Here is a 70,936-nt window from a genome sequence, read left to right as displayed (position 1 = left end):
CACTATCCTACTCAGGAATTTTTATGTTGGTATCTCTAGCTGGAATAGGTATGTTCTTGATTGTCTTACGGGAGGTAACTTCCTAGGTACTCCTTCCTTAGAAGCTAGTTGCATTATTGAGAGTCTATTTGGAATACCACCTGTTAATGAAGTTAAAATTGAAACCTCTCTTGAAGACGTCATGAAAAAGTTGGAAACCATAGAGCAAAACCTTCCAAGTATTGAGACTAATTTGGGAGCATTACTTGATAGCACTGATAAACTTGATAAATCTCTAGGTGGAATTAATGAGAGAATTGCCATCTTAGAAGCTTGTGCTATTCATGATAATCAAACCCAAAGGATTAGTGAACTTGAAGAGGCTATGGGAACATTGGGTTCAACCTTTTCATCTATAAAGTTTAGAGAGAAAGCTTATGTGGGTAAAGAGCAAAAGTTCATGTATGTCTCTAAGGTGCCTAAACCAAAAAACTATTATAGGCCTAAAATTGATAAAGCTCTTAAAACCACTGTAGATAAGGGAGCATCTAAGATACCTAATGGGACAAATTGTGAAAATTATGATGTTGATGCTTCGTCTCTTGATAATACTTGATACACACTTTGCGCCTAGGCTGAAGGCGTTAAGAAAGCGCTTATGGGAGACAACCCATGATTTTACTCTTTGGACTTTTATTTTATATTTGAGTGTTGGAAGTTGTTACTACTGTAGCAACCTCTCCTTATCTTATTTTTGTTGCATTGTTGTGCCAAGTAAAGTCTTTGATAGTAAGGTTCATACTAGATTTGGATTCTTGCGCGAGAAACAGATTTCTTTGCTGTCACGAATCTGGTCCTAATTCTCTGTAGGTAACTCAGAAAATTATGCCAATTTACGTGAGTGATCCTCAGATATGTACGCAACTTTCATTCAATTTGAGCATTTTCATTTGAGTAAGTCTGGTGCCTCTTAGAAATTCGTCTTTACGGACTCTTCTGTTTTGACAGATTCTACCTTTTATTTCGCATTGCCTGCTTTGCTATGCTTGATGGATTTTTCGATTCCATTAACTTTCAGTAGCTTTGTACAATGTCCAGAAGTGTTAAGAATTATTATGTCACCTCTGAACATGTGAATTTTGATGGTGCACTAACCCTCTAATGAGTTATTTTGAGTTTGGTGTGGAGGAAGTTTTCAAGGATCAAGAGAGGGACATGATACAATATGATCAAGGAGAGTGAAAGCTCTAAGCTTGGGGATGCCCCGGTGGTTCACCCCTGCATATTTCAAGAAGACTCAAGCGTCTAAGCTTGGGGATGCCCAAGGCATACCCTTCTTCATCGACAACATTATCAGGTTCCTCTAGTGAAACTATATTTTTATTCCATCACATCTTATGTACTTTGCTTGGAGCGTCGGTTTGTTTTTGTTTTTGTTTTGTTTGAATAAAATGGATCTTAGCATTCATTGTGTGGGAGAGAGACACGCTCCGCTGTTGCATATGGACAAATATGTCCTTAGGCTTTACTCATAGTATTCATGGCGAAGGTTGAATCTTCTTCGTTAAATTGTTGTATGGTTGGAAACGGGAAATGTTGCATGTGGTAGTGTATAATAAAATACTTGTAGAACATTGAGCTTTGATAACTTGATTCTTTGCAAATGTTTTGAGGTATTTAGATGGTAAGGCTTGCTGGATAAATAAGTTAAAATTAGTAGTGGATTGTTGTCTTTAAGCTTGTGCCGTACTACAAACTCTATTTAAATAGTTGAAGGCGTAGTTGGACTTGATAGGTTTCCATGTCTGAGAGTTCATCGTAATAACTAAGTTGTGCTTGAAGGTCGAGGGAGCTAGCGGGGTACTTGTGCCACCGTGAACGGCCCTCCTTGGAGTAAATTTTAATCATGCTCTTAATGATGAACACTGCTAGTTGTTTGCAATAAGCTTGTGAGTTCTTTTTGACTAATGTTAAGCTACGGTTTTTGGCACTTCCACCATCCAAATTTGCTAGCCTCTTCGGTGCTTGTGCATTGCCTTTTGCTTACATTGAGAATTGTGCATACTTCGCGAGTACATCCAAACTCGTGGGAGGACTTTCTCTTGTTCTCCTACACATAAGCCCATACATCTCCTCAAAACAGCCACCATACCTACCTACCACGGCATTTCCATAGGCTGTTCCGAGATATATTGCCATGCAACATCCATTTTACATTACATGCCATGTTGTCATTTATTATTTATATATTTCTTTGCATGATCATATACAGCTGATGTGTGGTTTACCCATGTTACGCTAGATCATTGCACATCCTGCTACATTGGTAGAGGCATACATTTTCATACATCATGTTTCATTCATTATGAGTTATTTGTACCAAAAAAGTGTGTTGTCATATTAGGATGTTGCCCCTAAAAATGAAAAGAGCCATGGAGGCCATCAAAAAGAAAAAAAAAAGAGAAAAGAAAAGAAAGAAAAAAATGAAATGAAAAGAAAGAAAAAGAAAAAAAAGAAAAAAAGAGAATAAAGAAAAAGGGGGCAGAATTACTATATTTTATCCACACTTGTGCTCATGTTTTAGCACCCGCATTATTCATAGTCATCATTTGTGCTCATGTTTAGCACCTACATTTCATATGAGAGAGTTTTCATGTTTTACTAGTATAACTATGTGGGGAATTTACACTATAGAACTTGGGTTGTATATTCTAATGATGAGCCTCCTCAAAAGTGCTCTAGGTCTTCGTGAGCAACCAAGTTGGATGCACCCCCACTAGTTCCATTGGAGAGCTTTCATACACATATAGCTCTATGTGCATCCGTTGCATGGCAATCACTACTCCTTGCATAGCTTCGATCATAAGGCTTCCTCTTGTCTAATGGTCATTTACGGCTTTGCAAGCCTTTCTTCCATTTGGCCTTCCAAACCCCCATTAACGTTCTTTATGCCATAACATCTTGGTGCTAATACCAAATGCTTGCGCTCACCGGTTGAGTAGACTTCGAAACGAGTTGATTCATGACGTTCATGTTTATGTTTACTTAGTTGAATCCTTCTTATGTTGTGAAAATTTACTTGATGCTTGGAATGAAGGATAGAACTTCTATGCTGAATACTTAACACATCCTTAATGAACTTTGTACGGTTGCATGTCTTTAAAGCAATAGTTCATGAAAACTTCTAGCTTGTCTAACTCTTGCATTATCATCTCTTATATCAATATAGATACTTGCTTTGAATGATTTGATCTCAGCTCATGTGCTTACAATAGTATGATCAAGGTTATGATGGCATGTCACTCCGAGAAATTATCTTTGTTATCGTTTACTGCTCGGGACGAGCGAGAACTAAGCTTAGGGATGCTGATACGTCTCCGACGTATCGATAATTTCTTATGTTCCATGCCACATTATTGATGATATCTACATGTTTTATGCATACTTTATGTCATATTTATGCATTTTCCGGCACTAACCTATTAATAAGATGCCGAAGAGCCGATTCTTTGTTTTTACGCTGTTTTTGGTTTCAGAAATCCTAGCAAGGAAATATTCTCGGAATTGGACGAAATCAACGCCCAGGGGCCTATTTTCACACGAAGCTTCCAGAAGTCCGAGGGAGAGACAAAGTGGGGCCACGGGGCGCCGCCACACTAGGGCGGCGCGGCCCAGCGGGGCCCGCGCGGCCCTAGCGTGTGGGGCCCCCGTAACGCCTCCTGACCTGCCCTTCCGCCTACTTAAGGTCTTCATCGCGAAACCCCCAGTATCGAGAGCCACGATACGAAAACCTTCCAGAGACACCGCCGCCGCCAATCCCATCTCGGGGGATTCAGGAGATTGCCTCCGGCACCCTGCCGGAGAAGGGAATCATCTCCCGGAGGACTCTTCACCGCCATGGTCGCCTCCAGAGTGATGAGTGAGTAGTTCACCCCTGGACTACGGGTCCATAGCAGTAGCTAGATGGTCGTCTTCTCCTAATTGTGCTTCATTGTCGGGTCTTGTGAGCTGCCTAACATGATCAAGATCATCTATCTGTAATGCTACATGTTGTGTTTGTTGGGATCCGATGGATAGAGAATACTATGCTATGTTGATTATCAATCTATCATCTATGTGTTGTTTATGATCTTGCATGCTCTCCGTTATTAGTAGAGGCTCTGGCCAAGTTTTTGCTAGTAACTCCAAGAGGGAGTATTTATGCTCGATAGTGGGTTCATGCCTCCATTAAATGCAGGACGAGTGACGGAAAGTTCTAAGGTTGTGGATGTGTTGTTGCCACTAGGGATAAAACATCGATGCTATGTCTAAGGATGTAGTTGTTGATTACATTACGCACCATACTTAATGCAATTGTACGATTGTTTGCAACTTAATGCTGGAAGGGGTTCGGATGATAACTCTGAAGGTGGACTTTTTAGGCATAGATGCATGCTTGGATAGCGGTCTATGTACTTTGTCGTAATGCCCAATTAAATCTCACAATACTCATCATATCATGTATGTGCATGGTCATGCCCTCTTTATTTGTCAATTGCTCAAGCGTAATTTGTTCACCCAACATGCTTATTTTTATCGGAGAGACGCCTCTAGTGAGCTGTGGACCCCGGTCCATTCTTTTAATCGAATACAATCTCTTGAAATACTTGTTCTACTTGTTTTACGCAAACAATTATCATCCACACTATACATCTAATCCTTTGTTACGGCAAGCGAGGTGAGATTGACAACCTCACTGTTACGTTGGGACAAAGTACTTTGGTTGTGTTGTGCGGGTTCCACGTTGGCGCCGGAATCCCTGGTGTTGCGCCGCACTACACTTCGCCGCCATCAACCTTCAACGTGCTTCTTGGCTCCTACTGGTTCGATAAACCTTGGTTTCTTACTGAGGGAAAACTTGCCGCTGTACGCATCACACCTTCCTCTTGGGGTTCCCAACAGTCGCGTGTTGTACGCGTATCAAGCACGCAAGATCACAAATAACATATGACATGAATATATAATCGATCTCAACATAGTATACAATATTCATCTAATCCTAGCAAACATAACATGTAGTATTACATAAGGATGATCTTGATCATGTAGGGCAGCTCACAAGATCTAAACATAAGTCACAAATTGGAGAAGACAACCATCTAGCTACTGCTATGGACCCATAGTCTAGGGATGAACTAATCACGCATCACTTCGGAGGCGGGCATGGCGATGTAGATGCCTCCGGCGATGATTTCCCCCTCCGGCAGGGTGTCCGAAAGAGCTCAGAACCCCCCGAGATGGGTTCTGCGAAGGCGGCCGCGATGGAACTTTTCGTGGATGGAGGGTCGGGTCTTCAGGGTTTTTCCGAGATTGTGAATAAATAGGCGGAGGGGCGATGTCGGTGGAGGCCAGGGGGGCCACCCCACCCCTAAGCGCGGGCTAGGGCCAGGCCACGCCTAGGGCAGGTGTGGCCGCCCTGCTGCCCCCCTTCTACTCCCCAATGGACTTTGTCTTCGTTACGGTAAAATATTGACTTCGGCTTTTATTTCGTTCAATTTTGAGAATATTTTATGTGCAACTTTTCTGAAATACAAAAACAACAGAAAACATGAAGCTGGCATTGTGGCATCTTGTTAATAGGTTAGTGCCGAAAAATGTATAAAAGTGTAACGAAGTATGAGCAAAACATATATAAATTGATCTAAAACAAGCATGGATCATAAAAAAATTATAGGTATGTTTGAGATGTATCAGCGGCACATCACCATTGATGTTACATCACTGATGGTGGCGTCCACGACCTCCATAGTGGGTACTATCATATGTGTAGTAACATAGAATGCTATATTTATTACTTTGTAGAGTCATTTTTTCTTGAAATGTGTGATGTGATGGTAACATAACTAGTTATCAGTATCCTCTCTTTCCTCAATTAATGATATGTCATGTCATCAAAATACTTAGTTAGCATTGCATGTTATTGATGTTACTACCTATGTTACTCCTCACTATGAGTAGTCTGAACTCAAGACCATCATGCTAGGACATCAAGACAACAGTGTGAGTTTTGCTATGAGAACCTTTCATCATATACGCCTTACAAATGAACACACGTTTTTACTCATGTTACATGGCGCACTCCGTGAGGTCAATTTCCGTGACACTGCTACACATGGATGAACACTACTACTCTATATTGCATATGAGGGTTCACCCTAATAAACACTAATGTGCAATCATGGTACTAAGAAAAAGGATTGACATTATAGGCAGTTCATAAAAGTGTGATGTGGTATAGTCCTTGATCTTCATTTGTTCGTCACCATGAAAAACTTCCTCCTCTATCATCATGGCACCATGAACACCTTCATGGCGGCATGGATCACCTCCTCTTCCACATGCGGCAGCACCTCCATGTTCCGGGTGCCCCGGCGTGTGGTTGACATTCCGTCGACCGAGTAGAAGAAGATTAGCAGTTCTAACTCGCATGACATATTTAAAATATAATTATATGGCTCCAGCCATCATGTTGTACCATGATACACAGATTTTGCATTACATCATATAGCATGACATCTCATACAATCACATTAAAATCTTGAAACTATACCACATCTAATGTACTAGATACAAAAGGAGGGTTAGACGGCTCTAGACGCACTATTGCAAATTTTAACCAAATTGATCAATTTTATCAGACAAATTCTACATCACTATCATCAAGTATTGGTTGCTAGTTTCTATGCATCCTATTTACCTGACAACTAGCATACTCATGAGCAGCATAGAAGAACCACGGAGCGTTAGAAGTTTGTAATAAATTGCATTTATACGGAGTTCGACAAGATGCATACTGATGAGAAGCAACAAAAGATGGTACTACCATCACACATGTGCTTGCTTGCTAGATCAAAATAAAGCAACTAAACATCGATCAGCTCTGATATCCCTGAAGGGGATTGTGCATGTATTTCAGAAAATTATAACTACATGAACACCGAAGATCTATTCTATGTAGTTCCAATAACGGAATTCAATCGATATCAACTCACCGAGTAAAATAGAAGAGCTAGATGGACATAATGATTCGGACGATCCCTGCAGCTAGGTAAATCATCCTAGCCGCAAGGATATCTCCTCATTGCTTCAAGAATCAAACGGACGATTTTCTCTTGCGTAGTCCACGCGTCCAGAGGTATAATCCGCGAGAGCTTCGCCATCCAAGGCTAGGCGATCACGGCGAGAGTGAAATTTCAGAACACAAAATTTTCTTCAGAACAAAAATGATGCCGCTGTGTATTTAAAACACAATAGTCGGTGGCAAATGGCCTACTGCCGGCAGAACATGACAAGCAAAAACTCAAGACGAGCCTTGTGGGTATACTTGGACAGTGCACAGATCTGCGCCGGTGGCACATACTACCAAGATCGACTGCAGTAGACAATAAGATAATTAAGTTTTTCAACAGAAGATTTTATTGAGCTGTTGGAACCACAGCGGCATCATCGCCGGCCGGGCCGGATACGAAGCCGATCGGCCGCCGGCCAAAGCGGGGCAGACACATCAGCAGCACAGCGGACTTCTTGCGTTGTGAAATAATGCGTCTATAGACTGTACCGTAGTGATGTACTGTAGTGCAGTGTTAGTATATCACCTACAGACAGCTCCGTCCCGGGCATGTGGTCTTGGTTGGGTCTTTAGAGTAACCTGATGTCTGAAGATCCCGACTCCTCGACCCCAAATCTCAGTACAGTGCCGTTCTTGCAACCAACGAGACAAATAATTGCAGCTGGAGAGAACAGCGGCAATTAGTTACATGAGTGTTGAGCTATGATTGAGACATTTAGCTCAAAACCGCTGGACAGATATTAATGTATGGCCTAAGCGAAGAGGAGTAATGCAGATTAAGGTAGTGAGTAGATGGAAGCTGCTCAGTGCAGCCGGGCGTCGTGAACGACCAGTTTGAAGTACCAACAAGTGCTCACAACAAACCTGAAATTGGAATCGACCTGGCAAATTTCTAGTCAATTAAATCAGTCTCATCCTTCCATGCATTGCCGTAGAAAAAATCGTTCCGAAAAGGTTCACTGAATAATAAGCTTGCAGTTAATAATGCATTGATCACACCTCCATTGGCAGGCGAGAAGGCATGATGACATCCAGACTACATGAACAATGCAATCAAACAACACAGAATAGATGGACAAGTACACCTTGGTAACTTCTCCAGGATAAATGGGGCATATGTACAATGCAGGGGTATTACAGGCAGTCAGCACCAGCACTACAGCTAAACAACATTGACACAGTCAGCCGCGCACTTTGCGTAACAGCGGGTATCTTACTGGTAGGAACATCAAGATAGCTGCATTCTCCAGAATGCCCTCAGTGTACAGACTACCTGGAAGAAACAAAAGTACACCTATATATACAAAAAGAGTGAGCCTGACAGGGTCACAGAAAGGTCAGCATATGGAGTTGGTGATTACTTAAACCAGAGCTATGGAAAGTAGGGGTCCTCCTTGTTCTGACATATTGCAGATAACTGAGGAACGGAAATCAATATTGCGACAGAACTCGAGAGCACATTTATCATACTTTCCTAATCATGTACGGCCTTCTTAAGCGGTCCAAAAGCATCAACGTCCAGAAGAAACTCCGTCATGCCAGAACCCCTTAAACAAAGAAAAAAAGTTTCAGAATGAGACAAAGAGAAAATCCAAGTTCAATGCTAGTTCTTGATCTCTTGCCTAGGATTGGATTAATGTATTTGAAAACATAAATGACAATAAAATATCGCATATGCTTGTATTGCGTGTTATTATTTATCAATAGACAAAGAGAAAAATACATTATGAGGACGTCTCATAACGAGCATACCATCTGCAGAACAAATTGCTCCATATACTTCTTTCAGAAAATATAAATGCCGTGATTATCAGGATCCATGGAGTCAGCAAGATAGCTGGATTTTGATACCAAAAAATAGTGTGTCATGTTGATTGTTCACCGTACGAAAGTGTAGTCTGAGAAATCCTACAGTTTACATGGAAAAGGAAGATACTTAATATGACTTGAGAATCAAATTCAGCATAGGCATGGTCAACAGAAGATCTCTGTTAATCCACACACAGAAAATCCTTTCTTAAAACAAATGAGTGTCTAGATGAGATTGCTTTCTACAAATAAGGACATGTTTCCCTAAGCGTGCAGATGGGCCTATGATCATATATCTGCGTCAAATTTGGCAAGGATACTTGGTGCGGATCGAACCAGGTGGAGACACGCAATTATGCCAAGTTGCCTCAATCACAATTTTTTGCAGATAATGAGCAGCACAAAAGAAATTATGGTTATAAGAAAATGAAGTTAAAGACAGAACCAAAAAAGCAAATGTGGCATTCAGATGGAGATCACAATATGCAACAACTAAAGTGCAGTGTCCGCACTCTCCAGTCCTCTTCCTCGCGATCTCCATGCGCCCATTTTTCTCTTGCATATGTTGCTGTTATTTAGTTGCCTATATCACTTGTAGTTCTGGTACTTGTGGCCATGTGCCCAACCGATGGTTATTTGCTTAAGAACTGGCACCGAGGGTTAGTGGGATGAGGACGAGAAGAATTTTGTGGCACGGGAATGGTTATGATTGGGCAATAACTCTGTTGCCAAATGAGTCGTGCCTCTTTATCGAAAAAAAATGAGTCGTGCCTGATCTTACAAGCAAAGCAAAGTTATGGTAGTTGCCAGGTCGGCATCCAACTTTCTCTTATCTTGCCATTTGCAGAGCAACTATAGTTCTTGCAGTTGAAATAGTCTTCCTCCACCTAGCTAACGACATGCGGACAAACGCGTAGGCCGGCTTTCACCTGCAAAATAAATCACTAGCGGAGTGAGCTGTGAGCAAGAGCAAGCACAACAATCGAACGACGATCAGTTCCGATCGATGGAAGTCACCAAGCCGCGGAACCTGGGCGGCTCGCTGCCCGTGCCCAACGTGCAGGACCTCGCTGCCCGGCCTCAAGACCTCACTGCCACGCCCACCCTCCTCCACCGTTACCTGCTGCCTCAGCCCAACACGGTGGACCTGCAACTCGACGGCCCTGCTCACGAACAGGAGCATGTCCCCGTCATCGACCTCGGCCGGCTCCTTCAGGACGACCGGGCCGAGGAGGCCGCCAGGCTTCGCTTGGCCTGCGAGAACTGGGGCTTCTTCCAGGTCGTGAACCACGGGATTCCTGAGGAGACCATGGAAGAGATGAAGAGGAACCTCATGGGGTTCTTCGCACTCCCGCTGGCGGAGAAGGCATCCCTCGCCCAGGAGCCCGGAGGGATCGAGGGGTATGGGCAGGCGTTCGTCGTCTCGGAGGACCAGAAGCTGGACTGGGCCGACATGTTCTTCCTTCTCACGCAGCCGCCCAGCTACCGCGACCTCCACCTTTGGCCGTCCAACCCTTCCACGTTCAAGTAAGTAAAAAAACATCAATTCTTCAGCTGACTGGTCATACTTTCGTGCAGCTAACATGACGTATTGCCGGGAGCATTCGATGTCTCAGTTGTGATGCCGTCAATTTGTTTGTTGTCATTTCAGGAACTGCTTGGAGAGCTATTCTGCGGAGGTGCAGAGCGTGGCCAGCGAGCTGCTCCGGGCCATGGCGGAGAACCTGGGAGCGCGAGACCACTCCGACATGACAAGGCTCGCCGCGACGCAGGGCATGAGGATGAACTACTACCCGCCGTGCCCCAAGGCGCACGTGGACAGAGTGTTGGGCCTGTCGCCGCACTCGGACGCCGTCGGGCTCACGCTGCTGCTGCAGGTCAGCTCCGTTCCCGGGTTGCAGATCAGGAGGAACGGTGGCTGGGTCCCCGTCATGCCGCTCCCTGGGGCCCTCGTCGCCAACGTCGGTGACGTCGTCGAGGTGCTCACCAACGGGAAGTACAAGAGCGTCGAGCACAGAGCGGTGGTCAACGCGCGAGAGGAGCGGATGTCCATCGCGGCGTTCCACAGCGGAAAGTTCGGCACCACCTACGGGCCGCTGGAGGAGGTCGTCGGAGATGAGGAAGTGCGGTACAGGAGCATCAGCGTCGAGGATTATGTGAAGCTCGTCCTCTCCAGCAAACTCGAAGGCAAAAACATAATGGACGCCATGAAGATCACTTGATGTCTTTTTCACAAGTCATTGTTAAAACTATATATCTACTATTCCCTCTGTTCCATAATTCTTGTCCTGATTGTAGTTCAAATCTAAACCAAGAACCACGACAAGAATATAGAATGGAAGGAGTACTATAAAAGAAGTTAATATTTTGACAGTTTTTTAGATGTAGAGTTGCAAACAGAGGGCAGCATAACGCACCAATAAATCCCTCCAACCTATAATAAAATTAAAGGATGGATTCAATCACCTAATTGCTGCGAAAATAACATAACTACAAGCATAAGTGTCACTATATCCACACGGAAATTCCACTTTGTCATTGTCAATCTCTATCTACAATGAGTCCTTGTTTTCAACAGTTTTTATTCGATATGTCAAGCTTCATGCACAAGCCAACGCAACCAAAAGTCTGAACTGATGGAAAGGACTAGGCAATCCACTTATACATATCAACACCCCTCCTTACGTGTGACTGGGAGAAGAGAAGGGAAGGTCAACACGTGGAAAGAAAAATAGCACACGTATGAATGATCGTATACGCGGCGGACATAGGGGTGGGCAAATATTGCGAAAGCCAGGACTCGAATTTGAGACCCTGGACTCTGATACCATGTCAAGCTTTATGCACAAGCCAACGCAACCAAAAGTACGAACTAATGGAAAAGGCTAGGCAATCCACTTATACATATCAACATGATGTACTGAAGAGAACAAACAGAAAAAGTTGGATCCATGGCTGACGTCTCGGCAGAACGATAAACTATATCACCATATACATGTATGCTATATTTTGAGAAAAATAAATAGTACATTGAAAAAAGCTAAATACTCTTTAACATGCTGAATAAAAAAATGTAGGTTCTTTATACTTCACCAGAGTCATGGAAAGTAGGGATCCTCCTTATTCTGATATATTGCAAACAGCTGTTTGAGTAACGTGTAGCCATCTTCTCGCAGAACTCAAGAGCATCTGGATCTTATTTTTCCAAGTCATGTACTGTCTTCTTAGGAGTTCCAAAAGCATCACCATCCAGAAGAAACTCCGCTAAGCGAGATACCCTGAACAACAAAAACGATTTGCATAATGAAATAAACAAAGACAGTTAGTTCAATTCTAGTTCTTGATCTTGATCTTTTCTTTACGACTAGAATGATATATTGAAACATAAAAAGTAAAAAATAAGAGAAAATACATCACATATGCTTGATGTGTGCTAATTAGTCAATCGTGAGAAGCAAAATTAAGTGAGATATTTATTATAAGACGTTAAAGCATATAGACAAAATGATAACGTGAGAACCTGAAATCAATCATTTTAGCAGAATACACCATCATCTTATGAGTACAATCCTTATTGTACTTATTTTATAGGTTCTAGCCGCATGATCGCTATTTAATACTGTAGGACACCAGAATATGAGATCCTTAAATTTGGTCAAGCTAGCTTAACTTTGACACCAAAATAAAGTTTGCCATGTTGATAGTCCAACCTACAACAACGTAGTCAGAGAAGCCCGAACAATATACATGGAAAAGAAAGGTATTTATTTTTTAAACTGAAAACTACAGGGGGTGACCTCAAACACAACGGCGACATCAAAATTAGTATCAGACTGTAAGGCATGGTCAACACATCAACCATCACCGATGTTATGACCGGCCTGGTCTACCGCCGGAGGGGGCCCATTGGCCCAACCGGCCAAGCTTAGTTAGGGGCTTAGCCCAGTTAGCAGATTAGGGTTTCGCTAGTTCTCTTATATATACAAGTTATAATAGACTAAATCAATCAAGCAATAATCAGATATCATTATTGCCGACTCCTAGGAGTCGGCCTTCTCCCGTCCGCGCCGCCCAAGCCCTAGCCGCCGCCACCGCGTGCTCGCGACGGCGCCCTGCCGCCGGCGCCGCCTTCCTCCCTCTCGCTCTCCGCACTTCCACCCCTACAATCTACGCCCTCGCCTCGGTAGAACCCTAGTTTCTACCAATTTGGTATCAGAGACATCTACGATCATGTCTTCGGACCAGACCACCGCCACCTCCGCCGCCGCCTCCGAGACGCCGCCGGCCTCCTCCGCCGCCGCGCAACTGCCGCCGCCCTCCACGGGCGCCGCGGCGCCCCTGGCAGATGTCGCCGGCGCCGCCCCCCTCCTCTCGCAGCAAGAGCTGTCGACGGCCATCCGCGACCTCGCCACCGCCGTCCAGGGCATCCGCCTGTACCTCATCGGTACGCAGGGGATGACTACGCCGGTCCTGTCGCCACCCCTCGCCGCATACCCGGCCGCGCCGACAGCCCTTCCCGGCCAGGGAGCGCCCGCTCCACCCCCGGCCTCACCGCCGCCGCCACCGCGGGCGTCCGGCCGCCGGCCCCAGCCCGGGCCCCGCCTCGCTGCCCCAGGGGGTGCCCATCCAGCGGGTCCAGTTCCCGCCATCGCCCTCCCGACTCCCGGCGTGGGTGACCGCGACGGAGCCCCCGCCGATCCACTCGGCCGCACCGGCGCCATCCCCCGTCTACACCACCGCCGGGGACCCTCCGCGCCCGTCCTTCCCGGACCCGCCGCCCGCCCGCTTCGCCGAGCCGTCCGCTGGTCGCGCGGAGTACCCCTCCCAGGGCGCCGCCGGCCTCGCTCCCCCATGCTACGCCAAGCTGGAATTCGCCACATACGACGGCGTCGAGGACCCCCTCAACTGGCTCAACCAGTGCGAGCAGTTCTTCCGGGGACAGCGTACCCTGGCGTCGGACCGGACGTGGCTCGCCTCGTACCACCTCCGCGGCGCCGCCCAGACGTGGTACTACTCCCTGGAGCAGGACGAGGGTGGCATGCCTCCATGGGACCGGTTCCGTGAGCTCCGCCTTCTCCGCTTCGGCCCTCCGAGTCCGCGGCGGCCGCTTGGCGGAACTTGGGCGTTTGGCGTTCACCACCACGGTGCAGGACTTCGCCGACCGCTTCCAGGCCCTCGCATGCCATGCGCCCGGCGTGACGGGCCAACAGCGCGCCGAGCTCTTCATTGGCGGCCTCCCGGACCATATTCGCGTGGATGTCGAGCTACAGGCCCCGCGGGACCTCCAGACGGCGATGCACTACGCGCGCGCTTATGAGCGTCGCGCCCAGGCGGTTCAGCAGACGCCCCTGGCCCGCGGCACCCGCGCCGCCCGACCTCCTCCTCCGGCCGCGGCCGCCACCCACCCCGCCCCACCTGGACCGACTGGCCCGGCCCCCGCAGCTACACGCACGTTCCGCCGCCTTACCCCGGCGGAGCAGCTCGAACGCCGCCGCCTGGGACTCTGCTTCAACTGCGACGACCCATACACGCCCGGACACGTGTGCCCTCGCCTCTTCTACCTGGAGACCGTCGACGTAGAGGAGGGCGACCCGATGGCCGGGCCGGTTGCCGCGGCATCCGAGATGGCCGGGCCGACCGACGCAGCTGCCACAACCTTCGTCGTGTCCCTCCACGCGCTCGCCGGCATCCGCCACGAGCGGACGATGTTGCTTCCGGTCACTATCCAGGGCGAGCCTCTGGTGGCGCTACTGGACACGGGGTCTACGCATAATTTCCTCCCCGCCGCCACTATGCGCCGCCTCGCGCTACAGCCGACAGGTGGGGATACCCTCCGCGTGACCGTGGCCAACGGTGACCGCCTCCACTGCCATGGGGTGGTCCGAGCACGTCCCCCTTACCATCGGCGACGAGCACTTCGTCATCACGTGCGCCGGCATCGACTTGGGCTGCTTCGACTTCATCCTTGGCGTCGACTTTCTGCGGACGCTCGGACCCATCCTCTGGGACTTCGACGCCCTGACGATGACCTTCTGGCGCCAGGGACGCCACATTCGCTTGGAGGGTCTCGGAGGCACATCTCCCGCGCCGCAGCTCCAGCTAGTCTCTGGGGCCGACGACGCCGACCACCCCCTCCTGACGCACCTCCTGCAGCAGCACGGCGACATCTTCGAGGAGCCGCAGGGCCTGCCGCCCCCACGAGCATGTGACCATCGCATACACTTGCTCCCGGGGTCGGCGCCAGTGGCGGTGCGCCCATACCGCTACCCCCAGCTGCAGAAGGACGAGCTGGAGCGCCAGTGCGCGCTCATGTTGGCGGCGGGCATCATCAGGATCTCCACGTCCCCGTTCTCCGCGCCGGTGCTCTTGGTGCGCAAGTCGGATGGCACGTGGCGATTCTGCATCGACTACCGCGCCCTCAACGCCCTCACGCTCAAGGACAAGTTCCCGATCCCGGTGGTTGACGAGCTGTTTGACGAGCTCCACGGCGCGAGGTTCTTCACCAAGCTCGACCTCCGCTCGAGGCTATCATCGGGTGCGCATGCACCCGGAGGACATCGCCAAGACGGCGTTCCGGACACACCATGGCCACTTCGAGTTCGTGGTGATGCCTTTCGGCCTCACCAACGCGCCCGCGACCTTCCAGGCCCTGATGAATGATGTCCTTCGCCCATAGTTACGTCGTTTTGTGTTGGTTTTTTTTGATGATATCTTGATCTACAGCGCATCATGGGCGGAGCACCTGCAGCATGTCGCCATCGTCTTCAACGAGCTTCGAGCGCATCGACTTCACCTCAAGCGCTCGAAGTGCTCGTTTGCGACGACCTCGGTGGCCTATCTCGGTCACGTCATCTCCGCCGACGGGGTGGCGATGGATGCGGACAAGGTGGCAGCGGTCGCCGCCTGGCCGACGCCGCGTTCACCACGCGCCCTCCGCGGGTTCCTGGGCCTCGCCGGCTACTACCGGAAGTTCATCCGGGATTTCGGCCTCATCGCCTCGCCGCTCACGCGCCTGCTGCGGCACGAGGCCTTCGCTTGGGACGACGAGGCTACCGCTACCTTCGAGGCCCTCAAGGGGGCCCTGACGACGGGCCCCGTTCTCCAGATGCCGGACTTCGACAAGCCGTTCATCGTCGACTGTGACGCCTCCGGGGCGGGGTTCGGTGTCGTCCTTCACCAGGGTGACGGGTCGCTCGCCTACTTCAGCCGACCATTTGCTGCACGCCACCTCAAGCTTGCGGCGTACGAGCAGGAACTCATTGGCTTGGTCCAGGCCGTCCGCCACTGGCGCCCCTACCTATGGGGGCGCTCGTTCCGCGTACGTACGGACCACTACAGCCTTAAGTTCCTCTTGGACCAGCGGCTGTCGACGGTGCCCCAGCACCAGTGGATCAGCAAGCTGTTTGGCTTCGACTTCACGGTGGAGTATCGTCCGGGGCGCCTCAACACGGTGGCCGACGCCCTGTCCCGCCGCGACGCCGATCCCGACGCCACTGAGGGAGACTCGGACGGACGCCTGCTCTGCATCCGCTCGGGTCCCTCCTTCATCCTCTTCGACCGCATTCGCCAGGCGACGGTGTCCGCGCCGGATGCCCAGCTTCTGCGTCAGCAGCTCGACGCGGGTGAGCTGGACGACCCTTGGCGCATCACCGACGGCCTTCTCCTCCACGGGCGCCGCGTGTTCGTCCCCGACCATGATGACCTTCGCCATCAGGTGCTGCTCTTGGCGCACTCCGCCGGTCATGAGGGTGTCCAGAAGACCCTCCATCGTCTTCGCGCGGACTTCTACATCCCTGGCGATAGGGCCATGGTCCAGGATTGGGTGCGTTCGTGTGAGACGTGTTAGCGCAACAAGACGGAGACTTTGCGTCCAGCTGGTGTCTTGCAGCCGCTTGACGTTCCTTCGCAGGTGTGGGCCGACATCTCCATGGACTTCATCGAGGGCCTTCCGAGGGTGGGCGGCAAGTCTGTCATCCTTACGGTGGTTGACCGCTTCTCCAAGTACGCCCACTTCATCGCGCTTGGCCATCCCTACACGGCGGCGTCTGTGGCCCACGCCTTCTTCGACGGTATCGTCCGCCTACACGGGTTTCCCTCGTCCATCGTCTGTGATCGAGATCCGGTGTTCACGGGGCACGTGTGGCGGGACCTCTTCCGCATGGCTGGGGTCCAACTCCGGTTCAGCACGGCGTTCCATCCTCAGACGGACGGCCGGTCCGAGGTGGTCAATAAGGTGATCGCCATGTATTTGCGCCGTGTTACGGGTGATCGTCCTCGCGCTTGGGTGGATTGGCTTGCATGGGCGGAGTACCTGCTACAACACCTCCTACCATTCCGCCTGCGTGCCACGCCATTCGAGGTGGTCTACGGTCGACCTCCACCACCTATCCTACCGGTGGATCCGGCGACGGCCGCGGACGGAGGCAGGCTGGCGAGCTCATCCGCGCTCGCGACGAGATGCTGGCCGAGGTGCGGCGGCGTCTTGTCCAAGCTCAACAGGTCGCCAAGCACTACTATGACGGGCGACATCGGGAGGTTGAGTACGCGGTGGGTGATCGGGTGTGGCTTCGCTCGTTGCACCGCTCTCATCGATCCCTCGACCCGCGTGCCAAGCGTAAACTTGGTCCGCGCTATGCGGGGCCCTTCATCATCGTCGAGCGGATTGGGACCATGGCGTACGGGCTTCGGTTGCCGGAGGGGCTCGCATTCACGACGTATTCCACGTGGGCCTCGCTGAAGCCCTATCGCGGTGCCCCGCCGGTGGCCACTCCACCACTTCCGCCGACGGCCGAGGGTCGTCTCGCTGCCCGATCCGGCCAAGGTGCTCCGCGCTCAACTACGTCGTGATGTTTGGCACTTGTTGGTGCGGTGGGAGGGCCTTTCCGAGGAAGAGGCGACTTGGGAGCCCCGCGAGGAGTTCCGGCGGCATTACCCGGACTACCGGCTCGAGGACGAGCTGTTTGCGCGAGCGGGGAGAGATGTTATGACCGGCCTGGTCTACCGCCGGAGGGGCCCATTGGCCCAACCGGCCAAGCTTAGTTAGGGGCTTAGCCCGGTTAGCAGATTAGGGTTTCGCTAGTTCTCTTATATATACAAGTTGTAATAGACTAAATCAATCAAGCAATAATCAGATATCATTATTGCCGACTCCCAGAGGAGTCGGCCTTCTCCCGTCCGCGCCGCCCAAGCCCTAGCCGCCGCCACCGCGTGCTCGCGACTGCGCCCTGCCGCCGGCGCCGCCTTCCTCCCTCTCACTCTCCGCACTTCCACCCCTACAATCTACGCCCTCGCCTCGGTAGAACCCTAGTTTCTACCAACCGAAATCTGATAATCCACTCAAAATCTCTTCTTACTTAGAGACTAGATATTTGCAGTAGATAACTGCATAGGTGCAGGTTCTTGTAAGTTGTAACAACCAAGACCAAGTTTCCTTCTGAAACCTTAATTTTGCAGGCGATGAACGGCACGGATAATGTGGAGGCTTAGCTAAATGGCAAATGCAGCATGTAAAATTGTAAATGGAGATAGAAGAGTAAAGTACAGACTATACTTGCACTGCATACACACAACATACCTACCAGCATCAACTAGTTAAATCTTTGTCCATTATGCACCATGCCTGCTTTCTCAGACTCTTCTTCCTCAGTTTGCTTCCGATAGAGAGCACATACAGCTTTGAAGCAAAGTTCAGGTTGTTCAACAAATGCTGACAGCATCTCTGCTTCGTATTCCCAGTCGTTAGTGATAGCATTGCTTCTACATCCTATGCAAGCCATAACTTCTTTATAGTTCACCTCACTGACATGCCCTTCTGGTTTAGCAGGTTCAGATTCATCTGAAGAATTTTCTGAACAATCCTCATCATTTATAAATCCATCCACATACTGCCAGCTTCTTCTAAATTATCCTGACTGTGCAAGTACTCGTTGGGTTCAACAAGTCAAGCCCACATTATGCAACTCGCACTCTCTTGTTAGTTTCCACTAACTGAGCTGAACACTTTGTCATGAAACTAGAAGACCCATTAATGTCACCTAATTCACCTCCCCCTCTTGATCTTCATCGTCTAAATAACTTCATGATTGAAAGAACTATCATCCTCCTCATTTTCAGTCCCCGTCTCCGCTGCATAGGACAGGACACATGCTTCAGACAGACCCCATGAACATCCTCAGCGGCATCTTCATTGTCACTACCACTGGCGCTGAGTCCACGTAACAGACGCTTTCTAGTGGTGGGTGTAACACCCAACTCCTCCTGCACCTTACCATCCTTGTCATTCATGTCCTTGTCCTCGTCCTCGCTATCGCTGGTAATCATCCTCCTGCTATAGGCTTCCACGATCGTTTCCACTGCCTCCCCCTGCGTCCCCAATATCGCCATCACTGCAGTTCTCGGCAATCCCCATCGGCACTCTGCGCTCGCAGGGAGTCGGGACAGCAAGATGGCTACTCCCATTGGTGGCATCGACATACAGTCCCCCTTCCTCGCCGTCACTGTCCTCTGTAACATCATTCACCACATGCCCACCCAAAATGTCGCCTTGCTTTTGCTTGATTCAGCCGAAATCCTCCTCCAATCGACCGAAAGTTGGACGCTTCCTGTCTATACGATGCATCGCCTGGCCGTTGGGCGTGGCCTTCCTCAAGCGCGCGCGTTCTCGGCTTTGAGAAGGGAGACCCTAGCGTCCAGATCGGTGATGCGGGAGCCCTTGGCAACGAGGTCCGGCCTCGAGGGCGTCAATCCTCTTCACAATCTCCGCGGCGTCCATCTCCGGCGGCCGCGGCGCCGGCCCGCCGGCGACCTGGTGGCAGAACCCTAGTGTCAAAGAAAAAGGCAGTGAAGGATCGTCAGGTGTGCCTCGGACCCTCCGTTGTGCCTCCATATGGCAACGGGCACACTAAGGCCTTGTTTAGTTCTAGGGTATTTATGGGGATGGGAGGGGATTATTTCGTATCCCGGAAAATCATCACTAAGTTGCTTACTCCGGCTTTGAACGACATAATCCCGAGATATCCCCTCCCATCCCCATATTTTTCGCTTAAATCAAAAACTCTCCATCATACTAGTGTATTTTTGGGGAAGGGTATTTGGGGGGATTGGGTGAACACCAAATCCCCTCCCATCCCCATACCTATTGGGAAGAAAAATACGAGAGAAGTAAACAAGGCCTAACAAACGCGGATTTTCTAACGGATCCGGTATCTACAGGTGTCCAATCGATCGTTGGTTCTTTCGTTGAGATTCGGGCAGCTTTCCGCAGTTCCGCATTGATTAATTCGTATTGGCTGGGAGATACCTTTCCCCTGGGCGGATACATACTATACGGACACCGTGGGTCCTGGCCGTAGTAATGGAGGTACGGCGGAGCTGCTCCTTTTGACCTAGATCTGAGGGGTGCCGACAATGAATCGGATCTGATTCGTCTTCAACGCCGTGCGACTATCCCTTCCTCCTAGCGGCGGCTTGGACTCGCATGGGAGTACCTTCCATTCGTTTCGAAGTGGTAAAGGTATGCTTCAATCCTAGCAACTACCATTCGATTCTGAATATCAAATCCCTTTCAATTCGCGGGGCAGCCCCTTTGATTCGAGCTGCTGCGACTAACATGCTACAAAACTTTGTTGCCTCAATAATTATGATTATGCCGATAATTTTAGGAAATGGATAAATTTCCTGCTCACCGGCCGCTATCAACCTCTTTTTTGGTGTAGCTCAGTAGCTCAGTACATATGGATTTTGGGGGATGGAAGCAGTAAGAAATCCTTCAACTCAATGGACTCAATCGGCAATGATGTTTCTTTCATGGATCTGCTCAGTATGGTTGCTGCCAATGCCGCGAACAACGATGTCAAGTTAGTGTTTTCTGGCAGTTCAGTGCATATTTCCTTACTACAATCATGAGATCTTAAAATGGTCAGCAGTGGTTGATTTAATGGTTCTGTTCATTTGATGGTCCTAGTGTTTTTTCTCCATTATTTAGTTGAATGGATGCAAAATCAATAAATTATATTTACTTGGTACGAAATTTTCCAAATCTACAGGGTTCATCACGCCGTCCAATTACATGAAGACCTGGTGATTGGAACTGAAGAACAAGTCTTGGCAAAACAGCAAATCACCCACAATAATAAACGGTATATGATCCATCCAATGCCATTTAAGATCATGTGCCGGTATTTGTTTTCCATATAAGTTTATGTGGAGATTGTAGACCAGTATGATGCACTTTACATATTTTGGAGGCTACTTGCAGGAGCTCAGCTAGCATGGATGGTGGGATTTCGAATGGTAATACGGACTGTCGCATGGAATCTGTGGTGCATCCAGTTCCCGTACTTTCTGAAAGGTTTGGTGTCCAATAATTAGTTCAGTACCATCTATATAGGTATTCATACTAAAGAAAACTGTATTTTATTTGTAAAGGATCAGTCTGTTCGGATCGGGTCTGCCTGACGAATCTATAGGAACCAGTTTATTCGTTGATAGTTCGCTTAAATGCGGGTCTAGTTTTTGCTCTGATGGTATTTCAAAAGCTTCTGCATCAAGAAGTTTTTCCAATTTCCTTTTGGAGGAAGAATGTGTTGCAATGGATGTGACATCTGAAGTCAGGTTGGACTCACGGTTATTTAGATGTAGATGCCATATTTACTCTGGTTCGCAGGCTGTTCACTTAACTGACTTAGTTTTCGTACTGCCTGCAGGGAATACCACGGTGGTACAATAGAAGAGTCCATGAGGAAATATTGTGAGGACAAGAAAAGGGTGATGTTCGAACCTGAGATTGGGATGGAGTTCTCTTCGACAGAAGAAGCATTCCAGTACTATAACATGTACTCATGGGTGACTGGCTTCAGCATTAGATTAGGCGATAACTACACAACGAAGACTAAGCAGAGGACAATGCAGGAATACCTTTGCCAGCGACAGGTAACAGTTAACCAAGATTATCTTCCGTGTCATGATCTCTGAATGAACATCGATGTCCCTGAATTTGACTATACTTTGGTCATACTGCAGGGCAATGGGGACGAGACAAAACATTCAACAACCAGATGCGGATGCAAAGCTATGATGAGGGTCTCAACAAACGGAAGTTGCAAGTGGTATGTTAAAAAAGTTAATTGCCGAACACAAATGACATGATCAGGCATCTAAGAGAGAACAATGTTAGCCTCACAAGAGTTAATTTAGTTATGGGTAGCTTGTTTGGCTCAATGGACAATGTACCATTCAGCAAGAAGACACTTCGAACGGTTTGTTCGAACATAGCAAAAGAAGCTCTAGCTGATGATGTGCAGAAAACTTTGCAGTCATTTAGGGAAAAAATATCTAGAGATCCTAGGTTTGTGTTCACAGCCCAACTCGATGAGGACAACAGACTTAATTCACTGATGTGGACAAGTGGAAGGAGCAGGTCATTATACAAGCATTTCGGAGATGTGATAACTTTTGACACGACTTACGAGACTAATATATATAAGATGCCATTTGGCATGTTTGTGGGTGTAAACAATCACTTCCAGAGTGTCATATTCGCGGGGGTTTTGTTGACTAATGTTGCGGCAGAAAATTTCAAATGGGCATTTGAAGAATTCGTAGCAATGATGGGTGGGAAGGCACCACAGACAATTCTTACAGGTGATTAGCTGTAACTATATTAGCTCGAAATATTGTTTGATACGCTTGTTTGTGCTTTGTACTTTGCTGACATAGGATCTTTACATGCAGATCAGAGCTTGGCCATGACAATCGCAATAAAGGAAAATCTGCCGAGCACTAATCACAGGTGGTGCAAGTGGCACATATTAAGGAAGGCACAAGAGGCATTAGGACATGTTCGCAAGCTACACAGCACATTTAGTGATGACTTCAACAAGGTTGTTAACCACATGTTAACTCCTGAAGAGTTTGAAAATGGCTGGGAATACTTAACCAGGAAGTATGACCTACCAAGCTAGGGCCGTCGCCCCCCCCCCCCCATGCTGAAATATTTTACGAGACCCCCCTTATAGATTTTGTGGAGTAGAGCTCTATAGTGTTCTCTGTGGCCCCCTCTATTGCTTTACATGTGTACTAAACCAGAAAAATATGACCACAGAAGATCTAGTTGGACTCCCAAGGAGGCATGGAGCAGCAATTGTTGACAGTGCATGCGTGCGTTTGTATGTGTGTATTCATAACTCCACCGTATCATCTCCTCCTCATTCCCCAAAAGCAAAGACCAAACTGAGCTCTTTCTTCTCGGTTCTTCTCCCCTGCTCACTTCTCACCTACCTTTTCTTCCCCCTCTCTCTCCTCAACACAACGCTGGACATGGAAATGGATGGCAAAATTCAGATCAAGAAGCTTGCGATGGATTGAGAAGCTAGCAGATCGGTCGAGCCGAATCCCCTCTACAGCAATCCTGCTTGCCTAGGTAAAATACATTACCATCTTCATCATTTTTTACTGCTAAATTTCGAAAATAATTTGGTACTTATATGATCAGTATTTTTTTCTCTCTAGGACAGTCATGGTTATGAGCAAGAAAATCGATTCTTTTTTCACCAAAAAAGACCAAGCTGTTGTTGTTGATGCATCTGCAGCATCTCAGTTGATTGTGCTGAATCCAGTGTGTATATCTCAAGATGAACCAGAATTGGCCGACCCAATTCCCACAGATCATGTAGAAAATGCAGACCAAATAGAAGATGCATCTGTTGTTTCTGCAGTTAAAGATTTTGTAAAGGTTGATCCAGCTTTAAGGTGTCAAATTTGGGCTTGTCCTGCTGATAAACAAGATGAAATTAGAAAAGCTTATATGCAGCTCGGACCATATCAGCCGAAAAAAGATGTTTATCGTTCTTCCGGGGAAGGGAGTCGCAAGCGCAGGTTTCAGTATCATTCGTTTGCGGCTTTTTCATGGCTAGAATATTCACCTACAAAAGATGCTGCATTTTGTTTCCCATGCTTCTTGTTTTTAAAGAAACCAACAGGAAAATGTGGATCTAATACATTTACAGTGAAAGGATTTCAGAAATGGAAAAGGGTGAATGATGGAAAACAGTGTGCCTTCATATGTCACATGGGGAAGGGTTCTAATTCTGCTCACAATTATTCTGTTCAGTGCTATGATAATTTGAAGAATGGATTTTGCCAGATTGCACGGGTTATGCAGAAGGTATCTAAAGAGGAGATTCTCAAAAATAGGTTGCGGCTCAAGATGTCAACTGATGTTGTGAAATGGTTAGCACTACAAGCTTGTTCTTTCCGTGGAAATAAGGAGGGTCCTACTTCAAATAACCAAGGGAATTTTCTTGAAATGGTTAAAGTCTTGTCCTCATATAACGCGGAGGTTGCTGCATTAGTTGGCAATGCTCCAGGTAATGCTAAGTACAATTCACCAGAAATTCAAAAGGAGATACTGAATATCATTGCTACTGATGTGCAAGCTTCAATTAGGGAAGAAATTGGTGAAGCAAAGTTTTGCTTGCTTGTTGATGAAGCACGAGATGAATCAAAAAGAGAACAAATGGCACTAGTTCTTCGCTTTGTTGACACGCGTGGATTTATTCGAGAGCGTTTCTTTGACCTTGTGCATGTAAGTGATACTACTGCTGCAACACTGAAGAAAGAACTTTGTGCTGTTTTGGATTATCACAAATTGGATGTTCAAAATATCCGTGGACAAGGATACGATGGTGCTAGTAATATGCGTGGGGAATGGAATGGACTGCAGCAGAAGTTTAAATAAGAATGTCCCTATGCATACTATGTTCATTGTTTTGCACATCAGCTACAATTATCCCTTGTTACTGCATCTAAGGAAGTTACTGAAGTTCATAATTTTTTTGAACATCTTGCTGTTGTTGTTAACACGGTTGCTTCTTCCTGTAAGAGAAATGATGAATTGCGAGCCCATCAAGTTGCTGAAATTCTGAATTTGGTCGAGCTTGACGAGCTTGAAACAGGAAGTGGAGCTAACCAAATTGGAGCTTAGACCATCTGATACTAGATGGAGCTCTCATTTCAGCTCTGTATGCAGTCTTCTCAGGCTGTATAAGCCTGCATTTTTAGTCCTCAAAGCTATTGCTTCAAGTAAAGGTGCTTCTCCTTCTGCACGAGGAAAGGCTGCAGGTTCAGTCAAACTTATGATGTCATTTGATTTTGTGTTCATTCTTCATGTCATGAAAGAGCTCATGGGAATAACTGATTTGCTTTGCAAGAAGTTACAACAGAAATCGCAAGATATTGTGAATGCTATGCATGACGTTGCTATTACAAAAGAATTGATTCAGAAACTAAGGGATGATGGTTGGACTAATCTTTTATGTGATGTGGTGTTGTTTTGCAAGAAGCATGGTATTTTAGTTCCGGATATGGATGGTTTCTATGTGGATTTTATTCGGTCTCGTAAAGAGGATGAGACTTCAGCTAAGCATCACTATAAATATGATGTGTTCATCCAGGCGGAATCGTTGCTGGGAGATAGTTGCTGGGTGGAGAGGATTCATCCAGGCACGCGCTCCCGGGCCGACATGGCCGTCTTTCGGCTCACCGCCCGCACCCACGACCCCTCCGCCATCCGTCGGCAAGCCATCCTCGAGGTCGTCGAGATCATTCCCGCGCGCAGCCCGACGGCGCCGCCAATCATAAGGACTCTCACGTACCCCATAACGATCAGGATCACGCCGGATGACATTGACGCTCCGCGGCCTGGTGCCGCCGATGACCCGCCGGGCGACAACAACGACGCTGACAAGGACGCCGAGGGCCCCGAGCGGGCCGCGCGGCGTGGCCCTCACTGCCGCTGCCGCAAACGCCGCCGCCCCGATGCCGACGCTGCCCCTCCTGCTGGACGCGCAGATGGCATGGCACTGGACGAGCCTGCCTGGTCCATGGACTGCACCCAGACACGTGTTGACGGCGTCTGCATGGACCGCCGATGGGCTGATGCTCGCCGGCCTATTCCGCCGCCGCGCCCGTGCCGGCGCTGGCGCCGCGCCGCCGCCGTCGCGCAGTGGCGCACCATGGATGCATGGCCCGGTCAGGAAAGGCGGCGCCGGCCACGTCATCCTCGTCGCCTAGCACAAAGCGGAAGGCTGGAATGGCGCAGGAAGGACCAGCCGCAGGGGCCCACCACGACCCGCGCTGACGTTGCGACCACGGTTGCCACGACCGCAGCGGATCCGAGGCCGGTAGAACATCCTGGAACCCCAGCTGGCACGCGCCCATTAGCCGATCCCCCTCTCACGCAGCCCAACCCAGCACAAGAGGGCGGGACGGTGGATCCGCACGCGACCGGGTCGCCGACCGCTGCGAATCCTGCTTCGCCAGCTGCGCCTCCCGACAGCCAGGAGTGGGCCACCCCTGACAATACCAACGCCTGTTCACGCAGGGACCCCTCCTTCTCTTTGGACAGCTTGGTACCTGACTCGCTGCTGGTTGATCCTGCTCCCAATGCTGATTCCATGTCGGGGCAAAGCGAGGCTGCTACCTGCCAAGAACCTGCCAACGATCCCATGCCCAATTCTTGCATGGAAATTTCAAAGGAGATCCAGGTGGCAGCGACCGTGCACCAGGACACTACTCCTGCAGATGCGACTCCTGTTGAAGCTGCCTCGTCTGGGCCGTCCTCGTCTGGGCCGTCCTCTCCAGCTCGGGATGCGGAAGCCCAGCAAGCCCACCAGTCCCAAACTCAGCTGCCCCAAAGGCCCACTACGCCAACTCCACCAACTGACGACCGTGCTGCGCTGCGATCTGCGCCAAGCCGTTTCGCGTCGCCACCGATCACGCTGCGCCGCTCCAGGAACAATGTCGCAGCGCCGCCACAGCAGTGGACCCTGGGAGACTTCCTCAAAGCTGCAACCAAACACCTTGATGCTGCCATGCCAACCCCCGGGAGGAAATCACGCCGGCAGCCCCTGAACTTTACCCCTCGTCGTGGAAGATCGGCTACCGCCGCATGCAATGGTGCACCGCCCACGGCTGAGCGCAGGGCCCAGACCCAGGTCCTACGAACCTTGGGCATCGTTGGAGTGGATCAGGCCATTTCTGCCGCAGAGATGGCCGCATACGATCATGTGTTCGCTGCGCCTATCCCTCTTGCGGTCCTAACGGCTATCGCAACACTGGTTGATCAACAGATCCCAGCCACCACCGCCCCTTCGCCAATGTCCATGGCTGTCGACGTTGCATGCGAGTGATCGGTTCTGGCATGTACTTTGCCGTCGACCACTCTTTTGATGGATCACGGCTTACGTATCGCTATCTGGAATGTTAGGGGGCTCAACGCGCGTGCTAGACGCCTAGCCATTAGGTCGCTGATCGACACTGCTAATGCATCCATTGTATGCCTTCAAGAAACAAAGATGAACTTGATCTACTCCTCCATTGTCTTAGAAACTCTTGGCTCCGAATTCGATGACTACACATACTTGCCGGCGCAAGGCACTAGAGGGGGTATTCTCCTTGCATGGAAGAGCAGGGACGTGTCCATCACGGACCCAATGTTCACCATGAATGCCATTACCGCCAAGGTCTCCGTGGGCGCCAGCACCCCCTGGTGGATCTCGGTGGTTTACGGCCCGCAAGAGGAGGACGACAAGATCCATTTCCTCCAGGAGCTGCGTGACGTTAGGGCTGATTGCCAAGGGCCATGGATGCTTTGTGGAGATTTCAATCTCATCTATCGTGCGGAAGATAAAAACAACGGCAACCTGAATCGGAGAATGATGGGCAAATTTCGACGCCTCCTCAATGACCTGCTGCTCAAGGAGGTGTACTTGAACGGGCGCCGCTACACTTGGTCGAATGAGCAGTCCCCTCCGACGCTTGTTCACCTTGACCGTGTGCTCTGCACCGCTGACTGGGAGGAGCTGCAGAGGGAATGCCACCTCAGATGCCTCGCATCGGTCGTTTCTGACCATAGCCCCTTGCTGTTGGACTGCTCCCCCATGCCCACTGCCCACAGGCGATTCCACTTCGAGGACTTCTGGCTGCGTCTTGATGGCTTCCAGGAAGTTGTGGCTGAGGCGTGGAACTCAGTTTGGGACGTGGACCCTTTCCAACGGCTGCGACTACGGATGCAGGCCACCGCGCGCAGACTCACGAGCTGGAGCGCACGCTCTGTTGGAAATGTCCGGGATAAGATGGCTATCTCGCGCGAGCTATTGCTGCGTTTTGACAAAGCTCAGGAGGACAGAGCACTCACGGCCCACGAAGAGCAGTTTCGCAAACAGCTCAAGGTTGCCTACCTAGGCCTTGCTTCCCTAGACCGCACAATCGCCCGGCAACGTGCCCGCCTGGCCTACCTCAGGGAAGGAGACGCCAACACCTCCTTCTACCACCGGCAGTGCACATTTAGGAGGCAGAAGAACAGGATTTTCAGCATCACCACGGATGATCAGGTGCTCACCTCGCACGAGGACATGGCGGAGGCATTTTTTGCGCACTTTGACGCACTCCTTGGCACGGCTGTTCACCGGGAGCACACGCTGGACCTCTCAAACCTGATCGAGCCCCAGGACCTGAGACACATCGATGAACCTTTTGGTGCCGAAGAAATCTGGGGCGCGGTGAAGCGGCTGCCGGCGCGCAAGACACCGGGGCCGGATGGCTTCACTGCGGAGTTTCTCCGGGCTTGCTGGCCCACGGTCAAGCAAGACTTCGTTGACGTGTTTCAGCAGCTATTCGATTTGCGCGGCCGTGGCTTCAGCAAGCTGAATCAGGCCCTCCTCACTCTGCTGCCTAAACGTGCTGACGCAAGCCAGGTCGCCGATTATCGCCCAATCAGCCTAATTCACCTCGTCGCCAAGATCTTTGCCAAAGTTCTGTCCCTGAGGCTTGCTCCCAGGCTTGACAATCTCGTCAGCAACAACCAGAACGCGTTCATTGCGGGAAGAAGCCTCCACGACAACTTTGTCCTAGTGAGGCAATCTGCGAGGCTGCTACATCAGTTGGGCGCGCCAAGGATCCTGCTCAAGCTGGACATGGCAAAGGCTTTTGACTCCCTCTCATGGCCATTCTTATTCGAGGCCTTGAAGCAGTATGGGTTTGGGGACAGATTCCTAGAGTGGCTCTCCATCCTCCTATCTTCTGCGAGCACGCGCATCCTCCTAAACGGGGAGCCAGGGCCGCCGGTGTGGCACCGACGTGGGCTGCGCCAGGGAGACCCTCTATCGCCCCAACTGTTCGTCCTCGCTATTGACATCCTAAGCAGGCTCTTCAAGCGCGCGGTCGAGCTGGGAATCTTGCAGAGATTGCACCCCAGGAAGTGGATACCGCCCATATCCCTGTACGCCGATGACGTTGTGCTCTTTTGCCACCCATCAGTTGCAGACGCCACGGCTGTCAGGGAGATCCTCAACCTGTTCGGTCGCTCATCTGGCCTCCGCGTCAACTTCACCAAGAGCTCGGCCACGCCGCTGCGCTGCACCCCGGAGGAAACCACGCTGACCGCTGAGCGCCTCGGCTGCCCGGTGGCACCCCTTCCCATCACCTACCTTGGCATCCCGCTGACAATCAGACGGCCGACTGCTGCCCAGCTCCAACCTATCGTCGACAGCATTGCCGGCCGCTTGCCAACGTGGAAGGCTGGGCTCATGAACAAGGCAGGGCGCCTAGCAATGGTCAAGTCCGTTCTCTGCGCCATCCCCATCCACCAGCTGCTGGTCTACGCGCCGCCAAAGAAATCGCTGAAAATGATTGAGAAGATCAAGCGTGGCTTCCTCTGGGCTGGACGTGCCGCGGCCAATGGCGGCCACTGCCACGTCAATTGGAGCCGTGTGTGCCGGCCCTTGTCCTTTGGCGGCCTTGGCGTCCAGGACATAGGGCGTGCCGGGCTTGCCCTTAGACTCCGATGGCTATGGCTATCCCGCACGGATGACGGCAGAGCTTGGAGTGGCCTAGACCTGCAGTTCTCTGAGGAGGAACGCGCACTCTTCTTTGCGTCGACGACCATGTGCATCGGCAATGGGCAGAAGGCCCTGTTCTGGGAGGATCGGTGGGTCAATGGCAGGGCCATCAAGGAGATTGCGCCCTTGCTCTACATGTGCATCCCCAAGAGGCGACGCAAAATCAGGACGGTGGCTGATGGGCTACACGGAAATAGCTGGGCAAGAGACATCCAAGGCGTGCTTGGAGTGCATGAGATTGGACAGTATCTTCAGCTGTGGCACCTGATCCATGCCACCCCCCTCACCGACTATCCGGATAGGCTGGTATGGAAATGGACAACTTCTGGCACCTACTCCGCTAGCTCATGCTACCTAGCTACCTTCCATGGATCAACGACTTGTTACTCCTGGAAGCTCATCTGGAAAACATGGGCGCCGCCGAAAGTGAAGTTCTTCCATTGGCTCGCTAACCTGGACAGATGCTGGACTGCGGAGCGCCTTGCCAGACACGGACTTCCACACCATGCCAGATGCTTACTATGCGACCAGGCGCCGGAGTCCATGAGACACCTGATGCTCGAATGCCCCTTCACCCGGCAGGTTTGGCATGAGATCCTCGCTTGGCTCAGGATGACCGCGGTTGCACCTGACCACGAGCCATCCATCATGGACTGGTGGCGGCGCGCTAAGGGAGACACCCCCAAGCCGATGCACAAGGGCCTGGCCTCTGCCACCCTCCTCATCCCTTGGATGGTATGGAAGCATCGTAACTCATGCGTTTTTGAGGGCGCCCGGCCATCAATCCCACTCCTACTCTCCACGATTAAGGATGAGATTAGCTCATGGGCAAAGGCTGGTGCTAGGGGACTACGTGTAGTTCTGCCATCCACCTGGGATGTGCACTGATGTATCACCTGTATCGTGTAAACCTGCCTCTTAGGAGGTTGTAAACCTATTCTATCTTTTCAATGAAATGAAGCGCAAAGGTCCTTTGCGTTTTCTCAAAAAAAAAAATATGATGTGTTCATGGTTGCAGTTGATCAACAACTACAGGAGTTAAATAGCAGGTTCAGTGTACAGAGCTCCTTATTTTGTGCACCTCTCTCGATCCAAGGAACTCATTCAGATCATTCAACCTTGAAAATATATGTCTTCTAGCTGCAAAGTTTTAGCCTTCTGATTTTTCAGAGCAAGAAAGGGACAATTTGAGGTGTCAATTGCGCCATTATGAGCTTGATGTTCTAAGAAATCAGGAGTTTTCGAACTTATCCACTATAGCTGAACTTTGCCAGAAACTTTTTGAGACCGAGAAGTTGACGGATTATCACTTGATTGGCAGGTTAATTCGACTTGTTCTAACTTTACCAGTCTCAACAGCAACAACAGAGCGAGCTTTCTCCGCCATGAAATTTGTGAAGACAAGACTCCGAAATAAAATGGAGGATGAGTTTCTAAGAGATTGTCTGATAATCTACATCGAGAGGGATATTGTTTTCAAGTTCTCAACCGACACACTTATAGATGAGTTTGATGCAAGGAAAAAGCGTCGACTAGACTTCAACTAAATTCCACCTCTTTTATTTCTTCTCGTCCATATTTTGTCTATCTAATGTAACCAGTATATCTCAGACCAATATAATGTTATTTTAGCAAGTTATTATGTGAAAATGGTGATCTTTTGACATTTTTCTTCGGTGTTTTTTTTTACATGATCATACTCGTTGTCAAGGGTAGGAGACGTGTGACAAAATTTGGTTCTACTGTGTGGCCAGAATAGAAACATGTCTCCATGTCTCGACAGTGTGGTTGACATGCACTCTCCGAAATTGTGAAGTGCAGCAAAAATACTTTATCCATACATAATTAACATGCAAGTTTTTTGTACTTCCTCCGTATATATATAAGTGAAGTTAATAAAGTAATTCTGATGAACTCAATAATTAATGTTCGAAAATATAATACTACCTCTGTCCATAAATAGATGCCAAAAGTTTGTCTAAATTTGAATGTATCTAGTCACGATTTAGTGTATAGATACATCCGAATTTGAATAAATCTTTGTCATCTATTTATGGACGGAGGGAGTATAAAAGTAAGATCTGACGATCAATAAAAGGACATTATTTAATTCTAATTTATTACATCGTAGGACAAACGACGATTGCCCGAGGTAGTCAAATCTACTCCCTAATCCTCCTCCTTTTAAATGATCTACCCACAACTCCAACCCTCTGAATTCTTCGGTTGCTAACTACTTCTTCTGCTTCGTCGTTGTCGGAGTTTGAATTGGTAGAATTTGCATCACCATCAATAATTTCATTTGTTACTTCTGGTGAGTTATCTTCCGTATCACCAACTTCAGCAATTCCGGTCACTGGATTAGCACTCTGCATATGAATCAATGAAGTGAGTCATCCAGATAAGACTATTTACATTGCAATGGATTAGGAATAACATTTAACTTTGAGTCACCATGTAAAGAACGTGTAATACTGAAAACAAGTGAGCATCTGCATGATCTGCAGCAGACCTTTGCTGATTTGAATCAGTGTCATCGTCGCATGATGAAGCGGATGAAGAAACTGACATCTTAGCCTGACCAAGGAAAAATAGGAAGGACATATCACAATCTGTAAGAAACCAATGAGTTAAGAGTGTAGTTAATAAAGACTTAATTGAACCGAAGATAGTGTTTGAGATGCTGATAGAGGCATTGCAGCATTATCTGCTACCAGACTTTTGTCTATAAGTTCTGGAAAACGGGCAGACATCTTTGTATTATTTCGGAAATATGACTACTTTACCTTCCTAGCACTGCATATATCAGATGTGAAGCTGGCTCCAAGGTGAGAGTGATATATATATAACAGGTGCAGCCAAGCGTGTAGGTTTCAAATTTTCCCTCCAATCTGGAATTTCGAAAAAATTGGGCCCCACATATTAAAGAAAGTTCACTGGGACACCGAAAGTTTTTGCTGCGCAATTGCAGCAACAAAACTGTGTGCTGTATAGAAAATCTAGGTGCAAGTATAGTGTCTTTGTCAACATCGACCCATAGTGGGCAGCATTATGTTCGGCGGTATGCAAACATGTAGTGAAGTCCAGCAATGATATTTCCTACTGGACCTTTCTGTAAATGTACCTCATAACTATACACAGTGGGTCCATTCAAGCTGCACATCACAGCTACATTTCACAACTGAACCTAGGTTTCTTAGCCAAAAAATGTCGCCAAAAGAGTAGACTGGATTTCTTAGCCAATACTTTCTGCCCCAAAGAGTAGCAAGAATCAGATTCTCATGAAATAACTTGTTGGATTTGGTGGAATTACTTCACTCCCACTGAAACATACAAGTCCCGTAAAATTAACATGTATGTGTCAGTAATGTATATACCTTATTGATTTGCTTCAACATATGTATTCCGGTAACATGGTAGGTTGACTTGGTTTCGAATAAGAAGTGGAATAAAAAATTTAAGGATAGTCGCGAACCACTAGGATGCATGTTTTTTTTAAGTGCAACCAATGTCTCAAATGTATGGCTATTTGTAGCTTCTAGGGAAAGCGTGACAGAAAATGCATGCTGTGATCCCAGATTGGACTATATTTCGTGTTCATATGAGTCAGATATGGGCATAATACTAAATTTATTAATACTTGTCATTTCTTGTATTCAGTCCACAAGCTCGATACAAGAAATGACGAGTAGTAGCTATATTTACTAACTTGTTCATAATGTATTTATTTGAGGTGACATGCATATGTGTGCCATCATATCCTTCTGCATCTTCATTGCGACTAAAGTATAGAGAATTTCCAGATTTGCATAATGTGGCCCATTTTCAACTGACACATCCCCGTATTAGAAAAATTGATGTTCCACTTAAAACTAGGAGGAATTCAATTAGAATGGGAATTGTTTCAATTAATAAAGTGTGTATCATTACGAATGGAAAAAGCTTACAATCAGAATTAGTGGTAACATTTTTCCTTGTCATGTCAACATTTGTAATGCGGCATTTGTTTTAATTTTATATTGCTTACATATATTTTACGAAGTGTGTACTGTTTTTTTCATTCAGTGCCTATTAAATAATAAGAGATATGCCCTAAATTTTGGTTTTATTCATACATATTATGGGTATTTTTTTTATAAAAATATGTTTAGTTCATTTCATTTTTTTAATAAAATATATTCGAATATGGTTCCCACATATTACAGTAATAGTTTTATAAAAAAGGTTTAGTTTGTTTTGGATAAAATATCACATAAGTATGGAACGTATCACATATTTTACCGAATTTTGTGTCATACCTAGTAAATCTAAGCTTGTTTCAGGAATAAAATATATGTGAGCAACTCAAATAGAACAAACAAGATTTGGTCTAAGTATGGATTCAATAACATTTTGGCATCACAGAAGTATGGCACATGTCACATATATCGAATTTCGTGTCATACCTACTAAATCTAATTAAGTATCATAAATCAAATATTTCGATTATGGACACCATTGTTATATATTTATTTTAAATTTATGAGGACAAAATAATATCCAATTATGTTTTACAAATCAATCAAATTTTTAGGCAGGAACCAGTAGGAAATCAAGAAGTTTTCACATTTATTTCAGATTTGTCACACATGAGAATGAAGGATGAAACAATGCACAAAATAGATCATAACATTTCATACAATTTTCATTTGTGTTATTTTAAGTTTCACATATCGTACATAAATTTCAATATCATTTCAAAAGTGATTTGACACATATTCTTGTTTAATCCTCACTATGTTGAAAAAGGCAGTTCGTAGACAATAACTAAAATCCATAACATTTTTGGTTGTATTCACACATATACTGGTTATTTTTTATATAAAAATAGGTTTAGTTCGTTCCAGTTTTTTAATAAAATATATTCAAATATGGTTCACACATAATCTAGTAATTGTTTTATAAAATAGGTTTAGTTTGATTCAGATAAAATATCATATAAGTATGGAACGTATCACATATTTTACTGAATTTTCTGTCATACCTAGTAAATCTAAGCTTGTTTCGGGAATTAAATATATGTGACCAACTCAAATCATCATACGTGAAGTATAAATCATCATACAAAGAATGTAGCACAAACAAGTTGTGACATCCTTTGGACTTGGAGCAAGGTATTGCTCTTTAATCCAAATTCAGAAAGAATATATTCCATGAAACAAGGTGTGACCCCCTATGCTAGATTTTTTTGTTATTATACTTTTTCCCATTGGAGCATGCATATTGACTTATTACTCCGAAAACAAGCCCATGTGTAAAATGTAGGAGGTACGAGTTCTACTATATTTTTGCAGATGATAAACTATAATTAAGTGGAGTAAACCATGCCGAGCTTCATGTTTGATCACAGATCAAGCCCAAACTGGCTAATAAACAACATGCACAAATCAAAAATCAAACTGGACCGGTTCAGGAAAAACGTGCAGTACGAAACCAATCCACAATTAGGGACAACAGAGCAAGAAGAGCATCCAACTTGTGCATCCTGTGGCAAAAAACAAAACTACCATGGTCGTGATCCACAAACTCCATGGAAGGTGTTAGGGTTGTACTATGGATCAGTGGAATTGAACCATGCTAACCTATGTTTCCTGCAAAGGCGTTTTTTATATTAAAAACACTACTAATTACTGCTGCATCAAAGAAGGATGGGTGTGGCAGGTTGTGCTACTTAAGTAATCATCCATTCGAGTTTAAATGTTAGTGCTAAAATCTTTGTTATTTTCTACTTTCCAGTTGGAGCATGCATAACGTCATGTTATACGAATGAGTTCAAGATATGTAGCTGCGAAAATTCAATAATAAGGGGGAAATAAAATCCAACGGCCTTTGAATAATAAAAAATTACCTGCTTAATCTTTGCATCTCTGTTCTGGGCCATCTTGGTGATGGTTTTCCTTTTCTTCAGCGGCCTCTTGTCTGTGCAGCAGTGATTATGTAAGTCCTCCTCCGGTTTATTCTTTCCTGTGTTCCTGGATCCAACCGGGGGACATGTTCGTGCTGGTAACTCAAAATCGTCGTCATCGAGATCCATTCTGAGAATGCTTCCTACCCTAAGTTATTAAAGAGTATACAGCATATGTGATATCTCAAGTAATTGAATAACTGTAAGGTGAAATGAAAATTAACTGCTGCAAAACCTGACACATAATTGCTGAATATATTTACTCTTCTGCAAACAACAAGTAAGCCCCATTGGGGAAAGATCTTTCGGGCAACAAATGGTCAAGAATGATATTTGGTTCCCAAAGGAACGAAACAAATATGTGTTCAATACATTTTCCCTACTCATTTTACACATAGTACATATGGCTATAAACACATACTAATTCTGCTACCTCACGAAATTACTAAAAGTACATGCCTGTACAATGAAATAAACTATCTTCCCTCAGAATCTGGATGTCGATTCCAGCAGACCATATATGGAATATAATGTCAAAATTGCTATAACCACACATTACTTGCTGAAAGGGCCCAAAATATACATGTTCGGAAAAATTACTAGCATGCCTGATGGTACATAAAAGAATAACTGCTGCAAACTGAATAACTAAATGGTGATGGTATTCAGATAAATCAATGAAACGAAGACGGGGTGGGAGAGTTCCAGGGGAGGGAGGAGGCTGGGATCCATTAATAGAAGCCCCTAGATCTGACAGCGCCATGCCAAGAGTATAACCCTAACCATGGCGGCAGATTTCGCATTGATGCAACTATATTATTCAAGATTTAAACAGCAAGCTCACTACAGCTCATACACATGTTGAAACTAGGGTTAGTCACGCGTACCTTCGACTAATTCCAGAACCACGACCGCGCCGGCGACGAATCAGTCAGGGGGGAACGAGGAAGATGCAGAGGATGAAGATGAAGTTCGGAGAGAGAAAGGGGAATCGACTGGGAGCAGGCAAGGGAGTAAAGGATGCGGGATGATACAGACCGGTGGGCCACCTACTTACTTATTGTACAAATACAGCAAGCAGACCTCCCCAATACGGAAATAACTGTTAGAATTAGACATCTTCTGTCCAAACGCCGTACGGACGCATGTGTCCGTACGGTCGCAACCCTTCGCCCGTATGGACGTCTGTGTCCGTATAGGCGCCTCTTCCCCATGTCGGTGCCATCTTGAGGCGCCTCTTCCACTTGTATATATACCCTGTTAATCAATGGAAAGCGGTCACTTCATTCATTCAATCGATTCCTTTCTCGTTTTACTTCAACACGTTATCAGCACGCTCTTCATCCTGAGCAATTTCGAGATCAAGAAGAACAGAAAGGGAAAGATCAAAAGAACAGGAAAACTGTAAGAAAAAATAGCCTGAGAGATCCCATCGCTGTTTTCTTTGCCTCCTTCATGAGGACATAAAGAACAGAAAATTCTGGAGATACATCTATTACTAATTGGTAAGATCGACTGAGAATCCAAGACATCAGCCAACAAAGGTAATCACTTCTTTGATGTGAGATGTTCTTACCAACTTGAAGACACCGGACGACGGACTAGCTCCTCGCCCTCCACGCGTGTCCCTCCGACTTTGCAAATCGCACATGGTGGAAGTGGTGCGCTCGGTCTTCACGACCGGGCCTCTCGACACCGCGCCCGCGCGGAGCATCTGATGTGACGGCGAACGCGGCGGAACTGCCCACCAGAGCCGCTGCTCGTGCCAAGCACGCGGCCCCCGTCCTCGATGCCTCTGCCCCCGGTGGCGTCTTCTTCCCGTGGTGGCGCCCGCTGGCGCGCGCAACCACGGCCTGCACGCCTGCAACAAAGATCCCAGCGGGGCGTGACCATGATGGCCGACTCCATCGCGCCCCTGCGAGTTTTGTCGCCGACGCCAACCGTCGACGGCGACGACGCGCCGGGAGCCAGCGTCGCGGTCGTTGATGTCGAAGCTGTCGCGCCGCGCCTTCCATCCCCAACAGCGGCCACCCCGCCTACTTCACCGTGCACACGCGCCCGCCACCGCCATACGGCCCTTGGCTACACGCTGAGCCCGCCGTCCGGTGGCCATCAGGAGCCCGGCCACGCTTGGGTTCGCGAATGGCGTCGCCCGGGGACCCAGCTCCCTGGCGGATCCTCCGACGAGGATGAGCGGGGCTGGAGCACCAATCGCCGCCGGTGAGCGGTGCCGCGCCGGCGCAGGAGAGGCCGCATCGTGGTCGCCGCTGTATTGATCTTGGTCTGGTACGGTGGATTGGGGAATCGACAGCCCTACCTTATCCTATCGTATATGACCAGACCGGCCGGGTCTAGGCTGCCTGCTGTTGAGCCACTCGTGCCTGCTGTTTCCACATGAATAGTGCACCTTTTTTCTGTTACTAAATCAATTTACTAATAGTAGTTCTAACAGTGATTTAATTCATGTTTTAGACCCTGTTAATATCAGTACATGTTTGTTGCATTGTGAACCTGTTGAGTACCATGTATTCCAGGGCAATGTGATGTGATATATATTTTCATGTTCCCTACATGTTATGATTATCACATCCATTAATTTGCAATCGAGTTTTTTTAATTTGTTGCAAATGAGAAACAATTCATCGTCTTAATTGAGCCTTCGGCATAATACGAGCACGAATTGATAAATGCAAAATTCTAAGTGACTTCTTCGAATTGATGTTTTGGGATTATAGGTAGTGTGCGGATCTACTGCATTGCAGATTATCTTCACTACCACGATTGCTTTATCAAGTAATCTCCCATACATTTTTATTAAGTCATGACATAAGGCACTAGATCGGGAGTATCTACTGATTTTATCAGATTATACTCTCTAGTGCTACGAGACGGACTCCAAAATTTTCCTTGGAGATTATCTACAAAGTGTCATACTTAACCATTTGAGTTCCATGCACACTAATGATTTCAAGCCAACGCCCTTGAATCTTTATTAATTTTGCAAAGTTCATTACAACATAACCATGATGATTTTTGATTTACCAATTGTAAATTAATAATCTTTGGTTTACCCGTGTAAGTAAATGATGGCTGAAAAATAATTTGAGGCATTCGCCCTCAATGGCCACAACAATCCTATATGGGCCATGGACATCTAGATCGCCCGTGCGTCCCGTGGGTTAGTGCGTGCAATCCATGCTCCGGAAGTTCCACTCCCGGCTGGAGTCACGCGGCTGACAGATGACCAAAAATATGTTGCTTTGTACATCATAAGGCACCATGTTCATCCAGATCTCAAATCTGAGTACTTGGAGGAAGAATCCCCTAGTATTTTGTTTCAGGCCCTCAAAACGAGGCATGAACAGTAGAAGGCAGTTGTCATGCCTGATGCATTTCATGATTGGACACATCTTCGACTCCAGGATTTCAAGTCTGTCGGGGAGTACAATCATGAGGTTCATAAGACCAGTTCTAAAACTGCGCTTTTGCGGGAAGGAACCTACTGATGCGGAGAAGATAGAGAAAACTTTATCTACTATGCTCCCATCTGACAGGATCCTCCCTCGTGACTACCAAGTCTATTTCGATCTTATTCATATTTTACTTCATGCTGAAAGCATGATGAGCTACTCGCTAAGAATGGCTCTCGGTGTCCGGTTGGTTCTCAACCTCTAACTGAAGTTCATATGAATGTCGCGGAAGGACGAAAGTTTGATGGTGGCTTCAAAGGCAAGCCCTCGAACTTCAACGGTAAGCGAAAGCGCAACCGGAACAGGAAGTCCATAAACTCAGACCGTGGGAAAGGCACCGCAAAGCCAAGTTTGACAAAACTAAGCTTTGCGACAAGTGTGGATGCTACACGCACCCCACTGACAAGTGCAAGCCCACAGCATCTGGCCATTATATGCAGCAATCCCATAGCCACAACGCACCTCGAGGGAAAAGGTTTGAAGCCAACCTCAACCTTCATCCAGATGGCGCCGATGGAGCTGGTAGTTCGCGAGACGTTCCTTCTGGACCTCGCACCACCGTAACTCTCCAGCCGTCAAAGGACCCTACAGAACGGAGGACATGATAGTTGAGTATGCCTCAACCTACATGTTTGGAGACTTCGTCTAGTCCCACTATCTCCTTGGTGGTCGCTTTATTAATGTCCATTTGTGTTCTTGTAATAGAACATATATATTGTATTTCACAATATATTGTGTCAGCACTCTGGTATGAATATGATTGAATGTCTTCTATATATTTGATAAAGGTTTCTGCAATAGAAACTCTCCAATTCGATATATAGATTTCTACGGGATTCAATCCAATGGATGAGGTACAAGTATTTCAAAAGGTACCCTCTCTATTGTTTGGATTGTACTATACGTACATCCAACCCGTAGCACATGTTGCCCATAAATCAGTTTCATTGGTCATGATTTGCATGAAGCTAAGTTTCCTTAATAATTTGATATTATGTAGCTCATTTTGAGGTTCTCATATACCTCAATATCAAAGATGGATCATCGAAGTCCCTCGATCAAATGCATTCGAGGTGATATTTGTGGCCTCTTCCAACCATAGTGTGGACTGAAAATGAATTATAATCAATTCAAATGGACAATGATGCAAAATTCTCTTTATGTGCCTCCAATAATTATTGCATGGCTTTCGAAGATTGGAGTTCAGCACTTTGTCACATATGTCCATACACAAAAAGTTTGGTTGAATATCTGAGCAAGAGGATCGGGCTCGTTGCACGACCTTTGTTAATGAGTTGAAATTTTACCAACTTCACGTTGGAGTCATGCGGCTTTACACACCCTTGACTAACTAACTGCATATCGCAGAACTTCCCCTCTGCAATTGATACGTGGAAATCCTCCGAGCATTTCCCATCTGCGTAAGTTCGGAATCGCTTCACGCGTACCGATCTCACCACCGCAGCGTACATCATAGGCCCACAAATTAGGGATCTATGTGGGGTACAGATCTCCGTCGATCACTAAGTACCTTGAACTCCTCATAAGGGATCTGTTTATAGCCTCGTACGCTGATTGCAAATATTGAAGGATGGATATTTCCAGGCATTAGGGGGAGATTTCAAGTACCAAATAGAATGCCAGGAAATCATTTGGAACTCCACGTTCCTCCTCATGTCCACGTACTCAAGAATATAGACTATACGTCTAGGATTCACAAATTTGCAACACTTTGCAAATAACCTGCCAGATTTATTTATTGATTAGAAGGTGATATATAATCCTTTAATCCGGCTAGAAATGCGCCCGAGAGAGTGGAGGTACCAATAAAAACCACTCAACTTCGTATCTCTGAAAAAGAGGAGGAGTAGTACGGCCTCTAACCAGGATCTAGCTTCCTACAAGCAACAAGGTAAAACGAGGAGAAATCCTCTGAATCGGTAAATACATATCAACCTAGCGTTGACTAACACCTTATGGGTAGTATACACCCAGTGGAAGGGAAACCTCCACAACCCAGCTTCAGCTTGCACACACTGGCTGGGACATCGGAACACCCGGACTCACGCGTAATGGGAAATCACGAAGAGTCATCATGGGTGCTTGAGATTTCCTCCAACTATATCGATTCTGGAGAATCATATGACTAAAGCCTACAAATGTCGACAATATTTCTCTTGTATGATTGCAAACATCTTTCACAATGATTCAGATCCAAAGACCATGGCCATGGCAGAGTGTAAACCACTTTCTCGGACTGAAACAAACGAAGGATGCAATCCAAACAGAATTAGCCTCGCTCCTCCAAATGAATTCCCTATGCGGTTCAATATGTTCTCTTCCAGCAACGGAATGAGATAACAAGGTGGTGAAAAAGCAAGGCTTGTAGCACAAGGTCGGATTTACGCAGAGATCCGAGATCTAATCTCCAGATGCGAGTGAAATCCTATTTTCGATACATTATATCATTGGCAGTACAAAATCATCTATCTATGCAGTTGATAGATGTAGTGACTACATATCCATGTGGATCACTAGATTTGGACATGTATGGTTCCCGATGGAATCTCAATCCGAATCGAAATGCAAATGCAACATGTATTGTGTAAAATTAATAAGTCACAACATGGCTTATTATTGTCGGTATATTTTGGTACAACCGATGTAGTGAGTTCCTTATAGACATGGATTACTCCTACAATGATGATTACCCATGTGTGTTTGTCATACACAAGGATCACTCTTACAATGACGAAGCACGTGATCATCTAAAAGACGGAATTTGAGATGAAGGATTTGGTGAGACCCAAACAGTGCTTGATATTACAAGTCGAGCTACTTCACTCAAGTATTAGGGTACACCAAGTTGGCTATATCATAAATATTGGAGAAACTTAAAATGGACAAGTCATATCCATCTCCCATACCGGTTGTTCGATCTCTAGACGTAGAGAAAGATTCACTCAAACCACGGGATGATGTAGAACGGATGTTGGGACTTGAAGTTCCATATCTCAGTGCCATTGGACCCACCAACAACAGTTGGTTGGGAATCAAGAATATCTTTCGATATCTCCAAGGCACCCCACATTACTTGACATATTCTTATAATTTCAGAGCAATCTGAACTCCAATATCATCAGGATACACTGATGTTGGCCACTTGAATGATCCCCACAATGTGTACCAACTTGGTAGAATTGACACTTCGGTGACTACACCTACCAATCATTCTGAAATACAAAGCCGCGTCAACACGTGTAGCTTTGCGGAATGATAAACCACATACATAAGTCATGTGGTATTGGTTCTCTTGAATCATCAACCATTATCTACACAGATAATGTTGCTTGTGTTGCATGGATGCAAACATGATACATCAAGAGCAATATCACTGTTGTGGGTATACTTCATGGGTGTACCATCGACAGTGCCTAGATCCGGCAAGCCCGGGTGGCCCACAGACGGTGATGAGGCATGTGGCCCATCGGGCGGCCCAGTTGCTGTTGATCATGAAGGAAGAAGTCCAGCCCAGGATCGGCAGGCCGGATCCGCACCGACCTAGGAGTGACCCGGATCCAGGGAGGCCCATGAGGAACCCGGATCCAGTACGACATGTATGGAAGGCGGATCCGTGACGTGCACGGCAAGATATTGTATTGTAGCTAGGCTATCTGTAATCCGGCTAGGACTCTCCGTGTAAACCCTAGATCCGTGCGCCTTTATAAGCCGGATCCCGGGAGCCCTAGAGGCGAACGACAACTCATTGTAACAACGCGAAAGCGCCCGGATAATTCCGGACAAGCGGCGGTAGGCCCCGTCATCGTGCGGGTGTTCGAAGGCTGGGTAACTCGCGTACCACCGTCCCGAGAGCACTCCGCCCTATGGCCCCTACTTCTTCTCCCCTCGTGAGGATCCCTCCTCCGGGGTACCGTCGATTAGGCAACGACGGTTGGCGCCCACCGTGGGGCTGTGGCGTCCGGAGGCCGGAACCGGGAGGGTTCCGCCATGGGAAGCTACGACGACACCATCGGCTGTGGGGCGCGTCCTTTACGCCGGGAATCTGCCGATCGTCCCTCCGGATGAGTGCTGGATTCCGGCTAGAACAAACCCCGTCAAGCTCTCCATCGTCCCAATTGGCGGCATTCACATCTTCATCGGGGAAACCGTCGATTCCGACGGAAACCCACCGGTAAGTAACGCGGACGCGACCGCCGCGAGCTGGACGCCGTCGCGAAGATCCGATCCGAGATGCAGGAGCTTCCCAAGGAAGATTCCGCCTTGGATCCGGAAATTTCAAAGCCCACCCAATCCGCCCCTGAGCAGGAAACAAAGGTGGAAGACCAATGCAGATCCGCCTGGGTCTCCCAGGTGTTAGAAAAGCAGAGGTGCCACTTCGTACACTTCTTGGCCCACACCGCCGGAACCGCCCCTCAAGCAGTCGGAGCTGGTCCCGAGCAGGTAGAGGCACCGGAGCACAACGCGGATCCGGGTCAGGCTCAGCTTGTCGGAGAAAGCGAAGTTCCGGTCGAAGAATCGATTTTGGGCAATCTGAGCCCAATTTCCGGCGACACCCCGTCCACGGAATCTGATGACTTCGTTCGCAAGATAAGGGAGTACGGATATGGCGATCAGCCTGAAGTCGACTCCGCCCAGCCCAAGCAGGTTCTCGCAACGGTAGCAGCGCTGGGGCAAACTGGATCCGGAGACCAAGTCAGCCAATCTGACCCCCAACCATCCCACCAAGGATCTCCAATGTCTCGGGTGCGCCCCCAAAGGGATTCTCCCTCGGAGGAAATCTTGTCAGCAGAAGAGGTGGCCGCGCGAGCAGTTCTTAACACACCTATAACCCCGGGCGACGCCGCAGATCTGGAGGCCCTAGAGACCGCCAGAAAGGAAATGCTGGCCACAGCCAAGAGGCTCGCCGACACCGAAGCTGCGTTAAGGATAGGAAGGGCAGATCATGCGGCCTGGACGGAAAACTTCGAGAGACAGGACCGCGAGATTACTGCCACACTCGAGCAAGTCAAGAGCATGAGGGCTGAGTGGGAGGTAAAGATGACCTATGCGCAGGCGGAGGCCGATCGAATTATTAGAGAAGCAATTCCGCCTCGCAGGATACCCTTCAACACGCCCGCAGATCACCAGCCGCTGGAAACTCCCAAGGACAACATACAGAAAGCAGCGGAATTGCTGAAGAAGAAGGACGAAGAAGTTGACATCAACTATCTCCGCACACTTGTCGCTTCAGCAATGCAGCAGCAGAGCAAGGCAGACACTTCGCGCAGGTTGGAATCCAATCCGGATAACTGTGTATCTACCGCGCAGAAGGACGATGAATCGCACACCGGATCGTCGGAGCGCAGAAGAAGGGCCAGGGAGCATCCAAATCCGATCCCCGTTCCGTCACAGACGCCTCCGTCGGATCCAAGGAAGGGAAAGGACGCGAGGTACTCCGGAAGAGACAAATACCGCAACCCCTCACCTCCACCCAACGGTTACCCGCGACCCCCTCGCCGCCGTAGTCCAGCCGGAAACACCAGGCCCGTAGGGCATGGTGCGCTTGTTATCCGCGACAACGTGCTGCCAAGAAACAGAAACAGGGAGCGCTCGCCGGAACCTCGCCGGAATCAGAACAATGTTCATGAGCCCGAGCCCAGGAGGAGTCGGAATGAAGACCGCGGTCCAGAGCCTCGCCGGAACCGCGATCCAGAACCTCGTAGGAGCCGGGACCCAGAGCCTCGTCGGAGCCGTGACCCGGAGCCTCGCCGGAACGACCAGGGCAGCCAGCGCCAAGGCGAAGGCAGCCACGGGAGCCGGAGTCGGCACCGGGAAGGCCGAGGAGATTCGGACGGCGGAAGCAAGAAGTCGGACCGCCCACCTCGCAGGTCTCCTCCCCACCACCTAGCGGTGGCGGCGGAGGTGGAGGCGGAGGCAATGGCCGGAGATCTCGCTCTCGCTCTAAGTCTCCTCGCCACGGCTCGCGCGACGCGCGGGACCGCCTTAACGAGTACAGAACCGACTACATTGGCCCGAAGTGCTTTGGCAGGATGATTCGAGAGGAACCAAAGCCAAGGATGAACCTCAAGCTACCCGGAAATCGAAGCACTATGATGGCACCGAAAGGCCGGATACCTGGATCGAGGATTACTACAATGTCTGTAACCTTCGCCGGAGGAACCCCTAACATCGCTGCCGCATGCTCCGGCTTGTACCTTGTAGGTCCAGCCGGATCCGGCTCGGTGACCTCGAGAAGAACTCCATCTTTTGCTGGTTCGACCTGAAGAATGCTTTTGAGAAACACTTCAGGGGCACCTACAAGAGACCTGCCACAACAAGCGACCTACAGGCTTGCATCCAGAAGAAGGGCGAAACATCGAGAAACTTCCTCACCCGATGGTTGGCATGCAGAAACGAGTGCGAGAACGTTGACAACCGCACAGCAATGCACGCCTTCATTGGGGGCTTGCAGCGAGGAGGATTGCTGCGACACAAGCTAACCTGCATGGTCAATGCAAATCAACTGACGTTGGATGACATGATCACCATCGCTAGCGACCACACTGCCGCCGATGACGACGCAGGCGGTGATCTCGCAGCTACAGCAATCCCCCTGCACCAACAAAAGAAGAACCGTGACAATGGCGGTAGCAGCAGCCATAAGCGCAAGAACCCTGATGACCAGAAGAGTGGCGGATCCGAGATGGTCGCCATGGCGTTTCAACGCGGAGGTCCAGGAGGCGGAAGAGGACGCGGACGCGGAGGCGGAGCCGGCAGGGGTCAGCGGCATACCTCCGAGATCACCTGCTGCCGGATCCCGCGCACCGCAAACCTATGAGGAGTACGGAGACATGCCCCGCCCGGCCCATCCGGATCCGGTTACAGGGGAAGTCCACTCATACCAACCGCAACTGCAAGTGGGTCAATGATCTAAAGAACGACCCGGAGGCCGGATACAAGCGCGCCCGGAAGCACCGCCCTCGCGGAAAAGGTGGCAAGGGCAAGAACAAGGACAAAGAGGATGATAGTTCCGAGGCGATGGATGAGGATGATAACTCGCCGGATCCCAAGGCAGGATCCGCAGGAAAATCCAACCCATTCGACAAAAAGAGCGTGGGGGCTTACCACACTTTCCTCGGAACCCCAACAGTACGCGCCTCCAAGTCAGCTACCCGGATCCTGAACGCCATAGTTCCGGCTGTGCCGCAGTACGTCAGGTGGTCGGAAATTCCGTGCACATTTGATCGGAAGGATCATCCCGCAATTGTGCCAAAGGAGTGCTACGCCTTGGTTGTAAGTCCCCGCATAGACGGGTATGACTTCTCCAAGTGCCTCATGGATGGCGGAGCTAGCCTGAACATCATGTACCTGGAGACTCTAGAGCGGATGAACCTCACCAAGGAACAGAATCAAACACAGCACCACTGAGTTTCATGGCGTGGTTCCGGGTAAGAAGGCGAATTCCCTTGGCAGCATCACACTTCCCGTGGCTTTTGGCGATGTTCATAATTTCCGCGAAGAGAAGATCACGTTTGAAGTTGTGCCCTTCAAGAGCTCCTACCACGTCATCTTCGGCAGGCCCACCTACCACAAGTTCCACGCAAGAGCGTGCTACATCTACAACAAGCTCAAGATTCCGGGTCCTAAAGGTATGATTACCGTATCCGGAGACTACAAAAAGGCTCATGAGTGCGAGTTAGGCGAAGCCGCCTTCGCAGAGTCTGTGATATCCGGAGAAGAGCTGAAAGGCTACAGAGCCGCGGTGGATCCGACTGAGATGCAGACCACCAAGAAGCAAATCTCCGAGCAGAAAACCTCCTTCAAGCCCGCGATAGAAACCAAGAAGCATGACCTCATTCCAGGTGACTCTTCCAAGCAGGTTTCAGTCGGAGCCAACATGGACCCCAAATAGGAAAGCGCGCTCGTCGAGTTCCTCCGCGCTAACATGGATATCTTCGCATGGCAACCTTCTGACATGTCCGGAGTACCTAGGGAACTCGCCGAGCACTACCTCAACATAAATCCGGGGCCAAACCAGTGAAGCAAGCTATGCGACGCTTTGGAGATAAGAAGCGCCGCGCCATAGGGATGGAACTAGCAAAGTTATTAGAAGCAGGTTTTGTAATGGAAGTTATCCACACCGATTGGGTCGCGAATCCCGTCCTTGTACCCAAAAAGAACACTGAAATACTAAGAATGTGCATCGATTACTCTGGCTTGAACAAACACTGCCCGAAGGATCCGTTCCCCTTGCCGCGCATTGACCAAGTCATTGATTCGACGGCGGGGGCGGAACTTACGTGTTTTCTTGATGCGTATTCCGGGTATCATCGGATCCGGATGAAGGAATCCGACCAAAAGGCGACTTCATTCATTACCCCGTTCGGTACTTACCGCTATGTTACTATGCCCTTTGGTTTGAAAAATGCAGGTGCTACCTACCAGCAGTACGATGCGAGCGGTGCTCGAAGGACCAAATTGGCCGGAACGTGCACGCTTACGTCGACGACATCGCGGTCATGACCCGGAAAGGATCCGACTTGATCGGCGACCTCACGAAACCTTCGACAACCTCCGCAGGTACAAGATGATGTTGAATCCGCTGAAGTGCGTCTTTGGCGTGCCAGCCGGAAAACTCCTTGGCTTCATAGTCTCTCATAGAGGCATTGAGGTTAACCCGGAAAAGATCAAGGCAATCCTGTGCATCAAAAGGCCAACTTGTCTCAAAGATGTGCAGCGACTAACTGGTTGTGTTGCAGCAATCAGTAGGTTTGTTAGCCGTCTTGGCGAGAAGGCACTACCTCTGTACAAGCTGCTGAAGAAAACAGACAAATTTGTCTGGGACGACGCAGCTGATGCAGCTCTTCGAGGGTTGAAGGAAATACTCACCTCCCCGCCTATCTTGGCAGCTCCAGTAGAGTCAGAGCCAATGCTCCTTTATCTGGCAGCTACCAACAAAGTCGTCAGCCTCGTCATCGTGGTGGAGCGAAAGGAAGAAGGTCATGAATATGACGTCCAGAGACCTGTCTACTACATCGGCGAGGTGCCGACGGAATCAAAACAGAGATATCCTCACTTTCGAAGCTAGCTTATGGCGTGTTCCTAGGCAGCCGGAAGCCGAGGCATTATTTCCAAGAGCATCCGATGAATGGTTGTGAGCAAGGCTCCGCTGTCAACAATTCTCAACAACGCTGACGCAACAGGACGTACGGCTAAATGGGGCATCGAATTATCCGCCTTCGACATCGCTTACAAGCCAAGGACCGCGGTAAAATCCCAGGTTCTGGCGGACTTCGTTGCAGATTGGACAGAAGCTCCGGATGCAAGTCTGGAGCCGGAACCAGAGACATGGGTCATGCACTTCGACGGATCCAAACAGCATCAAGGCTCAGGAGCCGGAGTCACCCTGAAATCCCCTACCGGAGAAGAATTGCAGTATGTTCTGCAGATCCACTTCGAAGCTACCAACAACATGGCGGAATATGAGGCTCTACTGCACGGTCTGCGCATCGCTAAGGAAATTGGGATCAAGCACATCATATGCTGTGGAGATTCCGACCTGGTGGCACAACAAGTAGCCGGAACCTGGAACGCCGAAATTCCGTCATGGCGGCCTACAGAGACGAAGTTGACGAGATTGCCAAGAGCTTCCTCGGATACGAAGTCAAGTACGTCGGAGAGACGATAACACAGCGCGGACATGCTATCCAAGCTCGGATCCGGCAGGAAACCAATTCCGCCCGGCATTTTCCTGGAGCATCTCCGGATACCCTCGCTTAAGGGCGCTAACCCGGAAAACCCAGAGGTGGCAGTGTCTCCGGCTAGGGAAGTGATGGCTATCATTCCGGCTTGGACCCAGCCTTTCCTGGACTACCTCATCGATCAGAAGTTGCCAGAGGACGAGGTCCTCGCACGACAGATCATCAGACGAGCAAGAACCTACACAATAGTTGATGGACAGCTCTACAAACGAAGTGCAGCAGGGGTATTTCTTAAATGCGTCTCCAATCAAGATGGCATTGAAATCCTCAGAGAGATCCACGCAGGGGTTGCGGGCATCACGCCGCTCCCGGATCACTCGTTGCAAAAGCTTTTCGGTTAGGTTTCTATTGGCTTACGACTAAAGAAGACGCCGATAAAATAGTCAAGACCCGCCGAGGTTGTCGGTACTACGCTACTCAACCAAACGCTCCAGACCCAAGAGCTGAAGACCATACCTATCACCCGGCCATTTGCGGTCCGGGGGCTCGATATGGTTGGTAAGTTAAAAAGATCATCTCCTGGCGGTTTTGAGTACCTCCCGGTCGCCGTTGACAAGTTCAGCAAATGGATCGAGGCTAAGCCGGTGAGAAAAGCCGACGGTGCTACGGCACTAAAATTCGTCCGCAGCCTCGTGATGAGATTCGGCATCCCGCACGGCATAATCACGAGATAATGGCACGAACTTTGCTCAAGGAGAATTGAGGGATTATTGTGAGACAATGGGGATACGACTCGGACCTCGCATCCGTGGCTCATCCACAGTCCAATGGTCGGGTTGAAAGGGCTAACGGCCTAATATTATCGGGAATTAAACCACGCCTTGAAGGACCGGCTGCGACGAGCAGCCGGAGCTTGGGCTGATGAGTTGGAGGCTGTTCCGTGGAGTTTACGAACTACCCCTAACGGATCAACAGGGTTTACCCCTTTTTCCTGGTATACGGATCCGAAGCCGTACTTCCCTCCGACATCATCCACGATTCACCGCGAGTTTCCGCCTACAATGAAGAAACAGTCGACGAGGCCGGACGGTTATCTCGTGGACCCGATCGAGGAAGCTCGGAACTTAGCGGATCGGAGATCCGCCATCTATCGGCAAAAGCTCCGATGTTATCACGGTCGTCGAGTTCGGAAACGCTCCTTTATGGCAGGAGACCTGGTCCTCCGCCTTCGACGAGTGAAAGACCATAAGCTGCAATCTCCATGGGAAGGACCCTTCGTCGTTAGCAAAGTGCTTCATAACGGGTCGTACTACCTTGTTGATTTCCGCGAGTTAAGGGATAGACCCGCTAATCGGCACCGGAAACGCAAGCGTGAGGATCCGGATGACATCTACGATGAAACAGATCGCCCTTGGAATATCGCACAGCCTACGTCCTTTCTACACTTAGCATATATTTTCCGAGTTCTAAACTCTGTAATAGTTATACATGATCAATGAAATAAAGCTTCTGGTTCACTCTTTTGAGTCTTTTACCTCCTTTACTTGTTCATTTTAGATCGTGTATGTTTTTTTTTTTTTCCGACTAAAACCGCAGAGCTGGATTTTTTCCGCCTAGGCGTGTATGAAAGTTGTGATTTTTCAAAATCGTCCTTTAGGACGTAAGCTTAAGTTTTCTGATTAAGTTGTTATCTGTTGCGAACTCGTGGATTCCTAGTAGCGATCTCCGGCACCTATGCCTGGGGGCTTGTTTCCGCGGTTATGGACGGACTGCCATTGGGCTTCGTCGCCGCTGGCGAGCGTTTCCGGCTAAGGTTTTCCGGCTCGTGGAAGGTCAAGCGAGCAAGCCGGAAAATAGCGAAATCAGCACTTGCTTTCCGACATAAAAACGAAACATGCACATAATATTTAACGGATAGCAGGATAAGTGTTTCCGCCCCATGCATTATCGTTTCATTCCTAGCTACTTAAGAATTTAGTCTTATTACAAACCCTCGCTGGGGCCAAAATGATGCAACTTTTTTCAATGTTTCAAACAGGAACTCTACTCGGAGTCCTCCTCTTCAGATTGCTGGTAGCTGGAGCCGTCGTCACTGCCACCAGATCCGGCTTCAGAGTCGTCTCCAGAGTTTTCTCCGGAGAGCTCGCTGCTGGACCCGGATCCTTCCCCATAATACTCTGGCTCGCCCGCTTCCTCCTCCGCATCGGAAAAACCTTCGGGCAGATTGTGCTGCTTGTACCAGAACGAGTGATCCACTCGCCTGACAAACAGCTCTTCATAGCCTTCAGTTTCCGCGAGGAGGGCGCTCATGTCGGAACTCTCGGGGGCTCCGCGTGCAGCTTGCGCCAGGTTGAGTGAGGGGAAGAAAGCCTTGCAGGTGGCCAGGACTAAGGAGGCGGCTCCGCGCGCTGAAGACTTTTGCCAGTCCTTCATAAACTCCGGCACCTGTCGCATAAGTTTGGTCATCGTGTCGATGACACTGGTTTTGGCCTTCTTTAGCCGCAGAGCCGTGGCGATTCCGCGACAAGCTCCAAACAGCGCATCAATTGATTTCCGCGCTTCTTCGTACGCCTCCGTCCTCGTTAGATTTGAATCCTTTGTCCATTCAAAGCCAAGGCTCGCTGCGGAAGAAAGAGGATCAGTTCCGTCAGAGAAAATATGCAAAGGTGGTCGGAGCAACGACGCGGAAACATGCTTACGGAAGATAAGTTTGTCAATGGCTCCCGCCTCCGCTTCCAGGGCTTTGTTCTTGGTAATTAGGGAGAGCGCGCGACCTTGGCTTTTCTCCAGCTTGTCGATCAGTTCCGCCTTCTCACGAGCATGCTTCTCGGAGAGCTCCTTCCTCGCCTCAGTCTCTTTGCTTGAAGATTCTTTCATGAAGTTTTGGAGGGACTCGTTCTCCGCCTCAAGCACCTTGACCTTGGCGGATAGTTCATCAAGCGAGGAATGCTTGGCAGTTTCTTCTGAAAGCAGAATTGAACATGTTATGCACCCTGAACAACTGTCAGCACAAGTGAATATCCGGATCTCGTACCTTGAAGTCGGGTCTCAAGCAGCTGGATAGCCTTCTGGCTATTTTCCGCGTGTTCGCGCAGTCCCTCGATCTCCTTGATTTGCTCCAGCACGTGAATGCGCAAATCTTCGTGCAATTTCCGCGTGGACTGAGAAGCAGCAGAGAGTTAGTCGGATATTAAAATCTGGGGGGCTGGCGAAGATTTCAGACTTGGCGAAGATTTCAAATTTCCGCCTAACAGTACATTTTGAGAAAGCATTTGCTAATACATTTTACACGAAACTATATCACCCAATGCTTGGGGGCTAGTATTACCTGCCGCACTTCCTTGTGCTTGGCGAAAAATTCCTTCAGGCTATCCTCCAGTTCCGCGAGATAACCCACTTCCTCCTCCGGTTTCCCCCATACCTTGTTCAGCATGGCGGAAATTTCCGCGTGACGCTCTGCAAGGGTAAGTTTTCGGAGGGACGGAGTTGGCTCGAGGCTGACGCGGGTCGCATTGGTAACTTGGAGGAGCTTGGCCTTTTGCTCTTGCTCCTCATCAGTAGGTCCCGCGAAAGCGGAACTTGGTTGATCTGGTGGAGGCATGGGAGAGGAGGTCCCCTGGGTGGAGTCGCCATGGTGGGCAGGGTCTTCCGGAAGGTCGTCAAGGTCAATGATGTCCTTCGGATCCGGCTTGCTGGCAGATGAAGCTTTAGGTGGAACTTCCACCTCAGGAGTGATAGGGAAGGAAGCCGGAGATGGTTTGGCCTTCTTCTTGCTGACCCTTGGGGCCTTGGGAGGCTGGCTTTCGGAACTTCAGGAAAAACATACAAATATAAGGGCAAGTGTTAACCAGAACTTGGGTCTAGGAAGAAGACGCTTACCCGGAAGGCTTGAAAAAGTGCTGGATGGCAGGCTGCCCCTTGTTGCTGGTATTGATCAGCGCGAGGCGCTTCTTTTCCGCCTCAGCTTTCCGGGTAGCCGCGATGCTGAGAGTTTCGCGGGGGCGTTTCACGTAAGGGCTGGAAGGGGCTGGTTTCTTCCTCTTCGCGGGACGTGGAGCTTCAGGAGCTTCCGCCTCTGACGTGGCTTCCGGATCCGTGAGGCCGATGGATGGGACTCGGAGGAGAGTTCCGAGCTCATTTTCCTCAAGCGCCTCGAGCTAGTTCAAAGTTACACTTAGCCAAAAGTTTGAAGAAAAGCGATAAACCAAAGTCAAGACGACGTACCGCAGTTCCGGATCCTTCCGTGTGGATGTCTTTGTTGCATACGTGAACGTGGAGTTCACGTGGGATCTTGATGAGGACCCGGATCCTTTTGTCGATGGCGTCGGCGGAGAGGTTATCCTTGGTGGCGCGCATCGGATCGTCGCGCCCTGTGTATTCAAACATCAGGCGGTCCCGATGTTGCAGCGGCTGGATCCGCTTCGTAAACCACGAGAGGGTTAGGTCTTTTCCCGTCAGCCCCTCTTCCGTAAGCTTGCAAATCCGCCTGACAGCGCGGGTCAGCTGAGGCGAGTCGGAGAAGTGGGGGCAGTGCGTCCAAGACGGAAGCTCGGTGGCGGGGCAGTTCTTGAAAGGTGGTAGCTTCTTGTCGCTCGCAGGGTCGGAGACGTCCTTCAGATAGAAGAAGCCCCCAGACCAGTATCTCGCGGATTCGTGGCGGTCGGTGGGGGGGTAAATGCGGCCCGGGCGGATGATGAAGGTGATGGATCCGCAAGTCGCCAATTCGGAAGTTTGGCGGATCTTCTCCTTCTTGACAGAAAAGTAGTATTGGAAGAGAGAGAGCTCTGGGGTTACCCGGAGGTGGCCTTCGCAGAGAGCAACGTGGTTGCTGATGGCGAGCACGCTGTTCGGAGATATGTTGTGAGGTTGGAGTCCGTATGTCTTCAGAATCTCCCGGAAGAAATCTGAAGGCGGAAACGAAAATCCGCGCTCCACCAGTGCCTTCGTCAGCACCATCTCGTTGTCCCTTGGAGCCGGAGCTGGTTCATTTGGAACTGTTCTCCAGCTTCCGGGTTGCAGGAAGCCCTCTGACTCGAGATTTCTTAACTCCATCTCGGTGGTGGTACAGGGCCACCACTTCCCCTTAGCTTCGGAGTCGCGCTTCCGAGCTTTTGATTTCTTGGCAGCCTCTTCTGTTTGTCTGCTCCGACCGGCCCGCCTCGGAGGTTTTCTCCGGGTGAGCGAGAGGTCCCTCGGCCTCCTTGCCGGAATCCTTTGTAGGATCCAGCCTGATGGGAACAAAGGGAGGAGGGGCGGAGGAAAGGGGCGTCGCCATGATCGGTTCCGAGCTCGGAGGCGGAGTCGTCGAAGACATCTGAAGAAAAAAAAGGTTGGCGGAAACTTTCCTTAGTCGGATCTCAATTTGTCTTCCCCAAGTTCATCCCTACCAACTACGACGCGAAGTTTGAGCTCGAGGATTTACCGTAATGGCGCGTGCGGTGGTCGGGGTTGCCGGCGACGAGTTTTTCCGCGTGATGGTTCGCCGGAGTTAAGAACACGAAGAACACTGCGGCGGAGGGCTTGCTCCGGCGATGCTCCGGCGACTTTCCGGCAGGTTCCGGCGCGGCGGAGAATAGGCTCGCGGGCGGCGCTCGGAGGAGAGGTGAAAAGGGGGTGAATGGGGTGAGGAGGGGTCGACGGCTGATATTTATAGGCTGAGGGGATAAGATTCGTGTTCCGCATCCTGTGGTCGGAACGCAAGCGTCGCGCCGTTGGATGCGTGACATGTGTCCCAAACCCTAGCGGTAAAAATGGCTAGAGATAAGTTACCGCGCAAATCGCGCGAAAATGGCGCCAGAATTGGCGGAACCGTTTGAGTCTTTTAAGATTCCGGGTGATTGCGTGAAGATAAGTTGGCTCCTGTTCGCAAGCAGGGAGTAACCCGGAAATGTTCTTTGGAATGTCGATGGATGAAGTCCCGCAGGATGAGAGCACTTTCCGGCTATAAGTTGGAAAAAGAAGAAAATGCAAAGTTTGAGCTCTTCAAGTTTCTCCGCGTTGCCGACGATGCCGGAAACCTAAGAAACAAGCATGGCGGAAACTGCCGGCGAAACTCGGAGAACTCGGGGGCTACCGTTGTGGGTATACTTCATGGGTGTACCATCGACAGTGCCTAGATCCGGCAAGCCCGGGTGGCCCACAGACGGTGATGAGGCATGTGGCCCATCGGGCGGCCCAGTTGCTGTTGATCATGAAGGAAGAAGTCCAGCCCAGGATCAGCAGGCCGGATCCGCACCGACCTAGGAGTGACCCGGATCCAGGGAGGCCCATGAGGAACCCGGATCCAGTACGACATGTATGGAAGGCGGATCCGTGACGTGCACGGCAAGATATTGTATTGTAGCTAGGCTATCTGTAATCCGGCTAGGACTCTCCGTGTAAACCCTAGATCCGTGCGCCTTTATAAGCCGGATCCCGGGAGCCCTAGAGGCAGAACGACAACTCATTGTAACAACGCGAAAGCGCCCAGATAATTCCAGACAAGCAGCAGTAGGCCCTGTCATCGTGCAGGTGTTCCGAAGCTGGGTAACTCGCGTACCACCGTCCCGAGAGCACTCCGCCCTATGGCCCCTACTTCTTCTCCCCCTCGTGAGGATCCCTCCTCCGGGGTACCGTCGATTAGGCAACGACAATCACTAAGCATATTGCCTCTAGATTGTTTTATCTCCATGAACTTCAGAAGAGCTGGAGAATAAACATCTAGCAAGTCAAATCACACAATACTGTTGCTGATTTGTTCATGAAGTCTCTACCAGCTTCAACATTCCAGAAGTATTTTATGGAATTGGTATGCGACGGCTTCTAAATTTGCAAGAATCAGGGGGAGTATCTTCCTGAATCAATCATGTTCAAAGCATCATATTACACTCTTTTTCCCTTTATGAGTTTACTACACAGGTTCTCATCAAGGTTTTTAATGAGGTAATATCAACACAAGATGATATGTCATATTTTCTGTTTTCCCCAACGGGGTTTTTAGGAAAGTATACACATCATACATTGTTCTCTAAACTCTATGGGTTTTTCCCTTTTTACAAGGTTTTTCTCATATCGAGTTAACAAAGAGACAATACCAATTATATGTTGTATCATTTTCTCCTTATTTTCCCACTGGGTTTGAAGGAGTTTTAACAACATATCCTACCATACTCCTCACATTTTTCCCACAGGGTTTTTGGAGGAGACCTTATTAAGATCATGGACACTCCTCATATTTTTCCCATAGGGTTTTTGGGGGAGTCATTCAAGGTGATCAATTATAAACAACAAGCTTTTCGAAGATCGATGATTTCAATATACAAGACGGCGTTGTACAAGGGGGAGTGTTAGAATTAGACATCTTCTGTCCAAACGCCGTACGGACGCATGTGTCCGTACGGTCGCAACCCTTCGCCCGTATGGACGTCTGTGTCCGTATAGGCGCCTCTTCCCCATGTCGGTGCCATCTTGAGGCGCCTCTTCCACTTGTATATATACCCTGTTGATCAATGGAAAGCGGTCACTTCATTCATTCAATCGATTCCTTTCTCGTTTTACTTCAACAATAACTATGTCCATATACTACTTCGTGCTGACGTGTTAGCACGAATCTCAAAGTACACGGACGACGACGGGGCATCCGGTAGTTACCGGTTCCGCTAGAATTGACTATTCGGCACACTAACCACTCGTTATTGCTCAACCATAACCATCCACTCGTTATTGCTCAACCATAACCATTCTCGTGCTGGAATTTTTTTCCATTCCCATCCCCACTAACTCTCATGGGACCAGTCTTTTACCATCTTCATCCCCATCGGGTAAACAAATAACCATCGATTAACCAGCCCTGCTTTAGCTAGTAACTATGAGCCCAAAATAAAATAACAACATGGTAGGATGATAGAAAAGGCGAGCGTTTGGGAGTTGGGATTTGGGGACTACGACGGTTGGGGACGGGAGGGGAAATGTGAGTACAATAGGATTAGGGTTTTTTGATATCTATACATACCTATCTTGTACCATAGCGCCACATGTCATGTGCCTAACGGGGATTTCATGGTTATCGGGTATGGATAGTGGTAACACAGACTCATCCCCACCTTGCCTAATGGGGAGAGTTTGCCTCCAATAAAACCCCCACGGGGATGAAGTATTAACCAAAACCATCCCCTAATAGGTGAATTAACCACCGGGGATCGGGGACGGGGCCCCATTGCCAAATTGAGTTGTGTGTGTGTCTCTGCGAGAGTGAGGCGAAGAGAAGGATTCCGCTTTTGGGGCTAATTAGTTGAGAAATAATGGGCCATAAGATTAAGGACCAAGGGTTGGGCCTGGCCGCCTGGGCCGAATAGATATGCGTGCAACAATACCACCTACACTTGTAACCAGGAAAACCATCTTGAAACTACCCGTGTCGCCTAACCCTAGGCGACTCGGGGGGTGATCCCCGCCGGCCGCCTGCCACCTCCCTCCTCGCCCCCTCCTCCTCGCCGCCGCCAAAAGACCCGCAGGGCAAATCCCTGGCGGCGACGGCGGGGGCTTCGTCCCTCGCGCGATGGTGGCTTCCCTGGCGGCGGCGGCGTGCGTCTCCGACGGCTCCGACATTGAGGTGTCGCGGGTCTGCGGCGGCGTTGACGTCTCCACGGTGATGGACCGGCTTCCTGCGCGATGGGATCGCCCTACTAGCGGTGGATCTTCGGATCGCTGTTGGTGAGGGCCCCTAGGGTTTCGGGAGGCGCTGCCGAGATGGTGGAGGCGGTGTCGCGTCAGAATAAAGGTGCTGGAGCTCGGTCCCCATCTCGGCAAGGCCACGTGTGGCGGCGCCGACGAGCTGCTGGCCTGGTTTCCTCTCAGATCGGTGGATCTGGAGAGGATGGTCTCTCCGGGCACGGGTTTCTGTCGACTCTGCCATGGAGCTTTGGCAGTCAGAGGGCTGTTGTTGCTGCTGTCTTCCCCTCGGCCTGCCGTGGTGGCAAGGGAGTGGAAGGGACGGTACAATCGCCTTCCTCGTTAGGGTTTTTAGGGTCTTTTTTTAGATGCGCCCGTCGCGTCGTGAAGCTTCCCCCGACCAGCCATGGTCGCGAGGGGAGGAAGTGGCTTGACGTGGCGTCAATGGTTGGGACCTACTGCTCGGGGTCCGTGGATTGGAGATTCTGCTTGGTCTCCACTAGCTCCCGCCTGCCCGATGGTCTGGAAAAGATTATTAACTCTCACCCCTCGGGATGGGCACTCCTGTGGTGTTCAAAGCCCAATGCGGCGAAGGTGGCGGCAGTCACTCGATGGTGTCTGAAGACGGGCGGCTTCCGGATTCGATCTCTGTACTTGGGTGGTGACGATGAGGACGATGGGCTTGATTGCGATTTGGGGGTACGGTGTGTGGTCTTCTGGGTCCATATTGTATTTTGTTATCTCAAAAAAAAGGAAAACCATCTTGTAACGTTCAAAAAAAAGGAAATCCATCTTGTTTACTAAAAAAGAATGAAATCCATGAAAAACCACAAACGTAGCTCGTTTTTTTAAAAAAATCTAAAATAATATTTTAAAGTTTTTAAAAAAATCTGAAAATAAATCTTGATGCAGACAATCTTGTGTTCTACCAGCATGCAAATTTGCAATTCGAAATACCTTATATTCAAGGCTATGCAAAAAATGACAAATTCTGAAATCTATAATAATGAATAGTACAAACTATCACAATCTCAAAATCTGTTAGATTTTGTCAGTTTTCTGGTGCCTCGAATATATGGTATTTGGGGTTCAAATTTTACACAACGATAGAACTCAATATTACCTACATCTAGATTTTTTGTCAGATTTTTTTTGAAGCTTAGAATGCCATTTTGATTTTTTTTTAAGCTACGTGTAGCCCGTCCTACAAAGTCCACACTCTGAAATCCATCTTGTTTGCTAAAAAAATGAAATCCATCTTGCAAATGTGCGATTTGAGAAACATTTGGTTTTCCAAGGATACATTTGAGAAACATTCATGAATTCAATTTCCTGTCCCTAGCGGAAAACTACTAATTTTGTGTTGGAAACCGCATGAAAACAAGGTTATGTTGATTAATAGTAATTACAAAACGCGTCGGATATTTGAGCTCCATGGCGCCATAAGCAAACGCAAGTTCCGTACCATTTCGTGTCATTTCTGAACACATTTCCCCCCGCTTAATTCATCGCATTCTCTATAAGCCTCAAACTCGCATCGACCTGGCAAATTTATAAATCAATGTCATTCTTCAGTTTAAGCCTCAAACTCGCATCGACCTGGCAAATTTACAGATAAATCAATGGCATTCTTCAGTTTTTCATTGATCGTAGACAATCGAACAGCATGGCCAAAGTATTAATTGCCAATTTACCTACAACCAAGTTTGTATCACAAAATGTTCCAAAAGGTTGTATGAATTTGGAGGTAGAGTAGTGAATTAGCCACACCTCCATCGGTACGAGAGGAAGAATAACAACCTTACTTCTGAACACAGAAGATGTACTATATATTAGACAGGCATATATTACAGCACGGCCATTACAGATACAGTAGTACTAGTACCCACAAGGCCACAGCACAAACTTCATCAGACATTCACCTTTCTTAACAGCGTGCATCGTAGTTATATTTACATAGGATGAAGGTTGCATCTTCCAAAGCTGACTTTAACATGCCCTACCTCCAAAAGAAACGACGACTAAACCTATAAAACAGGACTGAGATGGGCTCCCTGAGAAGGCAAAATTTACGTGTGTCACAGAGAGGCCAGCATATGGAGCTAGTAATAGCAAACTCATGGAAAGTATGGGTCCTCCTTCTTCTGATAAATTTCAAAGAGCTGATCTGAGTAACGATGAGCCATCTTCAGACAGAACTCAACACCAGATGGGTTGTACTTTTCCAAGTCCTGTGGGGTCTTCTTAAGCGGCCCAGAAGCATCACCATCCAGAAGAAACTGTGCTATGTAAGAACCCCTAAACAAAGAAACAACTTGCAGAAGTGATATGCTGAAAACTGGAAGCAAATAATATCACGTGTGCTTGTGTTGTGTACTTACTAGGTTAGTAGTCACAAACAATGTCTGAAACCAAATAGAACAAAAACCAAACTGGAGCATCAGAAAGTAAATATCCGTATACACATTTTTTTCAACGCTAGGTAAGACCACCAGTAAGAATGTAAGAAAATGGTGATCCCTAGTCCATAGAATCATCAAAGTATCCCAATTTTGCAATCTAAGAACTCAGTTTGGCATGTTGATAGTTCACCCTACACCCATGTGGCCTACATTCTACACCGGAATATGTACTTCCCAAATAGAACTGAAATCATGCAGGGAATCCCCACGTTCTACATGGAAAAGTTGAAAAGAGAGGCACTATACATTTAGAACTGAACATCAAGATCAATAAACACATAGTCAACTCAACCCATTAGATCCAGACCCCTTCTTACCTAAATATAACATATCTCCCACTAAAAAAATATCTAGAATGAAGTTGTTACGTACAAGGCCAAGCTGTCTTTCAAAGAGTGTGATATGCACACAATGAGCAGCTCAAACAATGTCAGGAAAAGACCAAATGGTGATACAACTGCGTGCAGAACTGTTCGTTAAAGTGTAAGTGAATAAAGAGGATACTTGCACTGAATATAAAAAAAAATAACTACCATTATAAGTTAAGAATACCTTGGTGCATCTATCTGGCTAAATCCCCTTTTGTTATGCACAATAGTCGCCTTTTCTGCCTGTTCTTCCTCAGTTTGCCGTCGATACATGGCACAGACAGCTTTTAAGGTAAGTTCAGGTTGCTGATCAAATGCTGATAGCATTTCTTGCGCATTCTTCCAATCGTTGTTATTGGTATTCTTTTTACCCCGTATCCAATCTAGAATTTTTCCAAAGTTTATCTCACTATCACACTCTTCTAGTTCAGCAGAGTATTCTTCAGCAGGATCGGATGGATTTTCAGAACAATCTGCATCATCTATAAATTCATCTGTATTATAACCTTCTTCTGAACCATCCCCAGTCTCTTCATGATCCCTGGGTTCCTCAAACTCAAGCTCCCGACGTGCAGGTCGTATTATCTTTGATTGACTTTTAACTAACCGAGCCGAGCGCCTTGATGCGGGAGTAGAACACCCTTCCACCTCATAAGGTTCACCATCCTCCTCCTCCTCCTCCTCACTCTCACTGGCTGTGACACAACGCAAAGCACGCTTCCTACTACTTGCAACACCCACCTCCTGATTTCCATGCCCTCCATCATTCTCATCCTCCTCCCCGCTCTCGCTGTCACCCTCCTCGCCACCACTTTCGCTGTCACTGATAACCTGTGCAGCAGCACGCTTCTTGCCTCGGGGCGTGATTGACACATCGTCATCCTCTAGACCCACATTGGCATCAGAGCGAAAGTTCACATGGTCACCTCCACCACCATCATCATCCTCCTCACTTTCAGTGTCAGTGACTCCACGCAACGCACGCTTCCTACTACTTGCAACACCCAGTTCTTGATTTCCATGCCCTCCATCATTCTCATCCTCCTCCCCACTCTCGCTGTCACCGTCATCCCCACTTTCGCTGTCACTGATAACCTGTGCAGCAGCACGCTTCTTGCCTCGGGGCGTGATTGACACATCATCATCCTCTAGACCCACATTGGCATCAGAGTGAACGCTTCCATGGTCACCTCCACCACCACCATCATCATCCTCACTCTCACTGTCAGTGACTCCACACAAAGCACCCTTCCTACTACTTGCAACACCAACCTCCTGATTTCCATGCTCCTCCCCACTCTCGATGTCACTGATAACCCGTGCAGCAGCACGCTTCTTGCCTTGGGGCGTGATTGACACATCGTCATCCTCTAGACCCACATTGGCATCACAACGAACGCTCCCATGGTCGCCTCTATCACCTTCATCTGCGTCAACAATCTCGACTTCATCATCACTCTCTCCCTCGCCGTCGCCGACCTCCATAGCATCATTCACCACATGATCACCTGCAATGTCGACTGGCTTTTGCTTGTTTCCTCCGAAACCCTCCTCCAATCGACCAAAGGTTGGATCATTTTTACCTGTATGGTACATTGGGTCTCCCTTGCGCATGGCCTTCCTCAATCGCGTGTTCTCGGCCTCGAGGAGAGAGACCCTAGCCTCCAGGTCGGCGATGCGGGAGGACTTGGGACTTGGCGTCAAGCTCGGCCTCGAGGGCGTCGACCTTCTTCGCAATCTCCGTGAGGTCCGGCCCTGCCGACGATGTGGCGGCTGAAACCCTAGCGTCGGAGAAGTCGGCCACTCGGCGCCGCCGCTTGTGCTTCCGGTTGTGTCGGGGTGAAGTGAGTAGAGGATTCGAGTGGGTCAACGAAACAGGCCGCAGGTAAAGAAATAGACCGACCAGCCAGCTTGTCGGTGTTGAGTGGGCCTTTGGGCTGACAGAATTACCTATACAATGAAGATACATGTCTGGCCACACTGCCACCGCCTTAGAGCAACTCCAGTCGCATAACCTGATTCCTATTCATTTACCGGTAAAGGAAGGAATTCTTATCTATTTATCGAGGCAATTATACTCATATCGACAATATGAACTGCCGGTGCTTAGGCAGACGCCCCATTGTTCTTGGGGGAAGCCCACCAAAGCAGGATTTCTTTTTGAAAGGGCAGTAGTGGGGGTGGGGAAAGTTTGGATTTCTGAAATGAGAAACTTTTGCATTCTACCCCAAAGCGTCCCCAAACCGCGTCAGATTGACCGTTTGTGGGACGTGTTTTGTTCGTGTCGCGTTTGGGGGACGTCGCTCTCCAGCCGCGTCCCCAAACGCCTCCCCCAAATGAATATTGGTGCACGAAAATAAATGTTTTCATTCAATTTTGATTATATATTACAAAGTTTGAATGAAAATGGCTAGCTTTCATCTAAACCTAGCCTACTGACCGCCCGGCGGTGCGTTCGACGGCCCCACCCCAGCGTCGCCTGCCCTCCGCCGCAGCTCTTGCTGCGCGCGCCGGCTCTCCGTGCGTAGGGCGGTGGGCAGATGCCGCTCCTCCATCACCGCATCCACGTCCGCCCTCCCCTGCTGCACCGCCTGGAGGGAGAGCTCGACGGCGCGACGAATCTGCGCCTCTTCGCGGGCACAGGCGTCGTCCTGGAGCTTCTTCTCCGACTCGACGAGCGCGCGCTGCTGATCGGCCGTCTCGTCCGGGTGTGGCCCATCGTCGTCGGACCACTCGAACTCGTCGTCGTCCTCCTCCTCCTCCACCTTGGTCTCCTCCACCTCCGCCTCGGCCTCCTCCTCCTCCACATCAGTTGGCGCCTCCATCATCGCCGCCGCCAACGCGTCGGCCTCCGCCGCCAACTCGTCCGCCCGCCTCGCCCAGGCCGCCTCCGTTGCCGCCAGCGCCGCCTCCCGCTGCTGACGCTCCTCCGCCGCCAGCTGCTGCTGGCGCTCGATCGAGTCCCGCCGCCGGAGCTCGATCGCCTCCCACCGTTCACGGTACAGTGTGTCCCGCTCCTCCTGCTGGCGGCGGAGCTCATCAGCCCACCGCTGCTCCATCTCCTCCGTCCGGCGCCATCACGCCTCTTCTGCCGTCGAGGCGTCGAACACCGCATTGGTGTCCGCCGTCGCCTGCTCGTGTCATGCTGCTGCCGCCGCGGCCTCGTCAGCTGCGGGGGCAGGGGCGTAGAATGCCGCTAGATCCACCGCGTGCGCCGCCTCATGATGTCTACTCACGCTTCTTTTCCTGTAGACAGTGTTGGGCCTCCAAGAGCAGAGGTTTGTAGAACAGCAGCAAGTTTTCCCTTAAGTGGATCACCCAAGGTTTATCGAACTCGTGGAGGAAGAGGTCAAAGATATCCCTCTCAAGCAACCCTGCGATCACAATGCAAGAAGTCTCTTGTGTCCCCAACACACCTAATACACTTGTCAAATGTATAGGTGCACTAGTTCGGCGAAGAGATAGTGAGATACAGGTGGTATGAATGTATATGAGCAGTAGTAACGGCGCCAGAAAATACTTGCTGGCGTGCAGTTGACGTGGGAGATATTGCAGGAAGTAGAGATGCGAAGAAACAAGAAACAAGCGATGATTGCGTATTTGGAAACAAGGCCTAGGGATCATACTTTCACTAGTGGACACTCTCAACATTGATCACATAATAAAACCACTCTACACTCTCTTGTTGAATGATGAACACCATTAATTGTGTAGGGCTACAAGAGCACCTCAATTCCGGAGTTAACAAGCTCCACAACATTCAATGTTCATATTTAAATAACCTTAGAGTGCATGATAGACCAACGCAATTATACCAAGTACTAACATAGCATGCACACTGTCACCGACACACTATGAAAGGAGGAATAGATCACATCAATACCATCATAATAATAGTTAACTTCATAATCTAAAAGAGATCACAATCATAAACTACGCCAAGTACTACATGATGCACACAATGTCACCATTACATCATGAAGGAGGAATAGAGTACTTTAATAACATCACTAGAGTAGCACATAGATTAATAGTGATACAAAGCTCATCATATGAATCTCAATCATGTAAGGCAGCTCATGAGATCATTGTATTGAAGTACATGGGAGAGAGATTAACCACATAGCTACCGGTACAACCCTTAGCCTCGAGGGAGAACTACTCCCTCCTCATGGGAGACAGCAGCGGTGATGAAGATGGCGGTGGTGTCGATGGAGATGCCTTCCAGGGGCACTTCCCTGTCCCGGCGGCGTGCCGGAACAGAGACTCCTGTCCCCCAGATCTTGGCTTCGCGATGGCAGTGGCTCTGGAAGGTTTTTCGTACCGTGGCTTATTCGTCTCGAAGATTTAGGTCAGGGGGCTTCTTATAGGCGAAGAGTCGGAGTCGGAAGGGCTCGGTGGCTCCACACAATAGCCCCCCCCCCCTTGGGCCGCGCCGCCACCCTGTGTGGTGGCCCTGTGGCTCTCCCTCCCGGGTGTTCTGGAAGCTTCGTGGAATTATAAGATGCTGGGCGTTGATTTCGTCCAATTCCGAGAATATTTCCTTACTAGGATTTCTGAAACCAAAAACAGCGAAAACGAGAACCGGCACTTCGGCATCTCGTTAATAGGTTAGTTCCGGAAAACGCATCAAAACGATGTAAAGTGTGAACAAAACATGTAGGTATTGTCATAAAACAAGCATGGAACATAAGAAATTATCGATACGTTGGAGACGTATCAGCATCCCCAAGCTTAGTTCCTACTCGTCCTCGAGTAGGTAAACGATAAAAGAATAATTTCTGAGGTGATATGCTACCAACATAATCTTTATCATACTATTGTAAAGCATATGAGATGAATGAAGTGATTCAAAGCAATGGTAAAGACAATGATTAAACAACTGAATCATATAGCAAAGACTTTTCATGAATAGTACTTTCAAGACAAGCATCAATAAGTCTTGCATAAGAGTTAACTCATAAAGCAATAAATTCAAAGTAAAGGCATTGGAGTAACACAAAGGAAGATTAAGTTTCAGCGGTTGCTTTCGACTTTCAACATGCATATCTCATGGATAATTGTCAAAAGTAAAATAATAAGTGCAATAAGTAAGCATGTAAGAATCAATGCACAGTTGACACAAGTGTTTGCCTCTAAGATGGAAAGAAGTAAGTAAACTGACTCAACATTAAAGTCATTAAAGTAAAAGAATGGCCCTTCGAAGAGGGAACATGGATTGCTATATTTGTGCTAGAGCTTTTATTTCGAAAACAAGAAACAATTTTGTCAACGGTAGTAATAAAGCATATGCATTATGTAAATTATATCCTACAAGTTGCAAGCCTCATGCATAGATTACCAATAGTGCCCGCACCTTGTCCTAATTAGCTCGGATTTACATGGATTATCATCGCAATACATATGTTTTAACCAAGTATCACAAAGGGGTACCTCTATGCCGCTCGTACAAAGGTCTAAGGAGAAAGCTCGCATTGGATTTCTCGCTTTTGATTATTCTCAACTTAGACATCCATACCGGGACAACATATACAACAGATAATGGACTCCTCTTTAATGCATAAGCATTCAACAACAAATAATATTCTCATAAGAGATTGAGGATTGTTGTCCAAAACTGAAACTTCCACCATGGATCATGGCTTTAGTTAGCGGCCCAATGTTCTTCTCTAACAATATGCATACTCAAACCATTCAACTCATGATAAATCACCCTTACTTCAGACAAGACGAACATGCATAGCAACTCACATGATATTCAACAAAGGATAGTTGATGGCGTCCCCAGGAACATGGTTATCGCTCAACAAGCAACTTATAAGAAATAAGATACATAAGTACATATTCAATACCACAATAGTTTTTAAGCTATTTGTCCCATGAGCTATATATTGCAAAGACAAAGAATGGAATTTTAAAGGTAGCACTCAAGCAATTTACTTTGATATGGCGGAGAAATACCATGTAGTAGGTAGGTATGGTGGACACAAGTGGCATAGTTTTTGGCTCAAGGATTTTGGATGCATGAGAAGTAATCCATCTAAATACAAGGCTTAGGCTAGCAAGGTTGTTTGAAGAAAACACAAGTATGAACTAGTACAGCAAAACTCACATAAGAACATATTGCAAGCATTATAAGACTCTACACTATCTTCCTTGTTGTTCAAACCTTTACTAGAAAATATCTAGACCTTAGAGAGACCAATCATGCAAACCAAATTTTAGCAAGCTCTATGTATTGCTTCACTAATAGGTGCAAAGTATATGATGCAAGAGCTTAAACATGATCCTTATGAGCACAACAATTGCCAAGTATCAAGTTATTCAAGACATCATACCAATTACCACATGTAGCATTTTCTGTTTCCAACCATATAACAATTAACGAAGCAGTTTCAACCTTCGCCATGAACATTAAAAGCTAAGAACACTTGTGTTCATATGAACCAGCGGAGCGTGTCTCTCTCCCACACAAGCATTTATTCAGAGAATGAAAATAACAAAAACGAAAATAAAAGCACACAGACGCTCCATGTAAAGTACATAAGATGTGACGGAATAAAAATATAGTTTCAATAGAAGAAATCTGATAAATTGTTGATGAAGAAGGGGATGCCTTGGGCATCCCCAAGATTAGATGTTTGAGTCTTCTTGAAATATGCTGGGATGAACCACGGCGGCATCCCCAAGCTTAGACTTTTCACTCTTCTTGATCATATATCATCCTCCTCTCCTGACCCTTGAAAACTTCCGCCACACCAAACTCAATACAATCTCATTAGAGGGTTAGTGCATAATCAAAATTCACATGTTCAGAGGTGACATAATCATTATTAACACTTCTGAACATTGCACAAAGCTACTGAAAGTTAATGGAATAAAGAAATCCATCAAGCATAGCAAAACAGGCAATGCGAAATAAAAGGCAGAATCTATCAAAACAGAACAGTCCATAAAGACGAATTTTTTAGGTGCACCAGACTTGCTCAGATGAAAATGCTCAAATTGAATGAAAGTTGCGTACATATCTGAGGATCAGGCACGTAAATTGGCAGATTTTTCTGAGTTACCTACAGAGAACCCTACCCAAATTTGTGACGTACGTAAATCTGTTTCGCACAGTAATCCAAATCTAGTATCAACCTTTCTATCAAAGACTTTACTTGGCACAGCAATGCAATAAAACAAAGATAAGGAGAGGTTGCTACAGTAGTAACAACTTCCAAGACTCAAATATAAAACAAAATTGCTGTAGTAAAATAAAAACATGGATTATCTCCCAAGAAGTGCTTTCTTTATAGCCATTAAGATGGGCTCAAGCAATTTCAATGATGCACTCCCAAGAAATAAGAGTTGAAGCAAAAGAGAGCATCAAGAAGCAAATTCAAAACACATTTAAGCCTAACCCACTTCCTATGGAAAGGAAACTTGTAAATAAACAAATTCATGAAGCATAATGCAACAAGCATAGAAAGATAAAACAAGTGCAACTTCAAGATTTTAAGCATATAGAGAGGTGTTTTAGTAACATGAAAATTTCTACAACCATATTTTCCTCTCTCATAAAGATTTTCAGTAGCATCATGAGCAAACTCAACAATATAAATATCACATAAAGCATTCTTATCATGAGTCTCATGCATAAAATTATTACTCTCCACATAACCATAGTCATTCTTATTAATTGTAGTGGGAGCAAATTCAACAAAGTAGCTATCATCAAATATAGGAGGCATATTGTAATCATAATCAAATTTATCCTCCATAGTAGGCGGCACCAAAAGGCTACTATCATTATAATCATCATAAATAGGAGACAAAGTATCATCAAAGAAAATTTTCTCCTCAATGCTTGGGGGACTAAAAATATCTTGCTCATCAAAACCAGCTTCCCCAAGCTTAGAACTTTCTATATCATTAGCAACAATGGTATTCAAAGTGTTCATACTAATATGTTCCCTAGGTTTTTAAATTTTCGCATCAAACCATCCATGTCTTAACTCGGGAAAAAGATTAAAAAGCTCCATGTTGCTTTCCATTATGCCAAACTAGTGATAAACAAGAAACAAAAAGATGCAATTGCAGGATCTAAAGGAAATAGCTTCGAGCACTTACAACGGTACAAAAAAATAACTTAGTTACCTGGGACCAGAGTGTGAATGCCTTTTACCTTTCCTCCCCGGCAACGGCGCCAGAAAATAGCTTGATGTCTACTCACGCTCCTTTTCCTGTAGACAGTGTTGAGCCTCCAAGAGCAGAGGTTTGTAGAACAGCAGCAAGTTTTCCCTTAAGTGGATCACCTAAGGTTTATCGAACTCAGGGAGGAAGAGGTCAAAGATATCCCTCTCAAGCAACCCTGCGATCACAATGCAAGAAGTCTCTTGTGTCCCCAACACACCTAATACACTTGTCAGATGTATAGGTGCACTAGTTCAGGCGAAGAGATAGTGAGATACAGGTGGTATGAATGTATATGAGCAGTAGTAACGGCGCCAGAAAATACTTGCTGGCGTGCAGTTGACGTGGGAGATATTGCAGGAAGTAGAGATGCAGTAAAACAGTAAACAAGCAGTGATTGCAGTATTTGGAAACAAGGCCTAGGGATCATACTTTCACTAGTGGACACTCTCAACATTGATCACATAATAAAACCACTCTACACTCTCTTGTTGAATGATGAACACCATTAATTGTGTAGGGCTACAAGAGCACCTCAATGCCGGAGTTAACAAGCTCCACAACATTCAATGTTCATATTTAAATAACCTTAGAGTGCATGATAGACCAACGCAATTATACCAAGTACTAACATAGCATGCACACTGTCACCGACACACTATGAAAGGAGGAATAGATCACATCAATACCATCATAATAATAGTTAACTTCATAATCTACAAGAGATCACAATCATAAACTACGCCAAGTACTACATGATGCACACACTGTCACCATTACATCATGAAGGAGGAATAGAGTATAATAACATCACTAGAGTAGCACATAGATTAATAGTGATACAAAGCTCATCATATGAATCTCAATCATGTAAGGCAGCTCAAGAGATCATTGTATTGAAGTACATGGGAGAGAGATTAACCACATAGCTACCGGTACAGCCCTTAGCCTCGAGGGAGAACTACTCCCTCCTCATGGGAGACAACGAGCGGTGATGAAGATGGCGGTGGTGTCGATGGAGATGCCTTCCAGGGGCACTTCCCCGTCCCGGCGGCGTGCCGGAACAGAGACTCCTGTCCCCCAGATCTTGGCTTCGCGATGGCGGTGGCTCTGGAAGGTTTCTTGTACCGTGGCTTATTCGTCTCGAAGATTTAGGTCAGGGGGCTTCTTATAGGCGAAGAGTCGGAGTCGGAAGGGCTCGGTGGCTCCACACAATAGGCCCCCCTTGGGCCGCGCCGCCACCCTGTGTGGTGGCCCTGTGGCTCTCCCTCCCGGGTGTTCTGGAAGCTTCGTGGAATTATAAGATGCTGGGCGTTGATTTCGTCCAATTCCGAGAATATTTCCTTACTAGGATTTCTGAAACCAAAAACAGCAGAAAACGAGAACCGGCACTTCGGCATCTCGTTAATAGGTTAGTTCCGGAAAACGCATCAAAACGATGTAAAGTGTGAACAAAACATGTAGGTATTGTCATAAAACAAGCATGGAACATAAGAAATTATCGATACGTTGGAGACGTATCAGCATCCCCAAGCTTAGTTCCTACTCGTCCTCGAGTAGGTAAACGATAAAAGAATAATTTCTGAGGTGACATGCTACCAACATAATCTTTATCATACTATTGTAAAGCATATGAGATGAATGAAGTGATTCAAAGCAATGGTAAAGACAATGATTAAACAACTGAATCATATAGCAAAGACTTTTCATGAATAGTACTTTCAAGACAAGCATCAATAAGTCTTGCATAAGAGTTAACTCATAAAGCAATAAATTCAAAGTAAAGGCATTGGAGCAACACAAAGGAAGATTAAGTTTCAGCGGTTGCTTTCGACTTTCAACATGCATATCTCATGGATAATTGTCAACATAAAGTAAAATAATAAGTGCAATAAGTAAGCATGTAAGAATCAATGCACAGTTGACACAAGTGTTTACCTCTAAGATGGAAAGAAGTAGGTAAACTGACTCAACATTAAAGTCATTAAAGTAAAAGAATGGCCCTTCGAAGAGGGAACATGGATTGCTATATTTGTGCTAGAGCTTTTATTTCGAAAACAAGAAACAATTTTGTCAACGGTAGTAATAAAGCATATGCATTATGTAAATTATATCCTACAAGTTACAAGCCTCATACATAGATTACCAATAGTGCCCGCACCTTGTCCTAATTAGCTCGGATTTACATGGATTATCATCGCAATACATATGTTTTAACCAAGTATCACAAAGGGGTACCTCTATGCCGCCCGTACAAAGGTCTAAGGAGAAAGCTCGCATTGGATTTCTCGCTTTTGATTATTCTCAACTTAGACATCCATACCGGGACAACATAGACAACAGATAATGGACTCCTCTTTAATGCATAAGC

At 48.1% G+C, this 70,936-nt stretch overlaps 4 protein-coding genes across 8 annotated transcripts; 2 read left to right on the top strand and 2 right to left on the bottom strand.

The window, feature by feature from the left end:
• Window positions 1–9,786: 9,786 nt before the first annotated feature.
• LOC124666684 (S-norcoclaurine synthase 1-like) lies at window positions 9,787–11,295 on the top strand. The gene is made up of 2 exons (XM_047204013.1): window positions 9,787–10,423; window positions 10,548–11,295. The coding sequence occupies exons 1-2, from the start codon at window positions 9,903–9,905 to the stop codon at window positions 11,116–11,118; spliced, it is 1,092 nt and encodes a 363-aa protein (XP_047059969.1). The 5' UTR covers window positions 9,787–9,902; the 3' UTR covers window positions 11,119–11,295.
• Window positions 11,296–20,219: 8,924 nt separating this feature from the next.
• LOC124661702 lies at window positions 20,220–22,842 on the top strand. 3 transcript variants are annotated; one of them, XM_047199581.1, is made up of 8 exons: window positions 20,220–20,408; window positions 20,616–20,751; window positions 20,941–21,033; window positions 21,153–21,245; window positions 21,323–21,508; window positions 21,601–21,826; window positions 21,917–22,537; window positions 22,628–22,842. In XM_047199581.1, the coding sequence occupies exons 2-7, from the start codon at window positions 20,672–20,674 to the stop codon at window positions 22,040–22,042; spliced, it is 804 nt and encodes a 267-aa protein (XP_047055537.1). In that variant the 5' UTR covers window positions 20,220–20,408; window positions 20,616–20,671; the 3' UTR covers window positions 22,043–22,537; window positions 22,628–22,842. The 3 variants fall into 3 exon arrangements, with proteins under 3 accessions (XP_047055537.1, XP_047055538.1, XP_047055536.1); XM_047199582.1 differs by having other exon boundaries at window positions 20,611–20,751; window positions 21,329–21,508; XM_047199580.1 differs by having other exon boundaries at window positions 20,611–20,751.
• An 8,855-nt stretch (window positions 22,843–31,697) lies between these two features.
• LOC124661704 lies at window positions 31,698–36,725 on the bottom strand. 3 transcript variants are annotated; one of them, XM_047199583.1, is made up of 5 exons: window positions 36,625–36,725; window positions 35,681–35,885; window positions 32,248–32,370; window positions 31,863–32,162; window positions 31,698–31,736 (listed from the first exon to the last, which is right to left on the bottom strand). In XM_047199583.1, exons 2-4 carry the CDS (start codon window positions 35,864–35,866, stop codon window positions 31,956–31,958), a joined length of 516 nt encoding a protein of 171 aa, XP_047055539.1. In that variant the 5' UTR covers window positions 35,867–35,885; window positions 36,625–36,725; the 3' UTR covers window positions 31,698–31,736; window positions 31,863–31,955. The 3 variants fall into 3 exon arrangements, with proteins under 3 accessions (XP_047055539.1, XP_047055540.1, XP_047055541.1); XM_047199584.1 differs by having other exon boundaries at window positions 35,681–35,880; window positions 36,625–36,719; XM_047199585.1 differs by lacking the exon at window positions 31,698–31,736 and having other exon boundaries at window positions 31,876–32,162; window positions 32,306–32,370; window positions 35,681–35,880; window positions 36,625–36,719.
• A 22,949-nt stretch (window positions 36,726–59,674) lies between these two features.
• On the bottom strand, window positions 59,675–62,001 carry LOC124663925 (sarcoplasmic reticulum histidine-rich calcium-binding protein-like). Its single transcript, XM_047201555.1, has 3 exons — window positions 61,278–62,001; window positions 60,572–61,082; window positions 59,675–59,855 (listed from the first exon to the last, which is right to left on the bottom strand). Exons 1-3 carry the CDS (start codon window positions 61,999–62,001, stop codon window positions 59,675–59,677), a joined length of 1,416 nt encoding a protein of 471 aa, XP_047057511.1.
• Window positions 62,002–70,936: the final 8,935 nt, after the last annotated feature.

Source organism: Lolium rigidum, chromosome 6, assembly GCF_022539505.1.
Source record: "Lolium rigidum isolate FL_2022 chromosome 6, APGP_CSIRO_Lrig_0.1, whole genome shotgun sequence".
Lineage (NCBI taxonomy): Eukaryota > Viridiplantae > Streptophyta > Magnoliopsida > Poales > Poaceae > Lolium > Lolium rigidum.
Note: the sequence above shows the minus strand (reverse complement) of the source record. Positions and strands in the feature narration are given on the sequence as shown.

Bases quoted from the DNA above. Each gene is read 5' to 3' on its own strand.
- LOC124666684 (XM_047204013.1), top strand. From the start codon at position 9,903: ATGGAAGTCACCAAGCCGCGGAACCTGGGCGGCTCGCTGCCCGTGCCC. The intron at 10,424-10,547 runs GTAAGTAAAAAA...TTGTCATTTCAG, and splicing joins TCCAACCCTTCCACGTTCAA to GAACTGCTTGGAGAGCTATT.
- LOC124661702 (XM_047199581.1), top strand. From the start codon at position 20,672: ATGGACTCAATCGGCAATGATGTTTCTTTCATGGATCTGCTCAGTATG. The intron at 20,752-20,940 runs GTTAGTGTTTTC...CCAAATCTACAG, and splicing joins GCCGCGAACAACGATGTCAA to GGTTCATCACGCCGTCCAAT. The intron at 21,246-21,322 runs GTTTGGTGTCCA...TTATTTGTAAAG, and splicing joins GTTCCCGTACTTTCTGAAAG to GATCAGTCTGTTCGGATCGG.
- LOC124661704 (XM_047199583.1), bottom strand. From the start codon at position 35,866: ATGGATCTCGATGACGACGATTTTGAGTTACCAGCACGAACATGTCCC. The intron at 32,371-35,680 runs GTAATTTTTTAT...TTCCTTGGTCAG, and splicing joins GAGATGCAAAGATTAAGCAG to GCTAAGATGTCAGTTTCTTC. The intron at 32,163-32,247 runs GTGACTCAAAGT...ATTCATATGCAG, and splicing joins TATTACACGTTCTTTACATG to AGTGCTAATCCAGTGACCGG.
- LOC124663925 (XM_047201555.1), bottom strand. From the start codon at position 62,001: ATGCGCAAGGGAGACCCAATGTACCATACAGGTAAAAATGATCCAACC. The intron at 61,083-61,277 runs GTCTAGAGGATG...GTTGTGTCACAG, and splicing joins TCGCTCTGATGCCAATGTGG to CCAGTGAGAGTGAGGAGGAG. The intron at 59,856-60,571 runs GTATTCTTAACT...TTCTTTGTTTAG, and splicing joins AGCCAGATAGATGCACCAAG to GGGTTCTTACATAGCACAGT.